The sequence below is a fragment of the Rhineura floridana genome, chromosome 3 (assembly GCF_030035675.1).
Source record: "Rhineura floridana isolate rRhiFlo1 chromosome 3, rRhiFlo1.hap2, whole genome shotgun sequence".
NCBI classification, from domain to species: Eukaryota; Metazoa; Chordata; class Lepidosauria; order Squamata; family Rhineuridae; genus Rhineura; species Rhineura floridana.
This window is the reverse complement of record NC_084482.1, coordinates 104,267,389-104,339,477: the sequence shown is the minus strand read 5'-3', so window position 1 is coordinate 104,339,477 and position 72,089 is coordinate 104,267,389. Positions and strand designations below refer to the sequence as shown.

At 41.2% G+C, this 72,089-nt stretch overlaps 1 protein-coding gene across 1 annotated transcript; it reads left to right on the top strand.

Annotated features, from left to right (window-relative positions):
- The first annotated feature begins 41,595 nt into the window (after positions 1-41,595).
- On the top strand, positions 41,596-42,279 carry NEUROG1 (neurogenin 1). Its single transcript, XM_061621920.1, has one exon. The coding sequence runs from the start codon at positions 41,596-41,598 to the stop codon at positions 42,277-42,279; it is 684 nt and encodes a 227-aa protein (XP_061477904.1).
- The last annotated feature ends 29,810 nt before the right edge of the window (positions 42,280-72,089 follow it).

The following is a 72,089-nucleotide window of genomic DNA, read 5'->3' as shown; positions in this document are numbered from 1 at the left end:
AGGAAATGTGAATCAAAATCCAAATTTAACATTGATAGTCATGTTAACAGCAGAAGACTTACAATTAACAAGTTTCACACAACCAACAGTCGAAATGCATGTGCGATTCGTTTGGAAAGTGTGCAAGCAGCAGAAACTTGTACAGAACGCCTTCATATTGAACAGGATACCATACTGTCTGCTATCAAAGATCTGCTATCAACACAGTCACTCATACAGTTTGTGAAGACCAGATTGGCGTTGTGTGCCAGAGTCTTCCCAGGGGAAAATGGTGCATTTGCAGATGAAGCATGTTAACAGTAGCCAGTTATTTCTGAACTGCCTCATCTTCCACGTGGCAGTGATTTAGGGTGTTCAATGTCTATGCATCTTTGCCAGCTGTTGACCATAACTTCTGGCATGGCGGCAATTGCAACTCTCACCACACTCAATGCAAACTGAAAAAATTGTGTCCCTGCATAATCTTATAGTGGATGACACACGAACAAGTATGACAACATAGTGAATGCATGGCTAAACATAGCTCTGAATGGGATCGGTACAGCCTATTATGAACCCTGGCCTGCTGTTGTTCATTTTCTTTCAACTAGAGACAGGAGGCAACATCAACCTGATCCAGAGATTTATGCTGAGTGAGATTTTGTAAAAAAATTATTTCGGAGGTTTGGACATTTTTAGTTAAATTTTAAATGTCACATTTCTTTAAATTGCAATCATTAACTATTAAATTACATGTTTCACAACATTTCTTTATTTAAATAAATGTATTTAATTATTTATCATGAAGATTAAAAATGCTCTTTCGCACGATTTTAAAGTGCCCTTTTGAGTTCATTTCCCCGCAGTGAAAATTCCTTTGAAAAAGCCCTGGTTCAATGGGATTTACTCCCATGCAATCATGCTTAGGATAAGTAAAACTGGTCATGGGGGAAGGAGGAGAAGGAAAAAGGGAGGAGGGGGAGGGAAGTCACAAGAGGTAGGGGATAGGAGGGCAGGTTTGATAATTTGCATGGAATTATTGAGTTCAAGGGGATTTACTCCTGTGCAGTCATGCTTAGGATAGGTGAAACTGAACTGGGGGATGGGCAGGAAGGGGAGAGGAGGGGGAAAGGCACATGAGGGGAGAAAGGAAAAGGAGGTTGGGTGGATGGGCATTGGACAAAGGGAAAGCCGCTTTACTTTTCAAAAGAAAAACATCAGACATATGTAGTCTCCCACCCAAATTTAAATGACAGCTGTCCCTGGCCATATTCACACCACACATTTATTCCACCTTAAACAGTCATGGCTTCCCCCCAAAAATCCCAGGAAAGGTTGTTTGTGAAGGGTGCTGAGAATTGTTAAGACACCCCTATTCTCTTCACAGACCTACAATTAGCAGAATTCTCTGGGAAGAAAGGCTGACTATTAAACCATTCTGGCCACTGGAACTGTGTCAGGGGAATAGGAATCTCCTAGCAACTCTCAGTACCCTTCGCAAACTACACTTCTTTGGGGGAAGCCATGACTGTTTAAAATGGAATAAATGTCTGGCGTGGATGTGGCCCCCTGATTAGCCAAGTCAAACACCTGTTAGTCTAGCTTTTAGAACACTGACCGTTGGTTCTTACTGAGCATGCCTGCTCTTATCATAGACTCCAATGTTAATTTTCTTAATTAAAAATCAGTCATGCATTTTTTAAAACTTTTAAACTGCAGAAGATGAAGGGCAGAGTATGAGGCAAGGTCAGTAATAGGATTACAGGTACTCAGTGAACCTGCCTGATTTTTATTTAATTTCCACAAATTATAAGACCACTGGCAGAAAAAAAGTTCAACAGGGGTCTGGAATAGTTTACTCTTGTTTAGATTTTAAACTCTGGATTCTCTCTGAGCATTCCATGTATCACCATGAAAACTTAGAGGGTTGTTAAGCAAGCATTTCTGGGTTCAGGACTATAAGTTTTGTAAGAATCTGTCTTGAAATGAACTTATGGGAAGCAGCAGAATGGACAGTATTTTCAATTTAACATGGCAGAATGTGAAAAATCTATGCTGGCTACAGTATAGACCCACTCTCATGGCTGTATAATAACATAAACACCCTAGCATTGCTAAGGCCCCATTTGTACTATACATTTAAAGCAGTATCATACCAGTTTAAATAGTCATGGCTTAAATAGTCATAGTCAACTGTAGTTTGTTAAGGGTGCTGGGAATTGTTACTAAACCTATATTTCCTTCATAAAGCTACAGTTCTCAGAGTGGTTTAACAATCAATCCCTCTTCCCAGGGAACTCTGGGAATCGTAGTTCTGTGACGGCTGGCTCAGGGGGTGCAGGGCAGGCTACAAGACATGCATAGCTCTGCCCACTCCTGCCCCTTAGCATCTGCCACTTCAGGTAGCTGCCATACTCTGCCTGATGGAAGGACTGGCCCTAGAAAGGACTTGTAACTAAGAACCTGTACCTCAGTTTGTTTATTTCTCTCTCAATCCACTTTCTTTTTGTATCATGTCTTCTTAGAGCACAGGTTACCAACTTGACACCCACAAAGGCTTGGCACCCTGGAAGCCCAGACTCTGAACTTTCTTTTTCTTCTTTTAAAGTAAGTCTCTAGCCCTCCTAGAAAAATGTTATGAAGCAAAATGTGCAGATATCCTTTTAAGTGATTTCTGTGAAATGAGCAAGCCTGGCTACTCCTGCCGCCAGTCAGTGTTTTTAGCTAATGAGTGAAGTCAGAGTTGTGCTCAATAAATAATATCTAGACACCAGGCAACAGGAATCCCGGGGTCCCAAAGAACTTCTGTTTTCCCCTACCCTTTACAACATTTTTTCTGGCTTCTGTCTGATTTTCTAGTAGTCCTTTGAATCTCTCCAGTTTGCCCATCTTTTTTCCCTAGTAGCCAGCTTGCATCTTTCCTGTGGTAGGTTTGTCTGAGATAATTCATTCATTCATTTTCATTCATTGGCGATCACTCGTGGCCAAGTAAGATTGTCTTCCAAGATAAGGTCTTTAACAGTGGGTCCGTAAGTGACTGTGGGGGCCAATTCTGGATCCACACAGCCTCCCACAGTGAAAACATAGGTTTCCAGATGGAAGATGGTCATGATGAGGATTTGTTTGACGTGCCTTCCGCTTAGCTCATTTGTCCCGTTCTCCCTGTATTCGTGCTTCTTCAAAGTCCACAGCACCTTTGATAATAGCCAACCTCCATTTGGGACGTTCATGGGCCAAGACATCCCAGTTGTTGATGTTCATGTTACATTTTTTTAGATTCGCTTTAAGAACATCTTTAAACCTCTTTTGCTGTCCACTGATATTCCGTTTTCCATCCTTGAGCTGGGAGTAAAGTAGCTGCTTTGGAAGACGGTGATTAGGCATTTGAACAACATGGCCCGTCCAGCGAAGTTGATGTTGAAGGATCATTGTTTCAACACTGGTAGTCTTTGCTTCTTCCAAAACGCTAACATTAGTCCATCTGTCTTCCCAAGAAATTTGCAGAATTTTCCGGAGGCAGCATTGCTGGAATCGTTCAAGAAGCTGGGAGTGGCGTTTATAAATGGTCCATGTTTCACAGGCATACAGTAAGGTCGGTAGTACAATGGCTTTGTAAATAAGCATTTTGGTCTCCCTGCGAATATCCTGATCCTCGAACACTCTACGCTTCATTTGGGAGAATGCGGCACTCACAGAACTCAGACGATGTTGAATTTCAGCATCGATGTCAGCTTTTACAGAGAGATGGCTGCAGAGATAAGGGAAGTGATCAACGTTCTCCAAGGTCACACCATTAAGCTGGATCAATGGTGCTACAGAGGGACTATTTCGCACCTGTTGATGAAGCACTTTGGTTTTTTTAATATTAAATGAAAGCCCAAGCTTTCCATATGCTTCTGCGAAGACATTTAGGATAGTTTGAAGATCTTTCTCTGAATGTGCAGAGACTACATTATCATCGGCATATTGAAGTTCTACGGCAGAGGTTGACATTACCTTACTTTTTGCTTTCAGCCTACTGAGATTAAAAAGCTTTTCCATCTGTTCGATATATGATTTCCACACCAGTAGGAAGTTTCCCCTCAATAAGGTGTATAATCATAGCAATGAAGATAGCAAATAAATGGCAAATTCAAAATGTGAAACCTTTGCAAAGAGGCTTAGGGATGTCTCCTGCAGCACAGAAACTGATGTCCAGGCACTATCATTAAGAATTCACTATAAGGTTAATTTACTGTATGGTGGTATACAGGTATACTTCAGAAGTAAGTCTCTTTGTGTTTAATAGGGCTTAGTCGCAGGGAAGTGGGTACGGGATAGCAGCCTAGACTTTGACTTAGAATTGACATTGGGGAAATCAGGACTAGTAGGACATAGTTGATCTCCCATGGTAAACATGAGGTTGTCCAGTAAGTGGGGGGGGGGGAGTAGCACCAATGTCTGAACTGTCTCTAATTTTGTATTATGCCATGCCCCCCGTGGCAGTTATGTGTTATGCCACATCCACATGGCAGCCATTTTGTGTCTGGCATCCTCAGGACTCTCTCAAAAATTGAAATGGGCTCCCTGATCTAAAAGGTTGGTGACCACTGTCTTAGTTTACAGGTCTGCGGGCAGGGGTTGTCTTAGTGATCTGTAAGCCACTGTGGAAGCCATTTTTGGCTACAAAGCAGGATTTTAAAAAACTATTTAAATAAATACATAATGTTCTGCCAACCAACATATGACTTAACACTCTTTCTGGCTATTCTATCATGGACCTCAAAAGTGGCTATCTTCGAACAAATCAGTTTGGGTGGACAGATGGAATGTGAGGTTGGCAGAACAAGAACTGATACCAAAACATAACCAAATTAAATAAAGGCTGAACAGGAACTATGGATTTATTTTGCATTGTAAAGTCTGACAGAAATAATAAAGATGTATCACTTTAAAATGAAGATCCCACTAAGGCAATTCCTTTTGAAATCCAACACAACATCTTTTGTGTGCATGATGCTCTGCAATCCTTTTCAGCATCTGGTCAAATGGAATATATAGACTACAAAAGATTATGCTCTTTTTTTAATGAAAACTTTAAGATGCTACAAAGATCACATCTTTTTTCTTGTTGTTTGGGAAAGTAGTAAGTCAGAAGTCATTGGACTGAAGCTAGCAACAGGTATCAGCTGTGCTTGAGAAAACAGGACTTCTTTATGGATAAAGGTGAAAGCAGATCATCACTCTCTCTTCCTTCCCCACAAAGGATACGAAATGCTTTATTTGATTGGGTGACACACCAACAACAGCTTGCTATTATTCACCAAGGACTAATGGAGCCAGCCTTTTAAACACCCTAGAGGCAATGGAAGGATTGTTTATGACACATTTGTCCCACTGAATGCAGCCAAGGATATAGATCAGGGTAGGTAGAAGTGATAATTGCTGCTTCCATTGTAACACCTGTTGGGGTTCACATTTTTGTATAAATTACACTATGGATGCTTCTATCAGTGATCAATGCAGAGTTACAGGAATGTGATTAATTCATTCTTCAGTTAGTGTGTGTTTTCTATGCCCCCTCACTTCCTCCCCAAATCAGAACACAGATGACATGATAATTTATATGAAACACTTTGAAGTCCTAAAATGCACTACTAGAACTTTTTTTTTAACCCAGCCCCTCTAATAACTCTGCTGTGTTGTGTTCCAATGTGGGTTATTCACACACCTAAAATACAAAATCCTCAGGCAACATGCATAAATATAAGCAGTTAAGCTTTGATTGATAGGTAGGATAGCAAATTACATTAGGGTGAGCACAGGCCCCTGACCACAAGATAGAGGGCATTCCAAAAGTGTAGACGGGAAAGTCTTTTGCTAATATAAATGCACAAGCTTATGTCTATGAAAGATATATTTTTTTAAAAAAACTAGGATCATATAAATGAGATATAAACATAAGAAATACCCCTCCCATCTCTCTCTCTCTCTCTCTCTCTCTCTCTCTCTCTCACACACACACACACACACACAAAGGAGGAGCTGAGATTTAATACAAATAAGGTATACATGAAATCTGAGTAGATAATGGAGAGAATGCCTGAAGCTTTGCCAGAAATTGTGCTCTTTAAAGCATCTTTCTCCTCCCCACCCTCCCAGCCTGCTTCAGATGCAAAGCAAGTGGACATATGGCTCATCTCCATCTTGAGGGGGCGGCTCCCTTCCTCGCAAAGTTTCGGATTGTATGACAAATCACGTCCTAGGGAAAGAGACTCTCACACCAAGCAGAGGGGTTGAGGCGTGTGCCTCATTACCCCCAGACAACGGCTTCATTAGACTGGAAGGGGGGCTTGGAGCCCCACCCGCTCAGCACCACTGACCTCTCCTTCTCAATTTCCCTATTGTTTGTGCATTGCTGGTTATTGCTCTCCAAACCATATGGTTCAGCTGAACTTTAAAAAAAAAAAAAGTATAGAGCAACAGATCCATGCTGTCTGAACTGGGACTTTTCCAAAGTTTTCCCAAGCAACTCAGAAATGGAAATGCCCTCCAAATGCAGAGATCTGGGCATCCTTTAACACTGAGGGACAGGAAGGCTCTTATCTGGTGACATATAAAAATGTGAACCTCAGTCAGTGCTACAATGAAGCAATAAACTATCAACCCTACCCATCCTGATCTACACCCTTGCCTGAAATCAGCAAGACAAATGTGTTTGTTGATATTTCATCATAATTGTTATCCTTTTAGAAATACAAGTGATAGTGAGCTAGAATGAACAAATACAACATGTACTGTATGCACTGTTTAGGGTGCAGCTTGATGTGCTGAACATAAGGGGGGATTGAATGGGGGAGAGAAATCCACTGATTTCAATGTGATTTCTTGATGCTGCTATCTTTAAATCACTACCTGTAGAGTGGTCTCCTGTGATATGAGGCATTAGGACTGAATGGTTTCTTCAAACTGCAGCCTATGGCTGAGATCCCCAAAACAATTCTGAAATGTTTCCATAGAATTCACTTCGAAAGCCACTGAAATTACAGCAGAATATCTGCATTGTGGGTGGCAATCTCTATATCACTACATATTTTAAGGGCATGCTTTTCTTTAAGTAAGGAGTTCTCAAACTTTTTATCCCTAGACTTGAGGGAGCTGAAAATTTCTGAGGTTCAGTAGTCACAAAATGGAGATGGAGTTTGGCATAATCACCTGGCAATTACTGAAATCATTTTCTATTAATATCTAATCCCTCTTTGGAAATTCTAATTTTCCCCTCACAGAAACTTCACTGTGGCAAGAAGTTCCATAGTTCAGCTTTTCTCAAGCTACTTTTGGAGATATTGTGACTCAACCTCTTCATTTTAGGTGAAATTTGTAAAGCAGAGAAGGCCTTTATTTTTTATCAGCCCTACCACCACCACCCATGCCTCTCTGTATTTTTATTCATCTCCTGTAATTTCTTCTTCCCTTCACATGTCACTCTTAAGTTGTACCTTGTTCCCCCAACTGGCTATTTTCTTTTATCCCTCTTCCTTCCCCTCTTTACATGAACTTCGTTCTCCTATAACAGCTTTCTTTCTTTTTTCCCCTTCCTTTCTATTCCTATAATCACCACCTTTTTTAAAAAACGTTTTACCTCTGTTTCTAACTTCTTTCAAAACCTCCTGTATCTCTTTCCTCTCAGAGGAGGGAGACCTGCTTCCCCTTCTCTGTCTCCCAGTCAACTTTCCCTTCGGAGCCCCACTGTGAATTGTTTGCAAGGCACTTTGAGGGTAAAGTTGCTTCCCCTCCATAGCAGTCTTGATGCCCCATCCACATCTACTGTAATCCCCAATGAGGTGATCAGTGCAACGTCTGCTGCAACTTCTTGGGAATGGTTTCAGTTGATGCGGCCTGATGATGTAGACAAGGTGCTTGCGTTGATGCGGCCAGCAACGTGTCCTCTTGACCCTTGCCCTTCTTGGCTTATTCAAGTTTGCCAAGGGGGTTTGACCGAGTGGATCCAGGGTGTGGTCAACACATCCTTGTGGAAGTGGTTCTAGCTGCCTTGAAAGAGGCGGTGATCTGGCCACTCCTGAAAAAGCCCACCCTGGACCCATTGGTTTGTGACAACTACCGACTGGTCACAAATACCCCCTTAGGGAAGATGATTGAGAGGGTTTTGGCACAGAAAATGCAAGTACTCTTGGATGAAAAAGATTATCTTGACCCATTCCAGTCTAGGTTTAGGCCTGGTTATGGGACTAAATTGGCCTTGGTCGCCCTGATGGATGACCTTTATTGGGAGAAGGACAGGGGGAGTGCAACCCTGTTATTCTTACTTGATCTCTCAGCAGCCTTTGATACCATTGACCATGGTATCCTTCTGGGCTGACTTGGTGAGATGGGTGTTGGAGGCACTGTTTTACAGCGGTTCTAATCCTATCTCCAAGGTCATTCTCAGAGAATAGAATTGAGTGACTGTCTTTTGGCCCTCTGGCTTTGGGGTGCGACATGGTATCATCTTGTCCCCCATGTAGTTTAGCGTCTATATGAAGCCCTTGGGAGTGGTCACCAGAAGATTTGGGACGAGATGTCAGCAGTATGCTGACGATACCCAACTCTGTTTCTCCATAACATCTGAATCGGGTGAGGCTGTGCAAGCCCTGGGTTGGTGCCTGGACTCGGTGGTGGGCTGGGTGAGGGCCAATAAACTGAGTCTGAATCCTAGCAAGACAGAGACGCTGTGGGTTGGTGGTTCCCGAGTTTGGATAATTGATCAGTTGCCTGCTTTAGATGGGGTCGTACTCCCTCTGAAAGAGCAGGTTCATAGTCTAGGGGTGCTCCTGGATCCATCTTTGTTGCCTTGTGACCTCAGTGGCTAGTAAGCTGGTAAGACAGCTGCAGCCGTTTCTGGGCTGGGATAGCCTGACCACTGTTGTCCATGCACTGGTAACCTCTAGGCTGGATTATTGTAATGCATTCTATGTGGGGCTGCCCTTGAGGTTGGTCTGGAAGTTGCAGCTGGTGCAAAATGCTGCAATGAGACTGCTCACTGGGGCAGGGTATCGTCAACATGTCATTCCGCTGCTGAAAGAATTGCACTGGTTGCCCATTTGCTGCCGGGCCAAGTTCAAGGTTCTAGTTTTGGTGTACAAATCCCTATACAGCTTGGGGCCAGGATACCTGAAAGACCGTCTTATCCCTTATATACCCAGTCGATCACTGTGCTCTGCAGATGAGGGCCTCCTGCAGATACCATTTTATCAGGAGGTCTGTTCTGCACAACATAGGAAATGGACCTTTAGTGTGGCGGCACCTACCCTGTGGAATTCCCTCCCCTTAAATATTAGAGAGGCACCATCTCTGTTATCTTTTTGGTGCCTATTGAAATGTCTCTTTCAACAAGCCTTTTAAGTTGAGACCTATCCCAATCTGCATCTATGTTGGAATTGCTTTTCAATATGTTCTTAAACCTTTTTAAAAATATTTTTTTATTTTAGACGATGTTTGAAAGCTTTTTTTTAAGAAATGTTTTTAAAGATGTTTTGTTTTAATGTGTTTTAAAGTTTGTTTTTATGATGTTTTAGTTTTTAGTGCTTTTGTTTGCCACCCTGGGCTCCTGCCAGGAGGAAGGGCAGGATATCAATCAATCAATCAATCAATCAAATAAATGAATAAATAAAATTCACCTTTTCACAACACAACAAAAAGTCCAAGGGCAACACTACCAAGTTTAACTGCTTTCAGATGAGAGAGAGCACTGAAGACTTATCCATGCAAAGCACAGCAGAAATAAATACATCCCTAAAAACAGGAAACAAAAAAGCTGATCCTGCATTAGATTCCCAGATAGCCACTATTCCAGCCTTCCTGGGGGGGTCTCACCTTCCAGAAATGATGGCTGTTACATTCCAAAGTCTGAAAATATACTCTCAGGAATCAAGGAACATTACTGCCCCTGACCATGATCCGAGCAATCAAGGAGCATTAAGTCCCTGACCGCACAGTTACCTGTTCATATGCCCTTTTGTAGTTATCCAGACAGCTTAACTCACAATATCATTTATTTATTTATTTATTTATCAAAGTATTTCTATACTGCCATATCATAAAATACCAAGATGGTGTACAATGTATATATAAAAGGCACCAAATGTCTGTTCTACTGCTTGCTATACACTGGCCATAGTTTAATGTAATGCACATCTCATTAGAAGCATTGTTCTGAGCCACAGCCGTAAATAAGCCTAACTCTTGAATTAATTGGTCTTAAATATATCCTGAATTGAAGAGGGATTTTTTTTAAAAAACACAAGAATCCTAAACAGAATGTTCTCACTATGGGATTATTCGTGCCTTCTGATTGCAGTGCATATATCCTGTTCATTCACTGTCCTACAATGTTCCTTTAGTAATTATTCTAAAAGCTCACTGATAAGTATACTATCACTGCCACTCTTTCGGGAGAAATAATTTGAACTGAAATGTGACAAACATGCTCACTGAAGTGTCAAATTCTCAAACAAACAACTCTGGATTGGTCATGCTTAACTAAATAGAATTACTGAACAAGTAAGTTGAGAAATTCAGTTGCTGTTATGAACCGCATTCGTAGTAGTGTTGCGGTGTGTGCAACACCTGATCAAAGTTGGAGCCATGCTTAGGGTTGCCATATTGCCCGGATAGCCGGGTTTTACCCGGATTCTATGCATGCCACCCAGCGCCCGGCTAGCCCCTTACGTGGCCCGGATTCTCAGCTTTAATTTTTTTAAAAAAATAAGTTTCTAGGTGGTCCGGTTCTCGGGATATACATAAAAACGTCAGCCACCCCCTCGACTGTTAAATCTTTCTTTAAACAGTACTGCACTATAGCACTTTGTAGCTTTAACCCCGCCCGTTCAGCATTGCAGCCAATCAGGGATTGTGTTTCAGTTTCATTGACCTCAGGCAGTGGCTAGAAAACAAAATGGTGGTTTCACTCCCCCCTCCCGTTTATCTGAAAATCTCATAAATTGGGTAAGTATATACATTTCAGATTTTTTTCCTCTTGTGTGCAGGAGTCAGAGCTTGGGCAGTGTTTTGAAAACCTTCCCAATACTTGCTTTTTGTAAAAGCAATGCTAATCCCATATGCCCAAAGTAAATCCCATTTAGTTCAATAGGACTTACTTTGAGTAGACATGTTATGAATGTGCTGAAAATCAATGGGACTTTGGAGTGAATGTAAAAAAGAATTATGTTTGTGTTCTAACTCTTTCTGTTTCCAGTCCAATTTTAAAGCAAGTACGCAGGGCTTACTTAGGTATTACATACTGATTTTTTAAAAAATAATACTGATTTTTCTGCAATGACCAACTGGTTTGACAATAAACTATTATATGGGCTGTATGTATTTATACATCTGCTGTGTGTGCGTGTGCGTGTATGGAGTCTTTCCAACACCCCTGTGAGGTAGGGTTGGAAACCAAGGCAGCTCCCAACAAGAAATAAAGCCATTTAAAATCCAATGACCATAAAACAAGTATAAACAGTTGCAAAACAGCATAAAGTGGCATGATTCGGAATTTTGGGTTGTGTGAATGAAGTTGCTTATCACTTGAGGTTGCAGTTCTGTCCCTGTTTGAGTAAGCCCCACTGAATACGCTGGGACTTGCTTCTGAATAAATAAACTTAGGATTGCACTATAAATATCTTTACAGTTTGTGTAAATAATAAATATATTTGATAGTCATGCTTATATACATATTTCTTCATTTATCATATTTTTGGTTTTTGGTTAGGAATCCAGACTGGTTGTGAGATGCTTAGTTTTTTGCCTTACTCATAGGAATCTTGTTGTGGTTGGTATGGTATTACATTTAGGAAAGTGTTACTGCCTTCTGTGTTTTTTTCCCTATTTGCATTTCACTTATCTTTAACCTCACTCTGTTACAGCCATAGAAGCAACAGCAGCATATGCAAGATAATTAACTCCCATTAGTGATAAGAACAAGAATTTATAATTATTATTTCAATTAAAACAAGAGGCTTATTAGTACATTGAAAAGGACCAGATATTTATTTTCTTTCTGAGCCCAGGACTGGGTCTTTCATGATGCCCGGGGAGCAGGAGAGTAGTCGATAAGACAGACATCCTGGCATTGGTAATCTAATTAGCAAGGTATGTGTGGGGTTGTTGCACACTTCCAGGCCCAGTTTCATTTTGAGTATGGAGGTGGAACCTGTGTAGATGTGGTTGAGAAATTTTGAGTTAAGCAAAGCTCTGCTTTTATAAAACCTAAGAAACATACAGATACTTTGAATGTCTGAGTGCCTGCACCAGTGGAATACTGGAGGAACTTGTAAAACTTGCTGCAACAGTATTTAGAACTGAGCATGTGGTGTGAAAGACTCCTTTTCCTAACATTTTGGCTTGTTTTTCTCCACTCACCACATCTCTGAAATATATTGTATATGTTATGGTTAACCGTGCTGCTGCCCTGACTTACTTTATGTTTGTTGCTATTTTGTGTTTTTATTATGTTTTTATATTGATTGTGTATTTTTATTGTTTGTATTATATTTGTAAGCTGTGCTGGGCTCTGTTTTTAACAGCAAAAGGGCAGGATATAAATTCTCTTAATCAATCAATAAATACTCCATAGTGTTGGAAACTAGAGTCTAGGCATTTAAGGCTGAAAATGTTGCTTAAAAAAAAAAGATTTCTCCCATCTTTCCCCAGTTTTTGGTGGTAATTCCTAGGCACAAAAACAAAACAACTGGACAATCCAAATATTAATATGCAAATATTTGCATAATATGCAAATAATATGCAAATAATTTGCATAATATGCAAATTAACCTGCCCGGATTTGTGGAACTGAAATATGGCAACCCTAGCCATGCTACACATTTTTCATCCTAAAGAAAAGAGAATGTGTTCCAAATATTTCAGTCATCAGATATTTCAGGCATGCTCTTTGTTGCACAAGTTGCTATGCTTGCAGGTGTCATAACTGTGGCTGTGCGTGAAGATGCACCCTGGGACAAGTTTATTTATTTATTTATTTATTTATTTCATTTTTAAACCGCCCATAGCTAGTAGCTCTCTGGGCGGTGTACAAAACAGAGTTAAAATACCATGTCACAATAAAATCCGATTCAATAACAGGAAAATTTAAAACATTAAGATGAACAATTAACATTAAACATTAAAACATTAAAATGCCTGGGAGTATAGCCAGGTCTTAACCTGGCGCCTAAAAGAAAATACCGTAGGCGCCAGGCATATTTCCTCTGGTAAGCTGTTCCACAATTCGGGGGCCATTTCACTTGAGACAGTCATGGTTTCCCCTAAAGAATCCTGGGAAGTGTAGTTTGTGAAAGGGTTCTGAGAGTTGTTAGGAGACTTCTATTCCCCTCACACACCTGCAATTCCCAGAGTTCTCTGGGAAGGGGGAATGACTGTTAAACCACTCAGAGAACTGTAGCTCTGTGAGGACAATAGGGATTTTCCAGGGTTTCAGGCAGGGCTCTCTCCCAGCCCTACCTAGAGATCCCAGGGAATGAACCAGGAACCTTCTGCATGCAAAGCAGATGCTCTGCCACAGACCTATGGCTCTTCCCCTAAATACTGGTGGGTCTGAGCGCAACACACTTTTAAAAATTATTTTTTAGCCTGCTCTTTTGTCTGCTATATTGCAAAACTTGTATCTCAAAACAAAATATATGGCTGTGCAGCACAGCTATCTGCCCACAATGGATGTCAGTCTCTAGAACTTAGGGAGAATGGGCTACCAGTGGGGCCAGGCACAACACACACATTTTTTTAAAAAAATTAACCCACTGTTTTGTGAAAGTCTCATATATCAGAAAATTTGTATCTCAAAAATTAAAAAATGGCCTCAGGCAGGTGAGCAAATACCTTCATGCATGCTCACAATGAGGCATGAGAGGGAGTCTAGAACACTGATATGCACTACCAGCAATTTACATGCCTATTAGGGCTGGGCACTGGATTTAGCAAAGTCCTGAGCCAAATCAGGTCCATTTGGATGGTTTTAGGCCTCAGCCAAGTAGGGTTCAGACAACCACAGATTGCTACGAGTTGAATTGGATGACCCAGAGTGACCCAGGGCTGTCAGGGAGCAGCACATCAGGCAGGAAGAAAGGGCAGTCCTGGCTCTCCTTCTTGCTTGAGCACTGCCCCACAGGAACACTGCTTCAGTTCATCATCCAATGAGCAGAGGCAGCAATTCTGCGGGCTGCGGGTGCTAGTTTGCAAAGGGATTTCCTCAAGGAAAGCAGCATTGTGCTCATCTACTGTTGAGCCGAGGGAGTGATCCTGTGGGGTGTGCAGTACTGTTTTCCAAGGATTTTTCCTGTAGGGATAATGTCTCCTTCCCCTGCCCTCTCATTTCCCTCTCCCGCTCCTAGCAGATTCTACACCAAAGGCTCTTACCATATATGGAGCGAGAAATGCCAGACGTCCAAGCTGGATTTAGAAAGGGAAGAGGCACCAGAGATCATATCACAAACATACGCTGGATAATGGAACGGAGCAAGGAATTTCAGAAGAAAATCACCCTGCGCTTTATAGACTACAGCAAAGCCTTTGACTGTGTAGATCATGAAAAACTACGGAATGCTTTAAAAGAAATGGGGGTGCCAAAGCACCTGATTGTCCTGATGCGCAACCTATACTCTGCACAAGAGGCTACTGTAAGGACAGAATATGGAGAAACAGAATATGGAGATTGGTTCCCAATTGGAAAGGGTGTGAGACAGGGGTGTATTTTATCACCCTATTTGTTTAATCTGTATGCAGAACATATCATACGGAAAGCGGGATTGGACCAAGATGAAGGAGGTGTGAAAATTGGAGGGAGAAACATCAATAATTTAAGATATGCAGACAATACCATACTCTTAGCAGAAACCAGTAATGATTTGAAACAAATGCTGATGAAAGTTAAAGAGGAAAGCACAAAAGCAGGACTACAGCTGAACATCAAGAAGACTAAAGTAATGACAACAGAAGATTTATGCAACTTTACAGTTGACAATGAGGACATTGAACTTGTCAAGGATTATCAATACCTCGGCACAGTCATTAACCAAAATGGAGACAATCGTCAAGAAATCAGAAGAAGGCTAGGACTGGGTAGGGCAGCTGCGAGAGAACTGGAAAAGATCCTCAAATGCAAAGATGTATCACTGAACACCAAAGTCAGGATCATTCAGACCATGGTATTCCCGATCTCTATGAATGGATGTGAAAGTTGGACAGTGAAAAAGGCAGATAAGAGAAAAATCAACTCATTTGAAATGTGGTGCTGGAGGAGAGCTTTGTGCATACCATGGACTGTGAAAAAGACAAATAATTGGGTGTTAGATCAAATTAAACCAGAACTATCACTTGAAGCTAAAATGTTGAAACTAAGGTTATCATACTTTGGACACATAATGAGAAGACATGATTTACTAGAAAAGACAATAATGCTGGGAAAAACAGAAGCGAGTAGAAAAAGAGGAAGGCCAAATAAGAGATGGATTGATTCCATAAAGGAAGCAACAGACCTGAACTTACAAGATCTGAACAGGGTGGTTTATGACAGATGCTCTTGGAGGTTGCTGATTCATAGGGTCGCCATAAGTCGTAATCGACTTGAAGGCACATAACAACAACAACAACAAAGTTGACGAGGACATTGGATTTGTCAAGGATTATCAATACCTTGGCACAGTTATTAACCAAAATGGAGACAATAGTGAAGAAATCAGAAGAAGGCTAGGACTGGGGAGGGCAGCTATGAGAGAACTAGAAAAGGTCCTCCAGTGCAAGTCAGGATCATTCAGACCATGGTATTTCCAATCTCTATGTATGGCTGTGAAAGTTGGAGAGTGAAAAAAGTGGATAAGAGAAAAATCAACTCATTTGAAATGTGGTGTTGGAGAAGATCTATGCGCATACCATGGACTGCGAAAAAGACTAATAAGACATATTTGTTAGAGCAAATTAAACCAGAACTGCCACTAGAAGCTAAAATAATGAAACTGAGGTTATCATACTTTGGACACATAATGAGAAGACTTGATTCACTAGAAAAGACAATAATGCTGGGAAAAACAGAAGGAAGTAAAAAAAGAGGAAGGTCAAAGAAGAGATGGATTAATTCCATAAAGGAAGCTACAGACCTGAATTTACAATATCTGAATAGGGTGGTTCGTGACAGATGCTATTGGAGGTCGCTGATTCATAGGGTTACCATAAGTCGTAATTGACTTGAAGTCACATAACAACAACCACCCTAATTAAACATTAGCCCTGCCCTTGAACTTATTTGGGAGTGGCTTGGAGCTGGGGTGGGTGTTCCTTGGGTCGACCTAGGACAGATTGGCTTGATGTCCTTCCCCTAGGATTGGAGCAGAGTGGGGGGTTTCTGCACAGCCCTACTGCCAACCTATGTGTATGGGTAGCTGTGATATCTGCCATTTTAGCTATCAATGTGGCGTGAAGGTATGAACTGCAAAGCGTTGTGTACAGCGGCACTCTGAAGAGAGTCCTGTGTGTTTCAGATGTTTAGTATGTACACAGCCCAAGATACATGTTTAGAATTGTCAAGTCAGACATGATGCCATGTCCACATGTTGCATTCCCAGTTTGGCTCCTTGTGAGCCAAAATCTTTTCTTACAAACAGAACCATGAAGCAGACTTAGCAAAGAGCTTTAGCTCAGTGATAGACCACATGCTTTGCATGGAAAAGGTCCCAGGTTTAGTCCGTGGCTCGGAAAGACCTGTGCGTGATACCTTGGAGGGGTGCTGCCTGTCAGTGTAGAGTACTGAGCCAGATGGAGCAATGATCTGACTCTATATGGTTGCTTATTGAACTCATTATAAAGGCAGCTCCCACCCTTAAAAATCCTGGTCACGATTCTGGGGAAATTTTTTTTAAAAAAATTTACGTCTCATTAAACTACTTACATACTCCTAGTCACCTTCTTGCTACAAATATTGCACATGCTGGACGAGACTTCTAAATTTAACTCTCTTCCCTCATCTACTCAACATACAATGTCATCATTATTATCTAGCTGCCTACTGTCATTAAGCATTTCCTCAGACAAATTGCCAACTATAATATTAGCTAGATGGCTTGGTAAGATAAAATAAGATTTGTGGAACTCTTATTGTCTGGTAATTGCAATGTACTGCAGTACCCAAGATACCATAATGTGAGGATAACACAAAGAGAAAGACTAAGGCTACCAGCCTATGCACACTGAGTAGAAAGTAAGTCTCAGTACAATCTGAAGCACTTCTGAGTAAACAAAGCTATATTCCAAATCATTAGGGGCGGGGGGAGAGCATCTGATTCTTCACTTTAATCAACAAAATGTCTTGGTCCATCTTTGACTAGTATATTACTTTCAACTCTAAATTACTTTATATTGGCATTTGCTGCTTCTGGCTAATTCCTCCAGTAAACAAGACAATATAGGTTCTTCTAACTAAAGTAATAATTGTGTCCATTGCAGTAACCTCTGCGATGCACAGTTCTGTCCAGTCAGGCAATAGGAAACCAGATAAAATGGATTTACTTAGGATGTTGTGGGAACAGCTGAGCATTATAAAATTAACTACAACAGTTAGTGATAAAGAAAAATTTAGAAAAGTAATAAATGGTTGGAATCTAGTAATGCAATTTATAAATTCAAGATAAGTAATATATGAGACTGAGTTGATACCAATATTTAATGAGGTAATAATTTACTATACAGTAGATTTTTATATACTATTTAATATTTATACCATCAAGAAATCTTAGAAGATCTTTACAATCAGTCCACTCAGAAATATATACATTTCTGTAGATATGTATATACGTAGGTAACAATAATTTTATTGATGTATGTTTAATATTGTACTGTATTGATAAAAATTATTGTGTATAATCAAGTTAGTATTTTTTTTTAAGATACTGCTTCATGTGTGCAAAAGATCTGACCAATTTGGCTCCATTTATGACCTCTCTAAAATCCCACTGTAATCCTCCACATTCCTAGATTCCAGGCAGAGCAATTCAACTTATTGGAGGCCAGAGGGAGCAAAGCTGATGTTGGTAGAAGGGGCTGCCACATCTAGCTGCTGCTTGGAGGGAAAGATGCTGGATGCACTGGGAGGGAATGGTGGAAGGAAAGAAAATACATGTTTCCTTCCACCACTCCTTTTCCCGGTGTACCTGCTGCCACAACAGAGGGCTGTGGGAGGGAACCAAATGGGACCTGGATATCACGTAAGTCTCCCCCTTGGCCCCTCCTCTGACACACTCCTGGGATGCCCCTTTATCAGGCCTTCAGCCGGCTCCCCTTACACCGGGCTGGGTTGGAGCTGGCTGGGTTCCAGCTACGCTACGACTGAGCCTGGATGAGGGGCATCTGCTGGCATAGCTCAGCCAAGGGTCCGCCATATCCCCTCAGCTCGGTGTAAATAGCAGTTGGATTGCGCCCTACGGCATTCTCCTGGCAATACCTTAATAATAAATTTGAGCTGCAATTTTATGTTGGTGATGGAGATCTGGAGCCAATCATTGGCACAAGAGATGGATTGTCTCCTTGTGTCATCTTAGGATCTGGCTCCCTGATCCAATGTGCCACTGTGTCAGTGAAGCAGCTGTTGGGACTGCTCGATAAGGATTAGATTTTTGTTCTCTACTATTGGAATTTAGTAATATGGCCTGCAGAGTTGGATTAGCCAGGAATATTATCACTTAGTGGGAAAACTACTAGTTCCCTGATAGAATGCTTATTTCCCAGATTCAGCATTAGTTACATGCAAGAATTAGTGGCCCCAGAAGATGGAGATGCACTTTCCAACTTACATCAAAATATTCATTCAGTGTGTTCAGTAAGTCTAGATGAGTCACAATGTAGATATAGATATTGATCTGGAACCCAGGATAGACATCTGTATTCCCATCAGCTGCACAGCAACTGCAGATGCCTATTTCCACATGCAGATTTCCTTGGCTAAAGTGGGATGTATATCTTTCTGTGGAATTGGTCTTACACTTTGGTCTTTGGGAAAAGATCCAGTTGCATTTGTTTCTGTGTGCACGGAGGGATCACAGAGGGAGAGCCATTGAGTTTGCCAGTAAAGTAAATCTCTGTGTAATTATGGTTATGGTCTACTTCCTTGGGAACATGTAACAGCCTCCTCCTGTTGCCAACTTTAGGTGTGCTGTGAAACATTTTTTGTACTCCAAGTCTTTTCATTATTACATTGTCTCTCTACTGGCTTTTATATTCCTTTTTAGAACTTTTTTAATGCTGATGCCCCTTACGATCTTACCTTTTAATTGTTGTTTTGATTACTTATATTACAAGGTGAGATATGCATGAATAAAATAAATAATAATTGAAAATATGTGAGATATCATCATGCCTATTTTGTATGTCTGCTCTTTTATGAAGAGGGCAACTATCATCTTTACCAGACGTCTTAAATATAAAAATTGGTGTTCTGTGAAACTGAAATGTGTAAATGTAATCCAGATCAAATGACCAGGAGTAGAGATATCAGGGAAGAATAATTCTGCCTTTGGGATACCCTGCTTGCATGGAGCTTTCTGGAGGTTGCCAAAGAAATGGCAGGAAACACTAGTTCCCAGTGGGATAGTGCCCAAACACCTACCTATAAAGGAATTGGCTACCACAGCTGTTATAAAATCACAGGTTTGCTGGTTTCTGCCCCCCCCACTCCATCACTGCACACACACTATGTTCCCCAGCCCCTCTCCTACCAAGATGAAGGAGAGCCCTCCCAGGATTGTGAGCTGCAACAAAACACAATTGAAGCACTGAAGTAAAGCAGTCATTATGATTCCAAGCAATGGGCCTATTTTGCATCACTTGATTCCTCCCCTTCCCCCCCCCTTTTTTCTTTAAAAACAGATGAAAAAGTAGGAAAATCTCTTGTGGCTGCAGCACTTGTACAATGCCAAAGGAAGGGATTATGCCAGGGATTAACATTTTAAACTCTCCTATCAGAGTTTCTGACTCAAAGATCTGTGGGACAGTAATCGTATTACTGTCTTCTTTGGGATTATTACATTACCAGATCCAAGCATGAATTTTAGAGACGAATAGAATAAAGATATGCTCCAATTCCAACAGCATAGAGTATTGTTATTGTTAGTAGTAGTAGTTGTTGTTGTCATCATCATAGTAGCAGTAGCAGCAGCAGGAGTAATAGTAGTGCAGTCTTTCTCTCTAGACTTTCTTTTTCTTCCAGGAAGATTGGGAGAAGACTGTGCACAGTCCCTTTGCTTGTCTCCTGACTCCACCTAATTCCTAGCAATTTATCCCGTATTAAAAGTTCTTTAACTAAGAATGAACAAGAATCAAGCACCTGCTATGTAAATGACAGCAAATCCATCCCCACTTTTGCAGAGGAAAGAGGGGGGAGGGAGAGAAGGGAGGAAGAGGAACACAGGGCAGCAAGTAACCACTGTGCATTCATTCTGCTTGAAGGGTATGGTGTGCAGGCTGTCCATATGTAAACAGGCTTGGAGCCATGACAGATTGCTAAATGTTAACCAAGAAAATGCTGATATTAACCAGAAAAACAACCATAATAATCATTTGTGATTCTTCTTCTTCTTCTAGATTCTCATTTTAAATTTGAACAGGACCTATACTCTCCAAAAGCAGGCTCTTTTTTTATCATAAATCACCCACCTATGAGGTTACCCTTGCCCTTTGGAAAACAAACCTCATCACAATACTACATTTCCTGTCCATCTCTCTTGCCCTTTCTTATTACTTTCTTAAATTCCCTTTTCTACCTTATTTATGTATTATGTATTTACGGATCTGATTTTAAAGCCCAGGCTTCATGAAATACTCCAAGGATGGGTTTCACATAAAACCAGGAATAAAATTATTAATTACAAAATATAATAAAATAGCTGCAACGACAAAAAGCCAAACCCATAACTATACAGCAGGAGATAAAATCAATAACAATTGCCTTGGTACAGACGTGTGTCTTTAACCAGCTCCGGTAGCCTACCCCTTAATAATTTCCTTCCTTTCTTAAATAGCACTACCTGGATTTCCTTTTGTCTTACCTTATTCACAATAATCTTCCCCTTTCCATTTTATAATTAAAGGGGAAAATGCCAGCGTCGCTATTGCTGTGTAAAACAATACACACTAATAAGCAAATATTCAGATTTGTGTTTTTTCTCTTCAAGCTCTCACAAATAGTCTAATTGTGGTGGGAGAAAAGATCATATGCAGAATATCTCTAAATTTCTAGCAACTTCCCCACCCTTGTATTCTCTGTCTCTTCATTCCCTCCCACCCCCCTGCCCCCGACCTACCCCATCTTTGGATAACATGGATTCTTTTTGTTGAAACTTTTTTTTAACGAAGTTCATTTTTCCACCTCACGACTACTCTCTTGTGCAAGTCTAATCCTATCAGGGGATCTCCTTGTAGAATCCTCTCGGCTAGTCTCTTTTATCCCCAGGCAGAAATGCCAGACGCAAGGACCTCTTCAACACAACATGCTGCAGGCCTTTCCCCCCATGATTGTACTTTAGGTTTTTTTCTTTAAGTATTCTGTCACTTTATAGGGGGTAATAAGGTTAAATTGCACCTTTTGCCAATACAACATTACCATTAACAATGGCATCTCTTTGAAAATGGCCTCTTCCATCAATTGTCGGAGTGGGTGGGGGATGGGGATGATTTGGGGGCTTTTGCACTGTCCTGCATTGGGATCATTTATTTTTAACCGCCGAGAGCTTGACTGACATTTAAACTGTTACTCCAGCACAGATATTGTTTGGGTTGAAAATGCATTGTTTAGGCTGTTCATAAAAGAAGTAAGTTAAATGCCCTACAAAGCCCCCACTCCTTGCCCTCCTCAAACACACTCCCTGATAACCATAAAATCCATGGTATAGGAATATTGTTAAGGGAGACAAAACCCAGTCAATGGTCATCACTTGGTGTGCTCTCTCGCTCTCCTGTCTCTTTAAAAAAAACAAAACCACCACTGCCAAGGAAGTGAGCCTTTGAAAACCCTCTCTTTTAATATATACAAGGAGCACCAGTAATGGATGGATGTTATAATTCTTCATTGGCCCACTCATCAATAGTCTGGGAAAATTGGAAGTGGGGGAAAAATGTTCAAAACTGATGGTAAAAACTTAAGATGCGACAGAAGTAGCTTTCTTTGCTCATGCTGTGAGTGTTTGAAGAAGAAGAAGAATGCCCCTGCACTGTAACACGCTAAAAGAATGAAGAAGACAAAGGATTTCAAGAAAAAGGTTTGGACAGAATACAAGGCAAGTGAAACTGAAAGGAAGCAAAGGGGGGAAAGCCCCATTTACAATGGAACAATGTGTGTACTAATCGCTTTGATATATTGTACAAGCCCAAAGACCCAAAACATTGTGTAATTATTTATAAATGACTTCTCCACTCCTGTGTATAATACGGAAGAAAGAATAAAACTGCAGGCTACTCTCTAAACTATTTCTAAATAGACCTGCCTCAAAAGGACACAGAAGTGTTTGAAACAAAATAATTAATGGCTGATTTTATGGTTGTCTCATTAAAACATTTTAATTGCTTCAGACAAAAAACATTGTGCTTAGAGGCAACACCAATGTAGTTGAAGTTCCAAAAATGTGTATAAAATAAAAAAGAAGAAAATATGGAACTATTGTGTCTCTTCCTGGCTCCTTAACTGCCCAAGATGTGAGTGCTGAATGTAGATAATTAAACTAGGGTTTTCATGTAAAACTGATGTGTACATAAAATCCCTTAGGAGCATTTTTGCTTATCTCTTTGTTTAATATTAATCTTCCCAAATACTGAAAATGAATGGCTTAGAGAAAAAAGGGCTAGAACTGTTTTTAATCTACATTTCCAAACACTTAAAATATAAGAGAAAGTGAGAAGCAGTATACTAGAGACGGAGAACCTGTGGCCCTCCAGATGTTGTTGGACTACATCCTCCATCATCCGTGACCATTGGCCATGCTGGCTGGGGCTGAAGGAAGTTAGAATTCAATAACATCTGGGGGACTACAGGTTCCCTAGCCCACAATATATGATCTGAAATTGAACATTCCACTCTTGAAAATGACTTAGAACTGAGATTTACATCATTTGACTTGAAAATTAATCTGAGAATTTATTTCTGTGATTATCCTTAAATTAGGAACATAAGGACTTGAGCCCAATTCATACATTACCACCATGATATGGGTTATGCTTCCCTGTGGTCCATTCCCACACCTCAATTGACAGAGGAATAATGGGCAGGCAAACCAAATGGTTCCTTTCCATCCCAGCATCGTTCTTCCTGAGGGTAGGCATTGGTTACATGGGGAGGGATCCTGTGTTCCTCCACTCACAGATGTTACCAGAGAGGAGTGGGATCAAACTGTGGGGAAGCAGTTCCAACACTGCTATGGCAGTATATGAATTAGGGTTGTGATTGTTGTGATTATTCACAGAGCCAGATGCTGGTAATTTGAAACCAATAACTTTAACCAGCCATCAGTGGGTAGTTACTTAACCACAATGCGGTTGATGTGCCAATTCCACCAAACCACTGCAAGTCACTTCAAGTAGACTTTTGGTGGCACTGTGAAGACTGTGTGGCAAATGACAGTGATGCACAGTGAGAGGCTGATCCCAGTAATGAGCATCAACTCGTGAACACTGTCTGGTGTGTGGAGTTTGGATTTCAAGCAGCCAGAACTTTGGGTGAACTGGGTTGAGTGATGATTTTGAAAATGCACGATGGTCAGACTGTTCTTAATGATCTTTTGCTCCCAAAATGATCCTACTAGTTAATAATGTGTCAGCAAACACAACAGCCTCTGTTTCTTTCTATACTCCTTCTATTAAACTGTAAAGTGATTCTGATGTGTCTCCTAGGGGAAAAAAGCCCTGATGTCTCTTGTTCACTTTGAAGTAACAATCCTCCGTGGCCAACAGGTTACAAGATATCCAACAATTTCAAGGAACAGCTCCTTAAAGCATGCACAGTATCAGTAAACATAGGGAAAGGACAAAGCTCTTGTTATGAAATAATCTCTTTAGGAATAGATCAAACAAAAATATTTTCACAAACATCTCTGCTTAACAGCAGCTCATATGTTTTGCTTGTCTCCTCACTGTCTTTTTTCATCCACACACTGAGCACTAAAACAAGAAGTTCATGTGTACGAATGCTAGAGTTCCATTTGGACGTATGTCTCTATACCCTTATTACTAGGCATTTATACTCCATGAAACAGACCTTCAAGCCACCTATTTGGCATAGGAAAATGTAAGCCTATGTATCTGAACAAAATTTACAATATACAGAATCACATAAATTTCATTTGTTTTATATCATGGATTTCAGAGCATCAGTATGTTGGATAAGATTCATGAAAGAGGTTTTCAGGAAGTTGTTACTTTTCAGATTTTCACTGTTCTTGATACTATTACTTAATGCATACACATGAAGTGAAAACAGCAATTCCACCTCCCCATACGCTTTGACTTTAATCTGCCTCCATAGTAAGCTGGTTTAAGTCAGGGATAAGAACCCTACTTATGGAGTAACTCAGAAATACAGTAGCTGTGTTGTTTTTTTAATGAGCTGTGCAGGATGCCAAGTTGAGCTCAGTGGCTAGTTTTTTTATGTACTTTCTGCAGTGAGCCAGGAGGGCAAAAAAGCAAGTGTCAAACCTTTCTTTCAAGGTTCTACAGGTTGTTTGGGTACTAACTGCAGAAATGATCTTCAGTTAGTTTTAAAGTATGTCTCTTTTTCACTTTCCAATTTGATGTCATTTGCACTAGATAAAAATCAGTGGAACACAGCTTCACTTTGAGGCAACTTTACTGAGGACTTAGCACTTCAAATACCGTAAACACTGTAAGCACTATATAAATAAAAATAAAATAAAGCTGTAAGAGGTCAGGTAGATATCTTTTTTTAAAAAACCTTTTCTTTATTATTTTTAAAGCTAGAAATAATGCACGTTCTAAAATAAAGAATAGTTACCAAAAGATAGGAACTGCTACAAAACAAAAATATTAAAAGTAAAACCTGAGATAGTTCTGCTGTATTAGACAGTGTGCTGCCACTGTTCAGAATGTGGCTTTTTGAATTTCAGCTTATGCAAACTGTTGCACAGTGTCTGAGAGATCAAGATTTTGAGCAATGTCATTCTCAATGGATAGAATAGCAAGTGATGTGAGCATCTCATCTGCCATGGTAGATCACAAGTATGTTTTGATGAGCTTTAATTTTGAGAAGCTACGCATGCCACTAGTAACTATTACTGGAAGTGCTTTGTTTTGCAAGCCTGCACAAGCCATACAACTTGGTAACATTACAAAGCTGAAGGGTTGCCACAGGCCCCCACAAAACAAGCCTCCCTACCTCAGTTCCTGTGTGTAATATTGGCCTCTGCCCTGACCCTGTCACATTGCTCACCAGAATTCTTGGTATTTTGTTTAAAGTTTTCATAAAAAGAGGAAATGGTATATTAGAGTGTAAGATGACACTGAATCTCATCATGTAATTGTGACATAATGGGACCTCGCGCCAGCCATGATGAAGTAAATATTTTACATAGTTGTGTATGAAACAGAATAGATGCTAATTTGAGGCTTACATTGGCTATAAAATGTGTCTTTGGGAAGCTGGAAGAGACGTCCATGCTTATTTGTGAGGCCTGCAGCTCAGCTGTAAAGGAAAGTAAACCAACCAATCATGGTAAGGTAAAATCCTTATGTCTGGGCAGCAGCAGAGATAAGTTTGGTCAGGCAGGCCAAGTAGCCCTGGTTACAGAGTTTGTTGTAAGGAGAGAAGGAACAGGGAAGGCTTTAAGGAGGGGTTCTGTGGCAGAGCAGGCAGCATGTTCTTGTCACAGAAAGAACTCCAGGCCCTCCAAGGAAAGAGTTCAAATAGTGAGTGAACACCACCTAAGATATCCAGGAAAGAAGTAATATTCTGTGGCAGTTACCACAGGAAAAGGCATAGAAATGGTGTGAGGAAAGGCCTCAAAGGAGGACTCACTCCTGAGTGAGTAGTGGAGAAGACCAGCAGCAGGCCACAACCAGAAGTCCTGCAAGACTGAGTTCCAAGAAGCAGAAAGAAGCTCTGCCAAAAGGGGGTTGGATTTGAAGGACTTACTCAGGAGAAGCACAACCCTGTCCCTATTCCCTTATGTCCATGTAAGAAAAAATGAAGCACATCTATTATCCTGCTTGATCCCAGGGCAAGGAGGAACTACAGGCGATAATTCTTTCATGCATGCAAGTAATTCTTGCATGTGGCCCCTGCTTTGTACACACGTGCATGGATCCTTGTAGAGGGCAGTAGCAGTGTCCCCAACATTGCACCTGCACCAGGCCTCCTAAACCTTCCGGTGGCCCTGCAAAGCTGACCATGGTGGGGAGAGAAGGCACTTCTCTCCCAGGATGATATTTATCCTAGGTCCACACCCTGGTGGTGATAGTCTTATGTGGGCTTGAAAAGGGATTCTTCCCAAAGTCAGTTTGGTTGATGGCAATCCCAATTTTTCACTTTTTCCTGTGATGCATTGCATGGATGGAGTTATTTGCTTAAGCTTCTGGAGTTGTTTTTGTTAGGGGAAACTGTGTAGTGAAGCCTGTCTCAGCCTGTGTACACACTAGGGCTGTCCATTATCCATCACGTAGCTCTGATCTAGGGGGCATGCCCTGGAATGACCTGGGGACTACCACCCTACCCTGGATCTGTTCCCGAATAAGTTCAGGGGCAGGGCTAATGTTTAATTAGAGGTTTATAACCATAATTAAACATATATTGAGGAGAAGGGTGAGGGAAGGAGACCTTGAGTCTCCTCCCCCCCAAACAACCGAAATGGGGCAATTCTGCAGGGTGCAGGAATAACTCCCTCCTCCACAGGATCAGTGGAGGTATTGATCCAAGGGGGGCATCGCAGCATCCTGCAGAATCAACCCCTCTGCTGAACAGCCATTGAGTGGAGGGATCAATACTGTGTAGGTGATGCTCCACAAACAGCTTTCTGAAATGAAAGCCAGTTGCAGAGAATCACATGCATGCTGCAGAATTGACCCCTCTGCTGAACAGCTCTTGTCCTTTAGAAAAGCCACTTGCAGAGTATCACCCACACCCTGCAGTTGCTGCACCCACCCCAGCTGCTGGAAACTGCAGGAGGGAAGAGTGCTCTTGCATTCAGGTCCTGTTTGTGGGCTTTCCATTGTGCGAGGAGGATGGCCACTATGTGAACAGGATGCTGGACTAGATGGGCCACTGGCCTGATCCAGCAGGCTCTTCTTATTTTCTTATGACTCCTCCACTGAACAGCTGTTGAGCAGAGGGGGTAATCCTGCATGGGTGATGCTCAGCAAGTGATTTTTCTTTAGAAAAGCCCCTTGCAGAGCATCACCCACATCCTGCAGAATCTCCGAGTGGGGAGATAAAATCTCAATGCTGCATATAAAAAGGTTTTATCGATCCTATCCATTTAGAAAAACACTTCTTGAGGGGCAGTTAAAACACACATACCACTGTGTTCTCTTGTGTGTTCTGTAGAACTCACTGCACATACACTTTAAACTGTATTTTGTCAGACAATCAAACTGTGGGTGGGGGGTGCAATCACAACTAAATGCTATCTAAATGACTGCCTTCACCCATAGAATCCTGCCCGTACATTAAGATCAGCTTTGGAGGGCCTGCTTGTATGGATGCCAGTTAAAATCAATTAGTCTGGTGCTATGAAAGGCAGGGCCTTCTTTGTGGTGGTCTGACAGCTACGGAGCTGCCTTTTGAATAACTTACACTTGGCTCATTCGGTGCAGGCTTTCAAATAGGCCTTAAAACATGTATGCTTTGGGCTTCCTTTGCTTAATGTGTTTTAGGCCATGTGACTCTCAGCTATATGTTTCTATAATGAAATCTTATGGCTTCATTTAGACCTGTAATGTCAAAGTGCTATCCCTTAATAATACTAAGAGTATTTTACTAAATACTCCTAGTAAATACTAGGTACTTTATACTACTTTTATTATCAAAATTCTGTCTATGTATCTTGCTGTTGTGTATGCCACTTTGCGAGGGCATGGTCCTGAAAGGTGTCCTAGAAGTACTTTCAACAACTACACTAATTTTTACACAAAAATCTTCTGAACTTTGGTAGGCAACTGAATGAACTGGAATACTAGCAAATTATCTAGGCATCAAGATGCAGAAAGTGACTAAACAAACTTGTGCTGCTTCAAAAACGTTTCTGAACAGGGTAGAGTTGCAAAAAATGTTTTTTTAAAAAAGAACAGAGAATAGATCAATCAAAGCCAATATTACATCTCCTAAATACCTATCAATGTCAAAATTTAAAAAAGTAAACACAATATATGCTGATGTGATGGAGATGGCTACTTCCAAATGTTTTAAGAACAACTCAGATCATACATTAACTGAGTTTAAGCGGGGTACATCATATATAAAATAATTTTTTCTTCACTTAAACATACAAGTAAATAATCTGTTGATATTATTGTTTGGTCACCTTTATGAAATCCATAGGTTTTGAAAAGCCTTAGGAGCCTTGTTTTTATGTCTACTGCATTGATGTATGTAATAAAGCTCCACCACTCTGCAATAAATGTCTTTTTTCCATTTTTGTCCTTTCACAAGCTTCAGCTTCTGCATCAATTTCTCTATTAATGCTAGTTGCCAAATTTTACTATACCATAACGAAATAGAGATACCTTTCAAATATTTCCAAAATCATATAATTAATGCCCGGGCTGCAACCAATAAAAACTAATAAACTGTTTACCTTTAAGAGCCTGGATTTCATTCAAAAACAGATTTAATAGAGCTAATTCTGGGGTATTATGTACCACCTGCTTCATAATTTTTTACATTTCTATAAACACCAGATCCCCAAATTTGACTGCCTTAACACATGTCCACCCCATGTGGGGGAAAGAACCCTTCTCTTAGCATCCCCGCCGGCATAAGAAGGAAATGGTTTTATTAATATACAATAGCTTGACAGGAGTAAGATACCATTTTTGCACTACTTTTAACATTCGTTCCTTTGTGGCTGCTGATACTGAACGGTATGGAAATTTAGTCCACATAGATGTCCATGTTGCTTCTTCTATCTCTATATTCCATTCAATTTCCCACATTCTTCTCAAACTGTCTGTTGAGCCCATATCTCTATGCAAACAAAGTGCATAAATGTGGAATACTCAACCCCTACCTATACCATCTGGAGACAGCAACAGAACTTCAAATGGCATAAGGTCTCTCAGAACTTGTCTCTTGATATCAGGTCACCTTACAAAATTCCCGACCTGATACCAAGAGAGCCAAGAGATCTATCTCCAAGGTGTGATTGCCAATATTCTATAGGCAAGGGATTTGTGTCCATATAAAATTTTTGAAACTTGAATAGCTGTCTGTTTATATGTTTCCATATGAAATGCTTGTTCCCCAGTACAAAATCTAGACACCCCCCCCAGGGGATAAAAGAAGATATACCTGGCATAAATCTTTCTTTATGCATTTTCCATACTTGCATTATTGGCCAAGAAGTAGACTTCTGCTCAATATAGTCAAGTGTAATGTTTTTCTTAATAATAAATGGAAAGACTGCTAGATGGATATCTTTTAGAAGAGAGTATTCAATTTAGACCCATTGTGAACTCTGTGAAACAATAAAAGTACATAAATGTAGCAGTTGGTAAGCATCATAATAGATTCTGAGAAGAGGGATAGCCCAGCCCCCAGTCAATAACATCTTATATCACAAACATTTAGTCATTCTAGGCTTTTTGTACTTAAAAATAAACCCTTCCAACCTTCTTTGCCAAAGCTTAAACGATTTAGAAGGAACTTCTACAGGTAACACATAATATAAATATGTAAACTGTGGCAAAACCATCATTTTAATTGCTGCTATCCTACTGGAAAAAGATACATTAAGTTTGTCCCATCTCTTAAGGTCCCGACAAATTGACTTCCAGAGAGGTTTATAATTAGCCTGAAAGGATTTTTTCTCATTTTTTGTTATAATAGTGTCTAAATATCTAAACGATTTATGTGAAATAGGAATATTCCGTTTCTGAGATACTGGTGGTCTAATATATGGGAATAAATTAATACATATAAAATCAGATTTTGCAAAATTAACTTCCAGGCCTGCCATGATCTCAAATAATTTCACTTCCTGTATCAATGCTGGGACTGCTTTTTCTGGATCTTTTAACATCAACATTCTATCATCTGCATAGAGACTGATCAAGTGTTTATGTCCTTGTACTCTAATTCCTTCTATATCTGGGTTATTCCTCAGTCTGGTTGCTAAGAATTCTATGGTCATTATAAATAAAAGAGGTGAAATAGGGCAGCCTTGCTTTGTCCTGCTATATACAGAAAAAGAACTCGAGTCACAATTAGTAATTTGAAGCTGGGCCATTGCGCGGGAATATACTGCTCCCATTGCATTTAGAAATTTTGGACCAAATTTATAACACAAAAGCGAATTTGATAAAAAATTCCTATTTAACACAGTTGAACACCTTAAACAAATCAAGTACTGCTAATGCTAGAGGGGAGTTTGTAATCTTACAGAATTTCATCATACTAAATACTCATCTAACTGGATCTACTATATATGACTTTGAGATAAAACCAAACTGATCTGCCTGCATGGTATTTCCAATTACAATTTTAATCAGTTTGCTAAGACTGAAGTAAACAATCTGTAGTCTTGGTTTAATAGTGCTATAGGTCTATACGATTCCTTTCGGAGTGGGTGTTCATGTGGTTTTAAGATCAATATAATTTTTGACTGTGTCCAGGTAGCAGGGAGCACCCTCTAAAATATTATTAAAAATGTTTTGCAAATAAGGTAAAAGGATACTTTGGAAGTTTATAAAACTTTCCTGTGTAACCATCAGGGCCTCAAGATTTATTAGCTTTAATCTTTTCTATAAATGTAAATGTACTGCCTTCAAATCAATTCTGATTTACGGTGACCCTATGAATAGGGTTTTTGTGGTAAGTGGTATTCAGAGGTGGTTTACCATTGCCTTCCTCTGAGGCTGAGAGGCAGTGACTGGCCCAAGGTTACCCACTGCACTTCATGGCTGTGTGAGGATTTGAATCCTGGTCTCCCAGGTCATAGAATTATAGAACAGTAGAGTTGGAAGGGGCCTATAAGACCATCTAGTCCAACCCCCTGCTCAATGCAGGAATCCAAATCAAAGCATTCCCAACAGATGGCTGTCCAGCTGCCTCCTGAATACCTCCAGTGTCAGAGAGCCCACCGCCTCTCTAGGTAATTGATTCCATTGTCGCATGGCTCTAACAGTTAGAAAGTTTTTCCTGATGTTCAGTTGAAATCTAGCTTCCTGCAACTTGAGCCCATTATTCCATGTCCTGCACTCTGGGACGATCGAGAAGAGATCCCAGCCCTCCGCTATGTGACAACCTTTCATGTACTTGAAGAGTGCTATCATATCTCCCCTCAGTCTTCTCTTCTCCAGGTTAAAAATGCCTAGTTCTTTCAGTCTCTCCTCAGAGGGCTTTGTTTCCAGTCCTCTGATCATCCTTGTTGCCCTCCTCTGAACCTGTTCCAGTTTGTCTGCATCCTTCTTGAAGTGCGGAGACCAGAACTGGATGCAGTATTCAAGATGAGGCCTAACCAGTGCTGAATAGAAGGGAACTAATACTTCACACGATTTGGAAACTATACTTCTGTTAATGCAGCCTAAAATAGCATTTGCCTTTTTTGCAGCCACATCACACTGTTGCCTCATATTCAGCTTGTGATCAACGACAATTCCAAGATCCTTCTCACATGTCGTATTGCTGAGCTAAGTATCCCCCATCTTATAACTGTGAATTTGGTTTCTTTTTCCTAAGTGTAGAACTTTGCATTTATCCCTGTTGAATTTCATTCTGTTGTTTTCAGCCCAATGCTCCAGCCTATCAAGGTCCCTTTGAATTTTGCTTCTGTCTTCCACAGTATTAGCTATGCCCCCCCAATTTTGTATCCTCTGCAGATTTGATAAGCATGCTCTGTACCTCCTCATCCAAGTCCTTAATAAAAATATTGAAGAGCACTGGGCCCAGGACCGAGCCCTGTGGTACCCCACTCGTTACTTCTGCCGAGTTTGAGAAGGAACCATTGATAAGCACTCTTTGAGTACGATTCTGGAGCCAACTGTGGATCCACCTGATAGTTGTTCCATCCAGCCCACATTTAGCTAGCTTGCTAATCAGAATATCATGGGGCACTTTGTCAAAAGCTTTGCTGAAGTCGAGATATATTATGTCCACAGCATTCCCAGTCTACAAGGGAGGTTACCCGATCAAAAAATGAGATGAGATTAGTTTGGTAGGATTTGTTCTTCATAAATCCATGTTGGCTCCTAGTAATCACTGCATTGCTTTCAAGGTACTTACAGATTGACTGCTTTATAATCTGCTCCAGAGTTTTTCCAGGGATTGATGTTAGGCTGACTGGTCTGTAGTTCCCTTCTTGCCCGTTTTGAAGATAGGGACAACATTAGCTCTCCTCCAGTCATCCAGCACTTCACCAGTCCTCCATGATTTTGCAAAGATAATAGATAGTGGTTCTGAGAGTTCTTCAGCCAGTTCCTTCAATACTCTAGGATGCAGTTTATCGGGCCCTGGAGATTTGAACTCGTTCAAAGTGATTAGGTATTCCTTGACCATTTGTCTATCAATCTCAAGTTCCAATCCTGCCACTTCTACTTTATGTTTCCCGGGAGGGTCATAGACCCTTTTTTGGGAGAAGACTGAGCCAAAGTAGGAATTGAGCACTTCTGCTTTTTCTTTGTCATCTGTTATCATTTTGCCATCCTCATTGAGTAGCTGTGCCACCATTTCTTTTCTCTGTCTTTTTACTATGTAGTCCAACACTCTAATCACTTCGCCACACTGGCTCTCCTGCTACTGCTTAAGATGTCAAATTATGCTCCACACATTGAATTGTTTAAAACTGCTGGAGCTGAGAAAAATAATCTTGCGCAAGGTGTAGGTATTAGATGTGCTGAACTGAACTACAGGAGAGCTGGGATGATGGGAAGCTGAGGGTGCCAGGTGTTGCAGAGTAGCGAAATTGGGAATGGAGTGTCTGAGTGAGCCGTTGTGTGTTTGAATCTTTGCTAAAGATTACACCTTTCCTGGAATTAGTCAGACAGAGACTTTAAGCTTTAAAATAAGAAATAACTACTTTATTCTGGAAGTACATACTTGATAGGAAAGAGTTCTACATCTAGCTAACTAGCTAAGTTGGAGATGCAAACACTAAGCCTGGTGTTTGCCCTCATGTTTGGAGGAGAGGGAGAGACAAAGAATATGTCTGCTCTCCCTCAAGAAAAAAAGAAGGAAGGAGGAAGGAGATGTGGTCAACATCCTATGTATATCAGTCTAGCAGGAAGGGAGAGAAAGCAGGAGATCAAAGGATAGGTATTAGCCTAGCAATCAGGAGGTCTCCTCTCTAGCTACCCTTTTTAACCCCATGCAGCCTCAACCCACAAGTTGGAGTTGAACCACATATTCCAACACCAAGAGGGCAGGTGTAGACTGGGGGGGGGGGGAAATTCTGGAGGCGATATACTTCTGAACACCAGTTGCTGGAAACCCTGTGGGAGTGGAGAGTGCTGTTGCACTTAGGTCCTGCTTGTGGGCTTCCCATGGGCATCTGGTTGGCCATTATGAGAACAGGATGCTGGACTAGATGGGCCTTTGGACTGACTCAGCAAGGCTTTGCTTATGTACTTATGTTCTCACAGGTGTGAATGGAAAGGGATGCAGAAAGGTGAGGTGGACTTCTATACAGATCAATTCATCTAATATCCTACTCTCAATTTCTGTGAGAGAGGTGACATCCACTCTGTTTTGATACTCTCTAATTTCTATTAAATCAATTGCCCTTCCTTTATAGATATTTTCAAAATATTTAGCAAATCCTTCACTTATTTCAGAGGAATCAAAAATCTCAGAATCTTAATCTGAATAGATAGCCTTAATTTTATTCCTAGCTCTTTTTTTCTGATTCTGATTTGCCAAAAGGCATGACCCTTTACCATCATAGAATTTTTGTTTAGTTGTACTTTTAATTCTCCTATTTCCTGATATACTCCAATCAAACTGGTAATTTCTTTTTCTAGTTCTGTTATTTGCACCCGCCTCTGTTTCTTACAAGTACTGAGTTATTTTATGCTAATTACAACCTTCATTGCCTCCCACTTTAATTCTGGACTGATCTCCCATTATTTTCTCTAAATTTTCCTGATTTGCTCCTTACATGTTTCTGAAGTCAGTAGAGTGGGACTGAGCCATACCGGTTTGGTGTGGATGGGAGGGGGCTCAGTCCTGAAAAATGAAATGGACTGCCTTCAAGTCAATCCCACCTTATGGTGACCCTATGAATAGGGTTTTCATGGTAAGCGGTATTCAGAGGGGGTTTACCATTGCCTCCCTCTGAGGCTAGTCATGCCCAGCTGGCTAGGGCCTGTTCAGCTTGCCACAGCTGTGCAAACCAGCCCCTTCCTTGTCCGCAACTGCCAGCTGGGGGGCAACTGGGCTTCTTGGGACTATGCAGCTTGCCCACGGCTGCACAGGTGGCAGGGCACGTAACCCCTGAGCCACTCACTGTGGGAGCGATCTTTAGCTGGCCCTTGACACCCAGGAGACATGAGCGGGGTTTTGAACACACAGACTCTGGACTCCCAGCCAGGCTCTCCTCCCCACTATACTACCTCTGATAAGGGTGCATGACTTGATCTGTTACCCTAATGGGACCAATATACGTTGATTTTATTTTATGTAATATAGCACTTGAGACAGTTGTGAAAAGGGCCCGTGTGGGTGGGAAAAGAACGTATGTGTATAATCCTGAGGATGCATTTCTGCCCATACTTCCTTAAGATCATATTTAGATAAATGTTGCAACATTTTCTTAGAGTGATTATAGCTGCCCCAGTGAAAAGTATTTTTCTGCATCTTATTTCTGTCTGTGACTACCAAAGCATCAAATGCCCATTCTTGATCTTCTAGAAGTCAATGCATCTTCTGCAATTAACTTCCACTGAAAGCAGACACCGAAAGTATAAGGGGTATTAACTTTGCTGGCTTGCACAATTTATTCACAAAATAGTAGTGCCTGCTACAGAGTGAAGCTGAATTATTCATTGCGAATAAATTATCCAAGAAATTTAGCATTTCTTTCTATTTGCACATGAATCAGTCCTCCTTTCAGGGCATTGGCTATTCATATTGCAAGCAAATTTCATCCAATAGGTGCTTCCAAAATTATTTTCTATTTTCTATTTAGGGGAATTGTTACTAATCAATAAAGCGCATGCTTTTTTTGCTGCCTGACCCCTGGCTGAATGAAGACAAAAATGTATTTAAATAAATGACAGAAATGTAGGCTACAGTTAGGAACTGGTGAAAATAGTATGCTTCCTGGAACCATTTGGAGGCAAATAACCAATTGTGTGGAGATCTGTGAAAGAGCCACAAGCATTTTACTGGCAAATTGTTCATCACTTATGGTCAAGTGTATAGAAACCTCTATCTGGGAAATTTGGAACTTGCATCAATGGGTGGCCTGGCTTATCCATCTGTAAAATTTGAGCAGTGGTCTACCTCATAGGGATGTTGTGAGTGGAAAATACAAGAAAGATGGCAAATCTCTTAAATTAAATACACTATGTAAATCCGGGGTGAGAAGCCTATGGCCTTAGGGCTGCATGTAACCCTTGGCCTAATTTCAAAAGATCTCTGCAAGTGATCTGTTCAGAGCTCTGTCAATCTGAATAAATGAACTGACTACCCCCCAGTAGCCTATTGGGCATGGAAAGAGAGGGAGGGGAGAAGAAAGAAGGGGTGGCAGAAAGAGAGAGGAGGGGAAAGTGGCAAAAAGAGTATGTAAATAGGGAGGCAGAAAAAAAGAAGGGGTCATTTTGTTTGCCACCCTGGGCTCTTACTGGGAGGAAGGGTGGGATATAAATTTAATAAATAATACTAATACTACTCATAATAATAATCTACACGGTGGTTTACTGTGTTTGATGCTACTCATGTCTCCTTTTAATTTGAATGGTTCACATGATGTTACCAGCAAACAGAAGCTATCACGCAGTTGTCCCCCTGTAAATCCATACTGATAATACGAAAAGTGGAGGAAAAACTATTTCCACTGTAGTGACACTTTGCTCTGATGCTTTTAGGTGGGCTTGTCAATCATTCCCCTCTCCACAACCCTATCTTCTCCTCCCTTCTTTTCATTTCGTTTCCAGTGGACTAACAAGCCCTCCTCTATTCTGCTGCCCTTTTTTATGTTGCTGCAAACGGTGACGTTATTTTTCATTTCCCCTTAACTTGTGCGCAAAAGCATAACACTACTTAAACAAAGCTTTGTATTTCACCTGTATCGTACCATTGAAAATACAAATAATTGTACTTCCAGGTTGTTGTGTTTTTTTCAAATGGAACCTACTGCAGTTGGTAGAATAAATTGAGCATGGTCGGTTGCCAAGCAACAAGAGGGAGTGGAAATGTTTAATTAGAGGGCGTGGTCTTTAGGAAACTGCACAATTGATCCTTCCCCTCAGTGTGAATAGAAAATGTTTGCAGCTGACATCGAGCCTTTATTCTGGATGGTGCAAATAGAAAACAGACGTAAAAACAGCATATTCAGTAAGAAGTAATGTTCCCATGTGGATAAGCCCAAAGTGGCTCCATCCAGACTTGGCTCTGTCCCCATGCATTGTTGGCATGTCTCTTCTGCCAACTCCAGATTACCCCCAAGGGAATGTGGCCCTCAAAAGACAAAAAGCTCCCAACCCCTGATGAAAATCATACATTGCAATAAAAGGTATTACCAAACAACAGTTCATGTTTACCTTCATAATATCTAATCAGATCTAATTTGCATGCTTTTCTAATCTTAGAATGATAGAGTTGGAAGGGACCTTGGAGGTCAACAAATACACAGCCAGGATCTACAATGAAGGATACTTCTACATTATCTCTGAGAGATTGCCATCCAGCGTCTGCTTGAACATCTTCAGTGGAGGCTGGCTCTGCCAGCAGGCAAGGTGAGCTGCCAGGTTTGGTGGCACCAGCAAATTGCCAATTATATTTGAACATGATGCAACCGAAGTCAAGTACTTTTAAGCTCCACTGATTTCAATAGTAGAGTCAAGCACATTCATAAAACTACAATTTTATACATACTTATTAGGGACAAAGTTCCAATGAACCAAGTGGAACTTGGTTCAGACTAACCATGCATAGGGCTCAACTGCATGTCTCTCTCATCAAGACAAGGTATATAAAGGGGAGGGGCTGCCTGAAGCTGAGAGGCTGTATTTAGAAGGACTCTATGTGCTGCTGTAGCTGATGCCATTTGCTCACAATTTTGCCATATTTTCTCCTGCTCCAGGTACACAAAGGGGAGGGGCTGCCTGAGGCAGAATCTCAGCGCACGCCTCAGTGTTGCGCAAAGTGTGACTCTAAGTGCGCACTTAGCATAACACTTGGAGTCGTCTTGGAATCAGTTTGGAATCCATCCCCCACCAAGAAAATTCATCACTGCAAGTGCTGGAGAGAGATGGGCAAACTGACAAGTTGTTGTGATTGAAAGCCTGTCCCTCTTTAGAGTGAAAATTTGATACTTTAATGGTTTTTGTTCCTCAGTTGAGAGATGAGGGAAGTGTCATTGCCAGGGGTGTAGTCATCCAGAGTCCTGAGAGGTCTTAGACCCCTTACTTTTTTGGGAGCAGGGTCCCAACAGGGTCCTTATGTCTCCAGCATGAAAAGGGAGTATGTTAGCCACTTGGAAGGGTCTTCTAACATGCTTCCTTGTCCTTTCCTGCAGTTTGGAGCCAATCAGAGTAAAAGGAGGTGAATCAGCCACTGGGAAGACTCTTCTCAGTAGCTAACACATTTCCCTTTCGTGTTGATTAACTCCTAGGAACATCTGTTTTTTAGGAGAGGTATTAACAAATATAGAGAAGCAGAAAGCAGTATTCAAACCTGGCCAGGTTAATCTATAATAATAAATTGTATAATCTTAGAAGGGGCATGGCTGTGAGGAGGCATAGCTGTGACTATCATGAAGGAACCTTGCACTTCTAAATTGGCCACTACACTACTGGTCATTGCCTATTATGTTGGAAAAAGTGGTTTCTATACCCCCAGAGTGAGAGCCTAGTTTCTGCCCCCTTGAGTGAGAGACAAGGGGGAGTATTTGGTATGAATGTTTTATTTAGAGTGTGTGCGCGCATTAATTGGCTGTATGTATGTAGATTTGAGTAGTTATGCTATGGTTATGTGAGTGTGCTGTTTTTAGTATGTGAGGGTAAATTATGTGAGTGGTTGTAGAGTGTGATTTGAGCTGTGCTAAAATAGTAAGCTGGAGTTTGTTGGTTTAAAATGTTGATATGTTTGAACACTAGCATGTTGATCTTGTAAGGGTGTGTTTGAGTAAACTAAATGATATAATCTATTTTCAACTGTAGTTAGATGAAATTCTGTTATAAAGAGGGCTGACTGTTTTAATTGTTTTGCTCTTTGTTACATTGTGATTAAGAAATGAGTTGATTTTGTTTAATCTACTATGTTTAGAAATAAGCTTGTTTTTTAACTTGATTTTTTTTCTTGGAGCCTAGGGAATATTTTGTTTAGTCTACTATGTTTGTTATGATTTTTGCTTGTATTTCTTGTACTTAATTGTATTTTATCGATCGTGTCTTTTTGTATCTGCTGTTTTAAGATGTTTTGATTTATGTTGTACACTGCTTAGAGTTTCATTTAAATATAAGCGGTATATAAATGGTCTAAATAAATAAATAATAAACAATATCCAAGAGAGTTCTTCTGTTCATGGAAGACTGTAATACCTGTTTGCTGCCCTGGCAAAAGTGAAATAAACAAACCAGAAAGTCCTGGCTTCCTGTTACATCTGAACTAGCAATCATTCTTTGTTTCTTCCCAAGAAACTATGCTTGCTAGTCAACTTTAAGCCATGACTTCTTGTTGGCTTGTAGACTGTGCCTTGTTGGGTACATTACGTTATTATTATGTTGCTTGAAACTATTACATGTATAAAATATTATGTTTAAATATATAACCTACTCATTTTGTTCAATGTAAGGGCTGAATGGTTCAATAATCAGCATGATCTGTACCCAATTGGTAACAGTATTTATCCTACTTAAGCAGTTGTCCATAATTAGCCACCCTATATACTGACAGAATTATCTGAGTGCTGGTCCTCTTGTAGTGAAACAGTACCATCTTCAATAAGATAGAGATCAGCAGACATGGGAAAGTCCAAGGTTTGGAAAAGTACAAAAAAAGTTGAGGGTCAAAACACTTGAGAGGTGAAACTCCAAAAACAGCTCAATGAGAACTGAGTGTGTTCAACAACCACAGAATACTGTCTGTTGAAAGGGGTAGACACTGAAAATAGGAGAGGACATGGAATGGAGAAACCTGGAAGAATTCATGACCGGCTGACTGGCTGGATTCTGAAGAAGAGCACTCCACACTGCTGTATTTTGTTGCGGCTCCCTTCGTGCATGGTAAGATGCATGAATAGTGTCTAAGGTTGCAGTCCTGTGCACACTTACTTGGGAATAAGCCCAGCTGAATTCAGTGGGGTTTACATCTCAGTAGTATTGGGCTGCATAGCTGCCATCCAAAGCACACTTATTATTTTGGGCTCTTTTGGGAGACAAGGCAGGACCAAAAAGTAATCAATAAATAAAAACACAAGCATTTTTCATTGGACAGCTGAAAATCACACACCACCAAGTTGGTTAAACTAGACCAAAAATGTAGTTTTCATTCTAAATCTGTATTTTATGTTAAGAAAGTGGCAGGAGTACCAAAACAGGATAAATGTCATTTTTAGCCAGGAAAAAATATATGAAAGCTTTCATCTGAGACATGGAATTTCAATTAAAAATATATTTTTTAAAAAATAAAGTTAAACCCATATTAAAGTGTGTGGTAGTCTCACTAAGGAAAAGGTTTTCAGTCTCAAAAACATTTTCCCCTTGTCTGGGTAAAAAAAGAGGAACGGCTACAAAGCCCGTCCATGCGTCCGTTTGAAAGGCAGCTTCAACGGAACCCACACAAACAGAGGAGACAGAGGCATGTCAGGTTTTTGAAGAAATAAATTTCAAACCCATTCCCCATTTCTACCTCAGGCCACTCTGCGTCGGCCGCTCGAAGAGGGCGACCTTAAACCTGAGGAGCGCTTTGATATTTTTTTGTTCCACACACTTTGAAAAAGCAGAGAGAGTATTGTGTCCTCCTGACTAGCTGTGATGATATTATTTATCTCCTGATGCCTTTAGTGATCTCTTGTCACACCGTGCTTTATTCACAAAGCCATAGAAAAGGGCCCTCTGAAAGAACAAACCCCACAGGAGAAGTGGGGACGGGTCGGCGGGGGAAGAGAGAGGAAGAAAACCCCCAGCGTTCCACATTCCTGCTTGGTGCAGCGTTGAATACCCTGGAACATTTTGTTGAAAAGCAAGCGGGAGCCGCTCGCCCTCGCTTCCAAAGGCTCCTTTGGGGACTTGCGCCTCTGGCCCGAAAGCTAATCACTTTGTTCCTCCTCTCCCCCCCCCTTCCCCTTTTAATAGACTAATGAAGCTCGAACAAGTAGGCTTAGCCTAGTGATAGCTCACGTGGCTCCCAGGCAGCCCTCTCTTGCCATTGGGCATCCGTAATTATAGGCACGCTCCCGGCAAAGAACGGAATCTTCGGCGCATAAATTATGCAAACGAGAGAAAGTGCAGCACGGGGCTGACCTGATGCCTTGATTCATTCATTCCGCCGGAGCTTGCCGGGGGGGGGGGAGAGGGAGAAGGGGGAGAGAGCCGGGGGGGCAGCGAGAGAGAGCTATTGTTTTACAGGGTATATAAGATGTCTGAGGCCAGTCGTGTGCCAAACTCACTGCTCACACGACTTGATAGCGGCAGAGATCACTTCATAGACAAGAGCTGTCGCGTGTCCTCCCTGTCGCTTTTCTTTTCGCCAGGATCTTCGAGGAGAGCTCGACGTTTTCCTTGCCTTCAAGTTACACTTGGGAACTTGACGTGCGGACGTGTATGTGCCGGCTCCCGCCCTGATCGTTCTTCGAGTGAGTATGAAGGAGACAGAGACCCAGGAACGGATGATCTGGGGCTTTGTAGAAGAGGTTTGGCACAGGATGGAGGTCTGTTGGGTTGACACAAAACGATAAACTTGAACTTCAGAGCAGGGCTGCCTTGAGAGGGAACTACACTGGCAGATCAGAACTATCACGATTTCCTCCAGGTTTATTTCCTTTCTTGCCTGAATTTATTTTTTACTCAACATTCCCACTGTATTGATGTTTGATGTGGGGCTGTTTTTGTAATATAAAAAAAAAATCACAACCATTATTTTTAAATGATTTTTATTTATTATATGTTATTCTTTCATGCTCTTTCCCCTTTTTCAGTTCTCTCCCCTGCCCCTTCCAACCTTCACTTTAAATTTTAGTTAACTACAATGTTGCCCCCCTTTTTTCTTCTCACAGGATGTCCTCGGCCCTGGCGACCAATTTCTCTGACCTGGAGAACAGCAACGATGTGCCCTTTTGCCTCACTGATGATGAAGGGAGCCTCAGCAGCCTACAGGCCCCTTCCCTGTCCTCCCCCAAATGTCTCACGTCCCCAGAGCACAGCCCTGAGAAGTGTGAGGAAGAGAAAGAAAGGAAGAGGCGAAGGGGGCGCACCAAGGTCAAGAACGAAGCTGTCCTGCATACCATCAAAAAGACCAGGCGGGTCAAGGCAAATGATAGGGAGAGGAATCGCATGCACAACCTCAACGCAGCCCTGGATGAGCTCAGGAGTGTCCTCCCAACCTTTCCTGATGACACCAAGCTGACCAAAATAGAGACACTGCGCTTTGCCCACAACTACATCTGGGCCCTCTCTGAGACACTAAGATTGGCTGATCAGCGCCTCCAGAAACCTCCCAGAGAAATAGCCCTGCCCAGCTTCTTGAGCACCACAGCCCCGCCCAGTCCCGGCAGTGATGCAGGCTCCTGGATATCCACTGCGTCTCCAACCACCTCTTCCCTCTCTGCCTGCACATCAAACCCCAGCAGCCCAACAACCTCTGAGGACTGTTGTTATGGGCACACAGAGAACCTCCTTTCCTTCTGCAGCCTCCACAAAGACTTGCTGCACAACTCTGCTTGCTTTGTGCAGTACCATTAGATGAAGGCAGTTTGTGCATCTTTTCGCTTCAAAATGATCAGTGCTAGCTCTGGTGGCTTGTCCTGGTCGGGCTCTAGGCACCCACAAAAATACAGGGTGCAGAGGCATACTTTGGCCTTTTCACTTCAAAGTAACCTCAGATTGATATAATCACCAACCCAAAAAGTCAGTGCCAAGTAAGGTTAAGAAATGTTTACGTACATACCCAGATAGGATGTGACAACATAAAGCAATGTTTAGGCTGGCCTTAGTGTAGTCTTTTGAATAAACCTCCAGTTGGGTTCATGGCAGCAGAATCCAGCCCACTATATGGTTTTTTCCCCTTTGCTAGGATTTTCTTTCTTCCCCTGCTTATATATATATATATATTGCACTTTTCTGAACTTCACAAATCCCACTTTCTTTTCCACTGACTTGAGCACTTGGGCATCAATATGAATTAGAAAAGGGAGAGATTTGCTGCTACAGACAAGGTGAAAAGTCAATTTTACAATTTGTAGAACTCTAATGAAGAAAAATGAGCATGAAAATTTGGTTTGAACGCCCTGACAATACAATGAAAAGACTTAGGGAGGGCTGATGTGGCTGGGTGCACAGGGCCTTCTGCTAGGGACTTAGCTCACCAAATTCTCAATGACTCTAATGACTGTGGATGGAACTTTGCTTTTTCTTGCCAGAGCTCTGAACCCTGACATGATCAGTCCCTAAAGAGGACAGACAAGGAACTGGGTTCATGCATTATGGATCTTGACCTCTGCTGCTTCTGTCTTGTTTTTGAGTAGGATTAAACATAGGGCACTCACTGACAGGGTCTGATTCTAGCTTAATTTATTCAAGAACTTTCATTCATATGAAAATTGTATTTTTGTACATAAAGAGCTTTATTCTTATTATTATATCTGCATTATCTTAAAATGAGATATTGTAATTTTTAAAAAAAAATGCTTATTGTAAATAAATGTTTTATACATTTATAACTTGGATTAATCTTTTATTGTAATTTTATAAGATGAGACTGTATTTGTAGGAGGAAGTGATACATGTTGTTAGTGAACAGAAGAAATTGTGTCATGGCACAAACATCTGAAATAAATTTAAAAACAATTACCCAGACAGCAATCAATATACACCATAGAATTCTCTTACATCACCTAAATTTGGACACAAGTATAAGCCATTAATGCTTGCAATAAAACAAATGAAAATTGGTGGCCATGGTTTAGCTCTCAGCAAGAGACTACCTGTGGGGATACATATACTGAAAGACAAGAGTTCTCTTTGGTGTAATGAAACATCAGCTGGCAACAGATTTTCAAAGAAAAGGGGATTAAAAGGATCGATAAAAAGTGACAATTATGTAGAAAGTGGAAAGGGACAGGTGGATGTCTTAGAGTACTGGGTTTTTGAAGGCTTTATATTTTTGCACTTTCTGAAGGGACCTTTCTTAGAGATTCCAAGCTTTTAATCCTTCCTGTTTAGTTAAACCAAACTCTTAAAAAACTTTGGCTTGTGTTTACAGGATTAACAGCCAATCAACATATTGAAAGAACATGGGATGCATCCCAAGACATATTTCCATTTTACATAATAGTGTCAAACTCTTGGATTCCTGTTCCTTCTTTTTCACATTTTAGATTCTTGATGGTAAAATGTTAAAATAAATTTTATTTTCTTTAGCACACAAATTAGTATCTTTTAATTGTGTTGCATTGTTTAATTTGTATTGTGTGTCTGTGTGTGTGGGTTATTTCCTCCAAAGAGCTCAGGGCACGTGGATGGGGAGATAGCTCATTTTATCCCTACAACAACCTTGTGGGGTAGGTTAGGCTAAGAGAAAATGACTGTCAATGGATGAGCTGGGATGTTTCTCACTGATCCAAGTCTGACACTTTAATTCACCACACTACCATCCTCTCCCTTTATGACAAAAGGTAACACTGTTCAACTCAAAATCCACTTTTATACTTGATGAGGACTGTGCACCACCCAGGGAAGGATGGTCCATTAGGTCCACTGGAGCACTGTCTCACCAACCTCAGTCTGCCTTCAGTCACCCCTCACTTGCCTGCCTTCTTACAACAACCCCAGGGGGTGACACTGCCTGTCAGCTTCCTCCTCCTTAGTCTCAAGCCGCATTCACACCAAACATTTATTTTACTATTATTCCACTTTAAACAGTCATGGCTCCCCCCAAAGCATCCTGGGAAGTGTAGTTTGTAAAGGGTACTGAGAGTTGTTAGGACACTCCCGTTCCCCTCACAGAGCTACAATTCTCAGAGTGGTTTAACAGGTAGTCCCTCTTCCCGGATAACTCTGGGAATTGTAGTTTTATGAGGGGAACAGAACTTATAGAACTCAGAAGAAGGAGGATGGGGGCAAAACCAGAATTAATTGGCTCTGCCTCTCATTGGCTCTGGGTCCACCAACTGTTGGAGTCCCTGCATTCCAACCCACCAGTCCCAATGGTCACCGCCCACCACTGACAACATAGCCATGCTTATTTATTGATACTACATTGATACCTTCCATTTTCTAGGAAGAGCTTAAGGTAGCATTCATGGTTCTCTCCAGTTTATCCTCACTATAACCTTGTGAGGTAGGATTGGGTAAATTGTTTGGTAAGTCAAAATCCAGCATTTGGATGAAGTGCTTGGCTTAGCCTTTAGCCCTTCTCCCCAGCTGAAACAAAGTCTTAAGTATACGTAGCTGCATTTTGCTCCTTGGTTATCCTTGTTTCTCCCTTTAGTTGCTTTCCTTCTCTCCCTTTTATGTCTCCCTTGTAGTTAAAATATAGATGTTCCCTTCTTATAGATTCTCTTTTACATGTACAATGCATGTACATTGGCAAATATAAAATCCTACTCAATAGCCACATATTCTTTGGAGCCAGTGGTACTGGCATGGAAACTTACCCCCCAAAGTATCTCAAAGTTGGATTGTTGCAATGTGCTTTACCTGGGGCTGCCTTTGAAAACAGTTTGGAAGCTTGAATTAGTGCAGAATGTGGCTGACTGATTGTTGACGAGTTCAAGGTGAACAGATCACCTAACACCAGTTCTGTTCCAGTTACAATGACTGCCTATACACTTCCAAGCCCAATTCAAAGTGCTGGTTTTGACCTATAAAGCTCCTTACAGCTCAGGGCCCCAATATCTTTTGGAATGCCTCTCCTGATATGAACCTACCCAGATCCTTAGATCTTCTGAGGCCCTTCTCCAAGACATCCCCTCTGAGCAACTCTCAGAAGGTGGTGACAAGGGAGAGGGCCTTTTCAGTTGTGGCTCCCCATCTGTAGAATATGATCCCCAATGAGGTCTGCCTGGTGCCTTCATTGACATCTTTTTGGTGCCAGGTAAAGGCTTATTTTTCCCCAAGGCATTTGATAGACTAAGGTGATGTAGTTTGTATTACTGTGCTTTCTGCGGCTGGGGGAGTGGTTGTTGTTTTTATTATTTTATTTTATGTTATGATATATTTATTTTGGGTTTTAACAATGTTGTAAGTTGCTTGGAGACCTTTGAGTAACAGACAGCTAATAAATCTAATAAATAACAATAATATCTGTCCATTCCACAAAATTCCCATGGGGCTACATCACCTCATGGCAATGCTTTTGCAGTGCAAATTGCACCATGATTAGCATTGAATGGACAAACTGTGGAGAAAGAGAATAGAAGCTTTGGCTTCCATTTTAGATTTAATTAAACATGGTTTAGCATTACATCTGAATCCTAAAGTTCAGTTAATCTTAACTAGCATTAGTGAAAACCATCCAATTTCATACACTATGGTTTAAAATTGGCTTGTTAAAACTGACTAGAGTTAAGATCAACCACAGTTTATCTGGATTTTGATGACATAGCAAACTGTGGTTAATCAACAATGGAAGCAAAAGTTTCCAGACTCCTTGGGCTATGCTAGAGAAGGAGGGAAAGGGGAGTGCACAAACCCGAAGTTCACTGTGGCTTGTTCTCGTAATACTAAATTATGGTGCATGATTTGTCAAATGAGATCTTTGAAGAAGTACCATGTGCAAAATCTTTCTTAGAGCAGAAAGAAAAAATAGCAAGCTATTTTGGGGGCACCGCTCTCCTTACCAAGCCGCTCACAGTGATAGTGTACAACTTTGACAAAATGCTCAGTGTACGGTATGAAAGAGCCAATTTGTTCAGCAGAGAAATTGTTCACACACTGGGTAGAAGCCACATTTATTTGTCTTTGTAAATATGTCACGTCATGTGTGAAAAGATTGTCAGGTTGTGATCCGAAGCAGAACAAACAAAGAAAGTAAAGTCTGGCCTTAGGGCAAAAAAAATTGTAAAGGTGGATTAACCCCTATTTTGAAACCTGGAGAAATAAACTTATGGGCTTGAAAATTATCTTCGCTTTACCTCGCCCATCTTTTCTCCATTTGAATTGTTCTACTCTCTTCTCTTTAATAGCTGGCGTAGGGTGTGCAAGGCAGGATTTGCAGTTCCCATTGTGAAGGAGGGCGCTTGGAAGTGAGTCAGCTCAGCTTTTTGCTTTTGAGCTTATTCCATTTCTATAGCAGAGGGTAAATCCTCTATTTGTGACTCCAGCGAGGGGTCTCTCCAATCCTGCTGTAGGTGCACGTGTCTGGGACAGAACACTGGTGTTCTCTCCCCTTAAGCCCTCAGGAGACGCACCAGGAATCCAGTTCCAAACCCCCAACTCACATCCTGCTCCAAGAAGAGTGAGCACACAGTGCAATTGCTTTCTGAACTGGCAGCTGGCTGCAGCACTGCTGAATATAATGGGAGTGATCAAATGGATGGTTGCTATTGCAAAGAAAGCGTGCCGAGGATGGCTACTGCCTAAGAGTGTTTTAAAACACAGAACTCTTGCTCAATGTGGTTCAAACGAGGACAGGAAACTTGTAACAAAAAGGAAGTGGCATGATCAACAACTTCCCATCTCTCACATATATAGAAGGAAAAAGTGTTATCCATAAGATTTATAGGTTGTGCAACCTCAGAGTCAAAAGCCTACAGTTCTGCTCTCAGCTAGAGAGATATCTTGACAGTGAGCCTGCTTTCTCTACCCTCCAGCCACCTTTTCACTACTGTTGTATTTTTGAGAGACCCCATGGGACAGACTGGGGTAACACGGCAATGGGACTGGCTATACAGTATGCCACAAATCAAGAGAGGGAGGAAAAGCTAGCAAGGTTGTAACAAAAGAGGGATTGGTCATTGGCTAAAAAGAGGACAAGTGAGGACAGGGGAGGGTGTAAAAAAAAGGCCTTTTAAGTGTGACATGATTTGTAGATAATTCCACTTCAATCATTCTATGATAGATTTTAGAAACAACATGTTTTTGCAAGTCAAACTTTTTGCAGTGTTTAAATATGGTTAACTCAACATTTGGATATACGTTTGGCCTATTTTTTAAAAGGTCTACTGACTTTTAAAATCTTCATTTCATACACAATTGTGATAAAATGTGTGTGTGTGTGTGTGTGTGTGTGGACACCAGTTCAAGTTTTGCAGACATAAGAAATGCATATCAAAGAGAGATTTGTGTATGAATATACATGCACAAATACATGCACACATTCTTAAGACTTAAGAAGAGCACTATGTCTTAAGGCACAATGTATTATTTTCTTTAAGAATGTGAAGTTAACGATAAGGGCTTCTAATATTAAAATTTAGAGGTGGCTCCAAGTCTTGATGTATGAAGTCACTGGAGGTTTTCATGCCCCTGAAATTCAGGGGATTTTATGTAAAATGCCCTTTATCCACTCTCTGTTGAGATGAAAGGTCATCTAAAGTCACAGGTGACCTGACACATGTTTTTCGTTTCAGAGAATAAATGAAACGTTAAAGATGACTTGGAAGTTTCAGTTAGTATGGAATACTGCTTGGTATCTCCTGACAGATGTTGGGAGAGAGGCATGTTGTTGTTGTTGTTGTTGTAATATAAAAGGATTATGAAATACTATTCATATAAAATATTCAAGAGCAAAACATAATAAGACAATTAAAAATATTAAGAACATTAACAATGTAAGATACAAAGAATTAAAGACAAAGTGTACAAGATTCAGGAAAAGGAAAATTTAACTAAACTGACACAGATAAGAACAATACGAAATATGATTAGTAAAACAGCAAGCTTATTTGTAATGCTAGAAATGTTTATAAACATTAAAGGGATAAAAAGAAAGTCATACCACACACAACAGCTACTTCCTCCCTTTACAACACATCTTCTGATTTAGTTGTGTGGCAACCCTACCATATAAAGTGAAAAGTTATCTGTTGATCAGGCGGGAAAAAGAAACAAGGAAACAAACATGTCTATTCACATTTTACATTGCCTTTCTCAGATTATCTAGATATGCATGTTTTGTCCTAGTTAGATTGGTTGCCTGTTGTTTCTGAGCCAATTCATGGTGCTGGTTTTATTTAAAGCCCTTGCACAGCCTGGGACCTTCATATCCTAATCACTGCCTCTTCCTATCTGTGTCCACTTGCCAAATGAGGTCTGTTTACCCAGCTACTGATCTGTCATCCTTATGATAGGTTTGGACAGCAATAGCTAAAGGCTTGGGTTTCTCAGCGATATCCTCAAAATTGTGAAACTTCTTCCTAGATTAGCTAACTAAAGCTGCAGTCCAGTTCCACTTAACTGAGGGTAAGCAACTAGACTTAATTCTAAGTAGGTATGTTTAGGCTTCATTGTAATCTTTGTTGGCATTTTGGAGAGGCTGTAAGATTGTTCACTTGCACCAGACTTTTGAGTGAATAATTTCTGTGGTTGTTCTTACATTTTTACAAGTGCCTTGATGATATAATCTTTTCTCATATATAATGTACACATACACAAACTACCTTGAAGAATTGGAAAGTATTTTAATAAGTAAATAAATCTTGAGATCCAGCTGTCTGCAGCCAATGATAACTCATTGGCATTCTCTATCCAGACCAAACATTTTTTAATAGCCAGAAATTTCTACAACTGAATCACTGATATTTCTGTTTGGCAAATATCTAGTGCAAAATCAAAATTTCCCACAGGTAATTGAACTTTGTCTTAATTTGGATTTGCAGGATGCTGCTGCACTCTACTTTTAATAGCTCATATACTGCATTGCTCCTATATAAAGGAACATCTGTGACATCTCCCCAGCCTAAAACTAGATCCTTTTATTATATATCAAATTCAATACTTCCTATTGCTTGCAAGTTCCCTTCTGCCAACTGGGATATTACTTGCAAAACTAAAGCATCTTTAATGCTGGTATTAAACCCTGAACAATACTTGGATTTCAACAATTAACAAGAACATCTCTATAAGGGATCTCCTTGAATAGTAATCTGCTATAGATTTGATTTACTGTCAACTTTCTCTGAAAGCCTACCTTAGTACCTGTGAGCACATGAAAGGTAATACTATAATTATAGATCTCTGTCACTCTAATGACCCATTAAGATTGATTTGTATAGTGGGTAGAGATTATAGAGGCAGAAGCAGGTGAGAATTAAATGTTTGACATGAAGAGCTTTCTCACTGGTGGCACATGAAATCCAAAAGAAATCATTTGGAGGATTAAAGCAACTAAGATGGCCACGTTTTACTGATTGTAAAGGCAGTTTGAGAAATGCATAAAACAGTGCCATTCAGTGTTAGTATGATACTTATGCATATCTATGAACCAAACATGTTGGTGGGAACTCATTTTGTTCAGTGTGATGGGTGGTCACCATCAAATGGACTGGGTTGGATCTCAGCCTGAGTTAAATGCCTCTGCTGCCAAGTGATTGTACAGGAAACTTTCTTCAGGTGGCACAGTCTGGTTCTTTCCTGATCCCAGGGCAGAGGAGAGTAGGTTGGACCAAAAAGGCTCTAAGGGCAAGAAATGGCTTGAAAGATCCTTCTCCTTTGGTCAGGAGAGTCAAATGCTTTTCTAGCCCCATGACAAGGCAGTGACAAGGCTGGGAGACCTGAGTTTGACTACATCATCACTGATGGTAAGTGGTAGCCAAAGACACCTTTTTTCCCCTTTCAGCATTCAGGCATTTTAGCTAACAATAAACCACTTGGTATCCAAGTATTCAGGGTAGTACCTTCATTGTATACTCACAGAGGCAGGCTGCTCTTCTTTTCTGGATCAACAAATTAACAATATGAATTGCCAAGATATAGTATAAGATGATGAAGGAAAACAGAGAAGGAAAACAAGAAGAATCTGCCGGCTGCGGTTGGCAAATATCTGCTTAATTCCTCCCCCCCCCAATGGAATTATGTGGATTTTTCTCATATCTGAACCTGTAGCCTGTTTCTGTCCTGGCCAACCCCATTGGATTCAGACTCAGACTGACTGGTGTGTTTTTGTCCATTATGTTTAATGTGGCATTTCAGCTTAGAGCATTCCATAAATCAGCTTACAGGTTACACCAGATTCTGCATCTCTGCACAGCAGTAAAGAGCATGACTATTCAAGCTAAGAGGTTTGTTGTTGCAGCGACTAGACACCCCAAGGGGCTCAGGGCACGTCTAGTTTCTGAACAACACTCAAGGCAGGCTCTCTCTTTGCATGGGGAAGGTGTCTCTGAAGGGACTAGGTTAACAAATGGGTGCTCCTTCAAACAGGGTGAAGAATGGGTGTTAATTGTGCCTATCTGTGCAATTGCTGATGCATCCTTGGCAACGGGGGAAGAACAGGTCCAGCAGATCTTCCTCGGACACTATCTCTGGTCCAGGCTCCAATTACCCCCCCCAATTGGTAGGGGCAACAAGGAAGGGGAAAGCAGAAGAAAAGGGGTCAGCTTGTTGTCAGACACCAGCATTTCTTTCAGTTAAATAAGGGGGCAGAGCTATCACTGTCTAAAGTGCTGAAGCCTTATCCTAGTTCAGCCTGCTTGTGTTGTAACCCACTGGGTTCCTTTTTCCAGGTCCCAGATATCCTCCTACTCTTCCAGATCACTTCAGGAATGCTCCACACAGCCCATAACAGTATTTTGCCCTGTGGTATGGTGCCTCCTCTTTCTGTTCCTCTTCCTCTTCCGCAGTCTGGCACTGCTTGGAGAGGCTGTTACTGAGGCAATTCCTCTGCTCTGTCGTTTGGCCGAGAGGGCTCTCCTGTCCTGCCATCTCCTTCTCCAAGGTGGCGGGGGTGGTGGATCAGAGGGGCCCGGGAGGGGGCCACCTTCAAAAAGAGTAATGGGATAGTATCCTGGAGTGTCCCAACAGGACTACACACCTGCTCTTGAGTTTACAGGTCCCTTTCCCCATTTTAAGTGCTTTTTAGGCTGTACTCCTATAACAATTACCTGGGAGCAAGCCCCACTGAATTCAATGAGACCTACCTCTGAGCACATATATCTGGGATTTCACTGTTAATATATTTTCATGTATTGTTGGCTGCTCTTTTATATGTTGGCTCTTTTTGAATTAGTGTTTTTCTGTATTTGATACATTTTCCAAGTTGGAACCCAGGCACCCCAGAAACTTGCCTCATATTGTTTTTGGAAAGAGTTTCACAAAGCCTATTCAATATAACTCACTGACTGGCATGCTTTGATCAAAGTCCTTCACCACACCTTTCAGAGGGGAAATTAACGTGATTCAGCCAGATTTACTTTTAAACTCCTTCTGAGTTAATGAAGACATTAAGCAAGTGTTGAGCTCTCTCCCATTGTAATAAGTGCTTCTGTTTGCCTGACAGCACAATCCTAAACATGCTTAAGAACTAAATCCATTTGCTTGGATCCTATGACAAGTTCAAGGGAGAAAGGTTTCCCATCTTCTACTCCCCATTGCAGATCCCTTTGCCCCTCCCCAAAGCCTCTCTAGGGGGTTGGGGGGCCCCTCTTGAACAAACTGTGATGGGTTGGGGGGGTTCTTGAACAATCTGTGATGGGGAATGGTGTTGCTGGGACAGGGGGCAATTGCCCGAACAGTACACTAGAGAATACAGTGATGTGCCTTTTAAGTGCCCCTGAAGAAGAATTCTGATTCAAAATTCTTTGGGCCAATAATGTGTGTATAATCCTAGGATTTCATTTCTTCTTCTTTTCCTCTCATGTGCCTTCCCTCCTTTGGCTTCTTTTCTTCCAAACTCACCAAAAGTAATGGCCAATTTCCCCTCCCCCAAATGCTCCGCACACCCTAACCCACATTGCTTCCATTCACTTATCTTAAGACCCAAGTCAATGACTTCAATACATTCACCCTAGTAAACATGTTAAAGGAATCAGTTAAATAACATTCTCTGATTTGCCAAATTGTGACTAGTTTTAGTATCTGTGTTGGCTTCTTATTCTTGCTTATGTGGGTTATAGCAGGATTGGCAGTTCCACTGGCTACAGGCCAGATCAGGCCCACCAGTCTGTTTTAAATGGCCTAGGTCTACCTTCCCATCACAGTGCTGCTCCCAGATGAGAGATTCCTGTCATCTCAGTGCAGAGTTGGAGGGTTGAAGAAAATCATTTAAACTTCTCCTCTCAGCCCAGCACTGCAACTGGGGTGAGGGTGGTGTGCGTCTGTGTATGATGTGTATGTGAGAAAGAGTGGGTGGGAGAGAGAAAATGCTGTGTATCTACATATATGTGTGGTCTGCAGGTGTGGTGAGTGTGTGTGCTGCAGGTGTGGTATGTGTGGGTTTATATGTATCAGAAGTCTGTGTGGTATATATGTGTGGTATGTGCATGCAATGTGTGTGTACTGCAAGTGTGTACTGCATGCATGCAGATTTTGCCTATGGCCACCCTGGCATGTGGTCCTCCAAGGATTGGCCAACCTTTAATGTGGCCCTTGAGCCAAAAAGGGTTAGCCTGCCCTAGGTTAGAGGCACACGATACAGAAAACTTACTGAAGCTAAGCTGGGCTGAGTCTAAATAAAAACAAATAAAAATACCTTTTAATATATATATATATATATATTTGCAGGGCTTTCTTACTCTGTTAATCCCATGACTGCTCATGTCTGAGTATATTTCCCAAACAGAGATTTGTTAGCCTGCCTAACACTTTGCTGTGTTTCATCTTGGCTTATGACATACTTAGCATTCCAGGTAAAAGGTGCATAACATTGACTTCTTAAAAAAAAAAGCAAGAAATGAGGGCTAGCGAAAAGCAATCTTAAAGCTATTAATGAGCAATATGATATGTTACACAAATAATGGATTGTGCTCAGTTGGTATTAGTTAACAGCACCCGTTTGTATAAAAAACAGCTTATTTCTCTTAATATATTTTTGTTTATAGCCACTCTCCCACATTCATGAAATGATAAGCAGACAGAACCAGTGCAAGAAAGAAACAGGTAATGCAGTCCTTGTCCCTTCTAGAATGAAGCATGGCCTCAGTCTTGCCTGCCCATTAATATTATAGCTAGAATGGAAGCATCTATTCCCAACTATGACTCAGAAGAGCTTGTAAGGTCTACACTAGAGACAGTGGAACATCAATGATCAGATCTAAATCAAAGAAGCTCTGGAGAAGGGGGTGGGTTAGTTCGGGAGACTGGTGCTGGGGGGGCAATCCCCCATGCAATTTTAACCTGTTTTAAATCACCCTCAAACAGGTTGAGGGGATATTTGGGTCAGCAATATGAGGACCAAACCACATCTGAGCATGCAGAGAGAAGTTTAATCACTTCCCTAAGTGTCACCTCACAGTCCAACCAAAACTCTCCCCAAAGCTGCCAGGAGGCTGATGGAAGCTTCTCTCCTGAACAACTGCTTTTTTGGGGGGGGGAGAAGGGTGAAGCAAAAAGGCTTGGGCTGGCACCAGATCAATTTTCAGAGTCCCATAATATTTTAGCTTGAAGACAGGAAACCCTTTTTGGTTTGTGACTGGGACTTAATTTGAGTCAGAGCTCATGCTAAAACAGAGATTAGCAGCCTTTTGGGGCCATTGGACACATTAGGGATTTTGAGATGGTGTTATAGATGCCAGTCACAAAATGGCTGCTACAGAAGGTGTGGCATAACACAAAAGGGTGCCATGGGGTATAAAACAAAGCACAAAGTGGCAGTCATGGGTGTGCGGGAAAATATATCAGCATCAGCCACAGCTGCACCTGCTCACGTAGACAACCCCTTTGCGCCTCTCCTCTGTTCAGAATGGAGAGGAAGTGTAGGAAAGGCTGAGCCAGTGCAAACAGGAACTGAGCAGGAAGAGCAAATAGTCTCTCGTGTACTGCGAATTTTTGATGGGATTTTATTGAGACCCTTCATGGGTTTCAGAACTGTGGCAAGAGCAAATCCTATTTGGTTCTCTTTGCATATATAAGGGGAGATAGAGAGACAGTCCTCCAGCTGGCTAGGCTGCCTATCTTTACCTGTGTTCCTCTACCTGTCCTCCTTTCGTTGTAAACTGATACTGTCAGGGACTGACCTCACTTCCAAACTCTCCTCCCTCCTCCCTCTCAGACCAGCCAAAGGAGAGCAGACACCTTTGTCTTTGTTCCTCTCCCCCAAAGCATGGGGGCAATGACCAAGCCTGGCCATTGCACCTCCAACCTAGTTACTGTAGTTAGCTAGAACTAGAGCCCTTCCTATCAAGTATGTATTTCTTTTAATAAAGTAGTCTTTTCTTATTTTGAAACAACTCTAGTCTCAGTGATTCAAAGCAAGGTAAAAGCTTGCTTTCTCTCAAATAAACCACACACACACACACTCACTCTGCACAGAAAAGTGAGCAAGCTACACTATGCTAAACTCTGCTAATTTACCAATACTCAACAGCGGGCACCATAGCGGATATTGTTGGATTTTATGAAGTAAAAGTTTTGTAGTTTTATGCAGTTTTATGTAAATTTGGCAAAATGGAATTGAGCCCAGGCCACTATCATACAGCCTAGCTGAATAAAACAAACTTCTTTGGTAAGGTAAATAAAATAGTCTTTACTCATGGCCTTTTATTCATCAGTGATACAGGCTTAGCTTGGAGAGAAAAGCCAGAAAAGAGGTAGATAGTAGGTTAAATCCATTATTACAATGTTCTGGTAGAAAAAGCCATTGTGGCTTCTCTCTCTTGTGGCTAATGGAGGATATGCAAAAACTCAAGTAACTCACAAACAAAGGGAAGGAAGAGAAGGGAGAAAACAGGAAGTTACATCACAGTAAACAAACACAGAGCTGTCCCCAAATCTAGCGAGAGGAGACATCTCCCTAGATTTGTACTAAAGCATACAAGCTTGCTTTTCCTCAGTACTCCTCCTCAAGGCTGTGTGTAAGAACACCAAAGTCCCATCTTGACTTGAAGATTGTGGAAATGATCTCTTGGCAATGTTTTGTCAAGATGTCTGCTGTCATCTCTGTACTTGGACAGTAGTTCATCTTGATGAATCCTTTTCTAGTCAGCTCATGCACTATGTAGTATTTAATTCCTATGTGTTTGGTGCGTGGTGTCTGAGAAAGTCTAATACAACTCTGGTTGTCTTCCATAATATGAATTGGCTTTTGTACACTTATTCCAAAGTCTTTTAGTAGTCGGTTAAGCCATATAAGTTCTTTACATGCTTCTGTGACAGCTATGTGTTCAAAATCTGTGGAAGAACTTGCTATTATATCTTCTTTGTGGATGGCCAGGAGATAGGTTCATCTCCCTATGTAAACAAGAAACCACTGTTAGATTTGGAGTCTGAATTGTCTCCAGCCCAGTCTGCATCAGTATAACATACAAGTTTTGGATTACTGTTACCTGACATTCTTAGCTTAAAGTCCATTGTCCCTTTCAAGTACGTAGCCACGCTTTTGACAGCAATCCAGTCCTTTTGTGTGGGTGTGCTAGTTTTCCTACTTTTTAAAATCCCTACAGTGGCTGCTATGTCAGGTCTGGTGTTAGTGGTAAAGTCCACAAGTTACCCTATTGCTGTTCTGTACTGGCTGTTATTGGTAAAGATTCATTTTCTTCATTGCTTTTAAGAAAGTCTATCACCATGGGTGTTTCTACATCTTGGAGTCCTAGAGTTTCTAACAGTTCAATAATATTTTGCCTTGGTTTAGGAGGTAGGAGCCATCTCCTTCCCTTTCAGTTTGAATGCTTAGGTAATATGTTGCAATACCTAATTCCTTTATTTCTACCACTTTAAGTTGTATAGAATTTCTGTGTAGTCCTTATCTCGCTGAGTTGCTGCAATCAAATAATCAGCGTAAGAATAGAAGTTAAATGCCCATCTTTGTTTCAGGCATTGTACAGGCACTGGTCTACCTCACCTTGCTTGAAGCCTTGGTCTTTGAGCATTTTATCCAGTTTCTCATTCCAGGCCCTTGCAGTTTCTTTTGAGTCCAGACAGGCCCTTTTTAAGTTTACTAACAAGATGTGGTTGCTTCTGGTTCATGAAGCCTGGAGGTTGCTCTATATATAACTCCTCTGTTATTTCTCCATGCAGAAATGCAGTCTTCACATCAAGGTGTCTAACCTGCATGTGCTTGGAGGTTGCCACACTCAGAAGCATTCTTATGGCGCTGTGTTTGATAACAGGAGCAAATGTTCCATCAAAGTCTTCACATTTCTGCAGGAATCCCTTGGCAACTAGTCTTACCTTGTAGCATTCATGTTCTCCTGCATCCTGCTTTACTTTGAAAACCCATCATGCTTTCTTGCCTAGTGGAAGCACTGTCAGTGTCCACATCTTATTCTTGTGCAGTACATCTGTCTCCTCCTGAGCAGCTTTTCTCCACTGAGCAGCCTCGGCTGCTGGCATCTGCTTAATCTACTCCCAAGTTGATGGTTCAATGGGTAGCATTGACCTTGCAAGTAGAACAGGAGTAGAGGTGGTACACGTTTGTTGTGTCGTGATGAGCATCTGGGAGCCTGTGCTGGGATATGCAGCATTTTCCAGCCCAGTCATCCCAACATCCTCATCTGTAGTGTTCTCAGCCTCTGACTCATTTTCTGCAGCCTTTGCCTCATCCTTCCGCTCAACATTTGAGTCAGGTTGTGCCTGTGGTGTCTCTGGTCCCATATGCGGGCACTGGCATATCTACAAGAGGTTGGACATGGTGTCCTTGCTCTTCTGAGAAATCTAGCACAGTCCCTCTTTTGTCAGCTCTGCATTGCTCATCAAAGTAGACAACATGTATTGTGCTGACTTTGCTAGTTTTCCGGTTCATTACTCTATAGCTTTTGCTACCAGGAGCATAGCATATCAAAATAGTCTGTTCTGCTCTGGCATCTAGCTTCTGCTCTCCCCCCCCTTTTTTTTTTTTGCTCTATAGGCAAATGCAATACTCCCCCAAACATTGATATGTTCCATGTTTGGTACTCTACCACACATAACTGAAATGGTATATGTGTGGAGCCCTTGGTTGGCAACCTGTTTTGGAGATACATTGCAGTGATGATTGCATCACCTCAAAATGCCTTGCTCATCCAGGAAACTCTGTATGGTGCGAGATAAACTCACCACCATTATCTGTCTGTACAGCCTTTGGTTTTCTCTCTAACTTGATGCTGACCATCACAATGTATTTCTTTAGCATCTCATGCATTTCACTCTTCTCCTTAAGTAGGCAGGTGACACAATACTTTGAAAAATCATCCACAAAGATTAAATCACATCAATTCTTCCCAAGTGAGGGGATATTAAATGGTCCATAGAGGACAAAGTGTATAAGATCTAGCACCTTGGTGCTTCTCCTCTCAGTCCTTGGTGGCAATGAGGGCCTAAATCCTTTCTCTTTGACACAGTTTACACACCTGATCATGCTATTACTGTCTTGTGAGTTTACCTTAATACCTGTGGCAAGGTTCTGGTTCTGTAGTTGATCACCTTCGGATCATGATGTCCCAGATGCCAGTGCCAGAGATCGAGGCTGGTCTCATCCCTATGCACTTGGGCTTCATTTGCTTGTACAGCTGAAAGACTTAGTTCATAATCATCATCATTTTCAAAAGCCTGGGCAAAATACCACACACACACATTATTTTTGTTACTGTACACTTTCTATTTTGGAAATGTATTGCAAATCCTTTCTTGTCTAATGCAGATACATGAAGTGTATGGCAACTTAACTGAGAAACAAACAAAACATTGTCTGCTATGTTTTCTATAGTTTTATCAGGTAATTTGCATTTTAGAACAACAGTGCCAGCTCCATGGATCTCCGTTTGTTGGCCATTTGCAGTTTGGATTTCTCCTTGAGTATTTTTTGTCAATGTCATCAAAGAAAACATAAGAAAAAGTACTGTTCACTGTCAATAATCCAACAATCTGATCTTGGCTTGCAATCATTTTCCATCAGACCTTTTTGCTTTATAAAGAAGTTACTCTCTTTGGGTCCTGCTGAGGCCTTTTGTTATAATCAAGTAAAACAGGAGAACATCTCTGGTCTGTACATTCCTCTCTTAGTCTAGCAATAGCCTGATCAAATTTAAGTTTATGCTTGCTATCCAAAACAGAAACAAAAGTTTCTACTTTTTCTCCCAAGGTTCCCATGACGAATCCCAACTTTTGTTGGTCACTAAATTCAAATCCAGTTAACTTCAGTTTGTCAAATATAGTAATCAAAGAAGTTATATTCTTTTCACAATTTTTCTTTGATTCCAGCGTTAGCTTCACTATTCCTCTGATCCATACTGTTTGAAATGTTAAGCTTATAGAGCCAAACAAGGCTTGAAGACTATCCAGCATTTCTTTAACTGTATTACATTGCCTTACAAGGACCAGCTGTTCATCTAGCAGAAAATCAAAAATAATATTTGCAATGGCGTTTTTCTTTTCCCAATTTCTGATCCCTTGGTCATCTCCCTCTGGCTTTGGGTTTTCAATACAGGATAAAAATTCATTTGCTTCTAGTGCAATCTTTATCCTATCTCTTCATTGTTGATAATTGTGAGTACTTAGCTGTGGGAGCTTTCTGGTAAAAGTCCTATTGTCTTGTAGTCTGGGGACAGCTTGGTTGCAAAAACAATTCAGAAAACAGCAGTAAAAAGTTTTCAAGCTAGTGTGTAATATACGGAAAGGGGGAATAAACACACAAAAAAGGATACAAAATAAACTCCTGAATAATCTGGTTAATTGTTCAGTTCATTGGACTCATAATCTGCAATAAAAAACAACTGTAGTTCTATCTCTAGCAGAATAAAATTGGCAAAACAGAATTAAACTCTAATCAGTCCACCTCACCCCTCACACAGCCTAGCTTTATAAAACAAAAAAGTTTCCTTTAGTAAGGTAAACAGAATAGTCTTTACTCATGACCTGTCATGCATCAGAGATACAAGCCAAGCTTGAAGAGAAATGGAATAAAGGTAGATAGTAGGTTCAACCCATTATTAGGCCATTCCGTTACAAACCCATGGTAGGAGCACATTGTGGCTTCTTTCTCTTGTGGCTAATGGAGGATATGCAAAACCTCAAATAACTCACAAACAAACGGGAGGAAGAGAAGGTAGAAAACATGAAGTTACATGACAGTAAACAAACAGCGCTGTCCCCAAATCTAGCTAGAGAGGACTTCTCCCTACATTTGTGCTAAAGCATACAAGCTTGCTTATTCCCAACAGGTCTTGGTGGCATCTGCAGGTGCAACATTGATGACCTCTGGTCTAAAAGCTATTTCATAGAATCATAGAGTTGGAAGGGGCCTATAAGACTATCGAGGCCAACCACCTGCACAATGCAGGGATCCAAATGAAAGCATACCTCACAAGTGGCTGTCAGCTGCTTCTTGAATCCCTCAATTGTTGGAGAGCCCACCACCTCCTTAGGTAATTGGTTCCATTGTCATACCACTCTAACAGGAAGTTGAAATCTGGCTTCGTGTAACTTGAGCCCATTATTCTGCGTCCTGTACTCTGGGATGATCTGAGAAGGGATCCTGGCCCTCCTCTGTGTGGCAATCTTTCAAGTACTTGAAGAGTGCTATCATATCTCCCCTCAGTCTTCTCTTCTCCAGGCTAAACATGCCCAGTTCTTTCAGTCTCTTCTCATAGGGCTTTGTTTCCAGTCCCCTGATCATCCTTGTTGCCCTCCTCTGAACCTGTTCCAGTTTGTCTGCATCCTTCTTAAAGTGTGGTGTTCAGAATTGGATGTAGTACTCAAGATGAGGCCTAACCAGCACCGAATACTGGGGAACAAATACTTCACACGATTTGGAAACTATACTTCTGTTAATGCAGCCTAAAATAGCATTTGCCTTTTTTTGCAGCTACATCACACTGTTGGCTCATATTCAGCTTGTGATCAACAACAATCCCAAGATCTTTCTTGCATGTCATATTGCTGAGCCAAGTATCCCCCATCTTATAACTGTGCATTTGGTTTTTTTTTTCCCTAGGTGTAGACATTTGCACTTATCCCCGTTAAATTTCATTCTGTGGTTTTCAGCCCAATGCTCCAGCCTGTCAAGATCCCTTTGAATTTTGTTTCTCTCTTCCAAGATATTATCTCTGTCAGGTTCTCACATACAGTCATACAGACAGGTTTAGCTACATACATAGGTATATATTCATTCTCTCTCTCACAGATGCAGGTGGTGGTAAAAATATTTTCACCTGTGTTTAAGTGCTTTATTCAATGAAGGAAAAGCTCTCAATGTGTTCTAAACCAAAATTCAATGAACTTGTTTCTATCTTGCAATATTTTTTCTTCATCACAAACAAAATCTGTTTTTCTGTTATAAAAGGCTGAAGCCTGCTTACTTTGAACTGAACTCTTCAGAAATTTGAACTTGCATTTTAGGCTTGGATTGCCTAAGTGATCTTCCTTTTCTCATTTATCCATCACTTTCTAGGAGACTAACCAGTTTGCCTGTTTGTTTACCCAGGTCACTGAAGCTTTCAACAGGTTGAAGGAAATGGCTAATGAGACTTTAATCAATTTTCGAACAAGACAATACAATTTCCTCTCCTCTTGTTAGTACTCAGCTTGGATGGTCATTCCCCAAGAAACATCAGGTTACCAACAGAATGACAATGGCTCCTTGATAAGTCAAGTGGCAGCTAATTAGTCCTAAGTGGCTCTAGAGCAGGAGGATCTCTGTTACCTGAATGGCTGTGCATCGACACCTGTGGCACTCTCTATGTCACATACTAAATGGGGAGCACTTGTTCAGGCCCTTGGAGACTCAGAGCAGTGTATCGGATGCATCAGCTTGGCAAGAGAATTGTCAATCAAGACCCAGACGACAGCAGCTGCTCTAATTCAGTCTGAGCCAACAGAGGAGAGGCACTGTGGTATGTGCGCATGTGTTTTCTGCTAAAGGAATGTCTAGAAGGAATAAGATATATATCATGGAAATTCTATGCACAGCCAGAATCTAGAAATAAATGGGCATGCCTTTTTATCGGCATTCTGTGATACCCTCTCAGATACCATTGCACCAGGATGGAGCATTAGCATCTAAACCTAAAAAAATAGTAGTAACATTAAATACACTAGATGGGGGAGGGGATTGCATTAATGGATATAAAAGAGAAAATTTTGAACAAATGAATTTGCTTTGGAAATTTTCTGTTAACTAGAGTGCATAAACTTTTTTATCTCAAGAAATTATCTTTCTAAAATTAATTCTCTATCTTATTCTTAATAGTAAGAATATGAAAGGTATTAAAATATTAATTAATGTTAAGGGAGAAAACAAGGCTTGAAGTCATGTGAGAAAAACTGTAGCTCCCATAGAAGACAACAACATTTAAGAATCGATTTCTTAAAAAAACACCTAGTCCAGTCTTTCTAGAACTTCAGAATGCAAGTAGTTTTTCAATTACTTGTGGCGGAGTGGTTAGAGTGTTGGACTATGACCTGGGAGACCAGGGTTTGAATCTCCACCCAGCCATGAAGCTCACTGGGTGACCTTGGGCCAATCACTGCCTCTCAGCCTCAGAGGAAGGCAATGGTAAACCCCCTCTGAATACGGCTTACCACGAAAACCCTATTCATAGGGTCGCGATAAGTCGGGATTGACTTGAAGGCAGTCCATTTCAATTTCCATGTATTAAACATATTTACATCTCATTGTTAATCTTAAAATTCTAGTGGAGTTATAAAATATAATGAAATAAGAATGTATATTATAATAAAGCATATAAGCATAAAAATACAAAGTGAAATCAGCATAAAAATAAGCATCAAAATACAAAGTGATATCAAAGAATACAATACAGCCCAGAGGTCATCTCTCCCACTCTTTCAGCTATGCATTAGTGTTATAATATTAGCCTCCAAAAGGCATAGATAGCCACCTTGACATCAGCAGCGTCACTAGCGGGAGTGCGGGGGGGGTTGCGGACCTCCGGTGCGTGCCCTCCCAGGGGCATGGACGAGGTGGCTGGGCTTGTGTGCATGCGCGTGTGCGTGCACACACTCAAGGCCAGCCACCCCGTCCATGCCCCTGGGAGGGCACGCGCCGGAGGGGCACCCAGCCGGAGAAGGCCTGGGAACGCCGGCATGCCTCCCTCACCCCGCCGATGCTGCTCCCAGTCTCGCCCACCCACCTCCAAGGAGGAGTTGGAGCAGCCTTGCCGGGCAATGGCACAGGGCGGGGCGGCTCTGGGTGTCACCCCCCTCATGGTGACACCCAGGTGTGGGCCGCACCCTCCGCACCCCGGTAGTGACGCCCCTGCTTGGCATCTAAATGCCAACAATGAAGGCATCAGATGGATTTTGGGAGGCGAGATTCCAAAGCCTGAATGCCATGGCTGAAAAGGCTCACCCACGAGTCACCATCAGATATATAAACTTGAATGACAGGACTTTAAGGAGGACAAGAAGACACCAGCGGATCTTAACTCCCAGACAGGGACATACAGGGAGAGGCGCTCCTTCAAGTATTTAGGTCTCTCATCTGCAGACCCTGGAAATCAGACTGGAAATGTATTGGCAGCCAGTGCAGATCTTTCAGAACTGGTGTGATATAGTTCCCATTAGTAGCTCCATTCCAAAGATGAGCCACTACATTTTGTGCTACCTGCAATTTCTGCCTCATCTTCAAGGATATCACAATACAGAGGGTATTACAGTGATCCAAATGGGAGGTAATCAAAGCATGAATCATGTCTGAATGTTCACCTCTTAGGAATTTAAATTAGAAAGGAGGATTTCCCCTATGTTTTGTTCTTTTTTAAAATTTAACCAAATGCCCATATAAATCAAAAGCAAGCAATGGCATTTTATTTCAATACAGTTGCACATGTGTTTCACGTAAAACAGGGGTAGAGAACAAGATCTGGTTTGCCCACCTATCAATAACCTGAAATCACCAAGTCATCTGGTAACTCAACTTCAAAAGAAAGAATCAGGATTGTGTTTCTGATTTTTTCCTTTCTCCTTTGTAGGTGTGGTTTGCATTCAAACAAAGGGGAAATGTTCCTTTACATGAGCGGTTTGACTCCAAGCTGCACCTGCAAAGGAAGATCTCTGCTGCAAGTAGGGGTTTGCATGCAAGCTAGTCTCCACTAGAACACAAGTCCTGCTTGCAAAGGAACAATCTGTGAGGAGTGCAGTCATGATTTTACCTGTCCCACACCTGGCATGAAGTGTGACATCAGGTGTGGAGCAATTGGGCATGATTGGGGAAAAATAACCTCATGGGCCAAATGAGGACCCCTATCAGGCCTTATTTGACCCATGGGGCCAGGAGTTCCCCACACCCACTCAGCACAATGGATTTGGTATATCTAGTGTTTTCGGCCTACAATTACCATATGGCAGTCTAAAGAAATAAAATATATGCAAAGGGCAAAACTGCTTACAAACACATAGCCTGAGAAAACAATTTGTTTTCACTGCAGAAGCTCCCACCCTTGTTGGCTTGCTGCTTGGGCAGTGCATGTGCTGTTTTGAACTCTCTGGCGCCCTGGGTCCAAGGCAGCCTTGCTGTCAGCAAAATAACAATAAGTAAAATTCTGCTTCTTATTCTCCTGGGCATCAGCACTTTGATCCCATCATCTCATTTCAGTTCTGTATCAACGATTCAGATTTCCTTGATGTTGAGTAAACCTGCCTAAGGATAATCCACAGCCCACCCTCCCCTTAATAACTGAATACACAGTATAAAGTTTAGTGAAGGTTTGGACAGATCAAGACCCCCAAAATCATGATGACATGCAGGGGAGGCATAATGAGTGCACCATGACAGTTTTGACATAAAATCAGAAACAGAAACAGTAACTGTTAAGGGTGTGTATTGCCTCTGAGTATACCCCAAATAAGAAGGCAAATTAGGGTGATTCAGGTCATGATCTTATGTTCCTGAGTCTGATCACGTCATTAACAAGGCAATTCAACTTGAAGTAGATCAGGGACCTTGTAGTTGCTTCCAAGCTGCTCTGAGGTATCAATTTTTCCAAAACGTTAATCACACACCCCTCCCCAATGAAGAAAACCAAGCTCACTGGGGAGACATACATATCTCAATAGGGGAGGGGTAGAAAGGAAAAGGCAGGGTGAAGAGGTATCTCAGTTTGATGAAAAGGTCTAGCTTTTAATCATAGGGAATTATTTTCTGAGGATACTCCAATCACAGCAATTTGGGGGAGGACTGTAAATAGAAAGAGATGTTCTTCATGTGGGTTTTCATTTTCCTCTGTGTTTTGGCTATGAGAGCAGGGTGTAAGTGATAGAGTTAAATTATTGGAGTGGCCTGTTTCTTTCCCAATTACTTTTTTTCCTAACAAACAATTAAAAACTGTAGCGCTCTCTCCCCTTTTTCTTTACAGAAGGTATACCCAGAAAAGGGGGCAGTGAGAAGAAAAGTGACTTGTCCCTTTTTTAAATAATGAAGGTGAAATCCCCTAGCAGGATAGCCACTAGACCTATTTATTTGGACTTTGACAGGCTTGATTCCCCCATAATAGTTAAAGGAGGTGAAACAGAGCTTCAGATTTAACAGGTCCGATTTGAATTCAAGTAATGAATTAAATTGGACAACAGGGAGAGAATCTGAAACAGATTGGGCTGCTTCTACATGCTACAGATATGAGGTGATTCTTGTCATGGCTGCACACCCCAAGTAACTGTATGCTCTTTTGATCCAATGTTTCCTTTAAAAAATCTGCTACCAACAAGCCCAGTAAAGATGGGCAAGCAGGCATCCAATTGCTTGCCTAGTGAGCTCTGGATGGCATCAGTAGCATGGTGGCATAAGCTCCTTTTCGTGGGTTGTAAATCAAGGGAGTACGATGCACACAAGTCCGCTTTTCCAGACCAATTCAACGATAGCAGTCTCCCCCTTCCCTTACTTCTGAAAAAGCTGAATTACTGCCTTTGAGTTCGTGTCTATTTTTCTCCAAAGTTACCATGAAGGCGAAAAGTATAACTCAAACTTCTAAGTGAGCCTGGCACTTGGTTCACCAAAAAAAAAAGCAGGGGGGGGAGAGGGGGAGAGAGAGGTAATGCCATAATGTAAAATAGTTAAAAGCTTATTAGAGCTGTTCAGGGCAGTATGATTTCCACTTTGTTTCAGAACACCCTGAGCTCATCCTTTCATGCTATTGTGAAGGCAGCAATTCAAATCTCCCTTTGTCAGTATGAATGGGCCCCTCTCAAAGCTCTTTTATGCCAACATATTCCCTACAGGCATATGCCCTTTAGCTCTATTACTGATTTACCCCAAGTATTCAGCCCAATACCTTCTGCTTTTTTCCCTTTCTTTTACTTACCAAAGTTCCAAATGACACGAGCACAACCAACATTATCCTCCCACCCTTCCATGTTCACTGAAATGTGTGTCCTGTTAGGATGCCTCTGCCTGACTTAGAGACAGGGGACAAAAATTCTCTTCCCCATCCACCCAACCCAACCCAACCCCTTCCCTCCCACTCTGTCTAAGTTCACATGACTTAACAAGGACCTATTCTACACACTCGACTTCCTCTCCCCCCCAATCCATCCAAGCATAATCAGTGGCTACCACTAGTCCTAGTCACTCAGCAGCCTTTTCAGGGGGGGGGGGCTTCTTAAGGGAAATCTCCAAGTGGGCCTATTACCTCTACTTACTCTAATTAGGCTGGCTTTGAAGAGCTATTCAGGGATTCTGAAAGGCCAGCGTCTCTCGGAATCGCATTGTGTAATGTTTGCAGTTTGTAGAGACATTTGCATCTGTTTGTGCTTCTGAAGATAGCAATTCGGTGCTTTCAAGACAGCAAAGCCACCAATTTTGAAGCCTTCCTCCTGTCTCCCCCTCTTACGCCCGCATGCCCCTGACCCTTCTTGGTATTCAGTTCAAATTATGCAGCTGGGATAGAGTTTAGGTATGTGAAGCGCAAGCTGGAGCAGAGGAGGGCAAGGGGGGGGGGACTTCAAAGATTTTAGAGCATTCTTTCTTGATCCAAATTTTAAACAATTGCTGTTAACAGTGCAACTTTGGGCATAAAATCTTTTAACTAGATTAAATGCAGAGGACACAAGGAGGTGGGGAAGAAACACATGCCTAAATGAAAAGAGCGCTCCGCATTCAAGTAAAGGGTAGGCACCCTAACAGGATAGAAAGTGTGAAATCCATGCAGAGGGAAAGTGAATAGTAGGAAACTCAACCCCTCCTTTTATACACATATGGCCTTGACCATTTGACTCTGGATTCATTGAGCTGATCATCTGGAGATGAGAAGACAGCACAAAATAAATATATTTCATGTATATATACACACACATGTAATGTGCTTGTCCATTAAGCAAGTTCTACACATATACACATACAAATAAAACTGATACATCCAGTTTGCTTATGTAAAAGTAATAATGCGTAATCAAATATGATGTACTGTATATTCATAGAGAGAGAGACTCTAGTGATACTGGGACTGAACTATAGTTAACAGCACTATTGCACAATCTCCAAACAAATCCACAGTAAGACCTCAAAGGAAAGGAGAGGGACTGAAACAAATGGGTTAATCAGGATACACAGAAATAAGAAAAGGAAAGTAGGTGGGATTACAGGAGTTGGGGAGGTCTCTAGTAGGGAGAAATCTATCCGGTGTTCCTTCCGGGTAGGATGCTGGATGGTTTTAAAGGCACTTGCCATGGTGGTGTTCATGGTAGGGATACACAAAAGAGCTCATATTGATCCATCTGACATTGCCTCTGCCTATGTATAAGGGAACACTTTAGATGGATTAAACTGGATGTGGATGGGGCAGGGTGGAATAGAAAAACCAAGATTTTTTTTAAAAAATGTTTTTTATGACAGACACTGCTTTCTTTGCAGTCCATTTTAGAAAAAAACCCCAAGCATTTCAGCCATTCATATTTCAGGATTCAGATGTCTTGGATCACCACAAAGCTTAACATGAAATATAAAACAAACAGTCAGCTAGTCTAAGGGAGAACAAATTTATCCAACTGATTTCTGAATTTTAAAGAGCCAGGGGACAATATGATAAAGAAATTTAGATTTTGTGTTTGAATAAATTATTTCAAGTCTCTCGGTGGATTCTCCCACACACATCCTCAAAATGTTAGTGGGTGAACATCAGAGATTCTAATGATAATCAAACTACAGTGCAGTCCTATACATGGCTTCTCAGAAGTATGTCCCACTGAATTCAGTAGGAATTCCTCCCACGAAAGATTGAACCTAAGCCATGTATTTCAACAATATGCATAACCTCTTTGTGATGGTCATGTTTTTTTTAAAAAAATAACATAGCTACCACAAAATATGCTACACTGTTGAGGGTACAGACATTTGACATATAATACGGTTTATCTATGAGTGCAAACCCAAAATTTAGTAGAAAAAATAGTGTATTTTCAAATAGTCTTTTTAGAACTGATTGGAGACATAGTTCAAAATCAATGAAAATTGTACTAAAAACAATAGTAGCAGTTACCATTATATTCAGCATAGTTTAGAATGTTTCTTTCTTTATTCATTGTTGCCTGTCCTGAAAAATGTGAACAATGTGTGATTCTGAGCATGTTCAAAGGACATTTCCAACTCCACAATGAGAACAGAGGAGAGGTTTCCAAGCACTTTGATTACCAATTATTTTTGAAATTAACTTTTAAGAACATAAGAACATAAGAAGAGCCTGCTGGATCAGGCCAGTGGCCCATCTAGTCCAGCATCCTGTTCTCACAGTGGCCAACCAGGTGCCTGGGGGAAGCCCGCAAGCAGGACCCGAGTGCAAGAACACTCTCCCCTCCTGAGGCTTCCGGCAACTGGTTTTCAGAAGCATGCTGCCTCTGACTAGGGTGGCACAGCACAGCCATCATGGCTAGTAGCCATTGATAGCCCTGTCCTCCATGAATTTGTCTAATCTTCTTTTAAAGCCGTCCAAGCTGGTGGCCATTACTGCATCTTGTGGGAGCAAATTCCATAGTTTAACTATGCGCTGAGTAAAGAAGTACTTCCTTTTGTCTGTCCTGAATCTTCCAACATTCAGCTTCTTGGAATGTCCACGAGTTCTAGTATTATGAGAGAGGGAGAAGAACTTTTCTCTATCCACTTTCTCAATGCCATGCATAATTTTATACACTTCTATCATGTCTCCTCTGACCCGCCTTTTCTCTAAACTAAAAAGCCCCAAATGCTGCAACCTTTCCTCGTAAGGGAGTCGCTCCATCCCCTTGATCATTCTGGTTGCTCTCTTCTGAACCTTTTCCAACTCTATAATATCCTTTTTGAGATGAGGCAACCAGAACTGTACACAGTATTCCAAATGCGGCCGCACCATAGATTTATACAACGGCATTATGATATCGGCTGTTTTATTTTCAATACCTTTCCTAATTATCGCTAGCATGGAATTTGCCTTTTTCACAGCTGCCGCACACTGGGTCGACATTTTCATCGTGCTGTCCACTACAACCCCGAGGTCTCTCTCCTGGTCGGTCACCGCCAGTTCAGACCCCATGAGCGTATATGTGAAATTAAGATTTTTTGCTCCAGTATGCATAATTTTACACTTGTTTATATTGAATTGCATTTGCCATTTTTCTGCCCATTCACTCAGTTTGGAGAGGTCTTTTTGGAGCTCTTCGCAATCCCTTTTTGTTTTAACAACCCTGAACAATTTAGTGTCATCAGCAAACTTGGCCACTTCACTGCTCACTCCTAATTCTAGGTCATTAATGAACAAGTTGAAAAGTACAGGTCCCAATACCGATCCTTGAGGGACTCCACTTTCTACAGCCCTCCATTGGGAGAACTGTCCGTTTATTCCTACTCTCTGCTTTCTGCTTCTTAACCAATTTCTTATCCACAAGAGGACCTCTCCTCTTATTCCATGACTGCTAAGCTTCCTCAGAAGCCTTTGGTGAGGTACCTTGTCAAACGCTTTTTGAAAGTCTAAGGACACTATGTCCACTGGATCATCTCTATCTATATGCTTGTTGACACTCTCAAAGAATTCTAATAGGTTACTGAGACAGGACTTTCCCTTGCAGAAGCCATGCTGGCTCTGCTTCAGCAAGGCTTGTTTTTCTATGTGCTTCGTTAATCTAGCTTTAATAATACTTTCTACTAGTTTTCCAGGGACAGAAGTTAAGCTAACTGGCCTGTAATTTCCGGGATCCCCTCTGGATCCCTTTTTGAAGATTGGCGTTACATTTGCCACTTTCCAGTCCTCAGGCACGGAGGAGGACCCAAGGGACAAGTTACATATTTTAGTTAGCAGATCAGCAATTTCACATTTGAGTTCTTTGAGAACTCTCGGGTGGATGCCATCCGGGCCCGGTGATTTGTCAGTTTTTATATTGTCCATTAAGCTTAGAACTTCCTCTCTCGTTACCACTATTTGTCTCAGTTCCTCAGAATCCCTTCCTGCAAATGTTAGTTCAGGTTCAGGGATCTGCCCTATATCTTCCACTGTGAAGACAGATGCAAAGAATTCATTTAGCTTCTCTGCAATCTCCTTATCGTTCTTTAGTACACCTTTGACTCCCTTATCATCCAAGGGTCCAATCGTCTCCCTAGATGGTCTCCTGCTTTGAATGTATTTATAGAATTTTTTGTTGTTGGTTTTTATGTTCTTAGCAATGTGCTCCTCAAATTCTTTTTTAGCATCCCTTATTGTCTTCTTGCATTTCTTTTGCCAGAGTTTGTGTTCTTTTTTATTTTCTTCATTCGGACAAGACTTCCATTTTTTGAAGGAAGACTTTTTGCCTCTAAGAGCTTCCTTGACTTTGCTCGTTAACCATGCTGGCATCTTCTTGGCCCTGGCGGTACCTTTTCTGATCTGTGGTATGCACTCCAGTTGAGCTTCTAATATAGTGTTTTTAAACAACTTCCAAGCATTTTCGAGTGATGTGACCCTCTGGACTTTGTTTTTCAGCTTTCTTTTTACCAATCCCCTCATTTTTGTGAAGTTTCCTCTTCAACTTTTGATTGTATGGAAAGATGGCAGGGGGGATACGTCATCTGCAGTGCCCCTGTCAGTTTCAATCGAGCTCGCCCACTCCCCTAGGTGAACTCAGACACTAATAAACCACTGAGCACATTGCAGATTAGCAAAATGCCTAAATGTAAGGAAGGGTTCTGATAGTGGTTTGGGGGCTGTGACAGTCTGGAGGGCTTATATTAACTTATATGTTTAACTTATGGGGGACGTACTGAAGGTTATTATATCTGTAATGTGAACTGATGGTGTTTTTAAATCATTTACATATTATTCCTTTTTCTTTATATTATTATCTTTTAATTTTATTTTTAATATTTTTCTCTTTTCATGTTAAATTTGCAAATAAAAATTAACAAACATTAAAATAAAAAAAGGCTCAAGGTGCTGTACATTAATGCAACTGAAAAACTAGGGCACAGTTAAAATTGCATGATACATCAGGAATGCATACTGACACAAGGGCTCAGTGACCTTTAGCAAGGTGGACACAAAAGGAGTCACTTTCCTTATTTCATGTTATCATTGAATTAAAAATGTGGCCAGATTCTTATTCCCAGCAGTGCTGAGTTTAGTGCTCCCTTTTATTGTGCTTATGTATGTATGGTGTGTTTGTGTGTGCCTGTGCCTGTGTCTATATTTTCCTCTCCATAGTTTCCCCTGTTCCAAGGACAGGGTTTCCCCCCCCCCGTTTCATTTTGTTTCTTTTCAGAACACACCATGTTTGTGTTCTTCTTTCTTTAGCATACAAAAGCCCTCTCCATTTCTTAGGGCTGTGGTCACACACCCTTCAGATCTTTACAGAGGGAAGATGTGGGGGTTAAAGGTCACTCAGGGCATTGGTAGGAGACAAAGTCCGTTCAGCTGCTAATGTAAGCTGTGATAACAGTCTTCTCAAAGCACATCCACTTGAGACTATCTACAAGACACTCAGACCTTTGCTAAGAGCTTATAATGTTGACTCTTCTGTCATGAGAGCCAGGCTACAGTATAAACCCAGAAGGTGTAAGGGGGACTTGGAAAGAATTCATTCAAAACATCCAAACTCTTGCTACCTTTCACTAGGCAAGTTAAATACATCACAAGGGTAAAAGAAGGGGAAATGTTTCCTTCCCCAACATCTCAACAAACCAAATTCATCCAATAATACATATTATTTCACATCTCTCACCGTCTTTCAAGACAGATAATACATGTGTGTGGTAGATGGATGGACGGACGGACGGATGCACAGACGGGTGGACAGACAGACAGACAGACAGAGGGTGAAATCCAACATTATGTTCCCCAACCCTCCGGAGCAGATTTTCAGGGTGCACAAAGGGCAGTAGGAAGGAGGAGAAGAAGGTGAAGATCCGTTGAGCAAGCAGACGTCCACCCCACTTATGTATGGACAGAGTGGGATACAATCCATAGATATTACTTGATACGGGTAACAGATGTAGATAAAGATATATTCCAACATTTATTGGTGGAATTATTTTCCCCTTGTTGGTTATTAAGGTTTGTATATGTAAACAAACATTCATAAAATGAGTTAACATTTAA

Bases quoted from the DNA above. Each gene is read 5' to 3' on its own strand.
- NEUROG1 (XM_061621920.1), top strand. From the start codon at position 41,596: ATGTCCTCGGCCCTGGCGACCAATTTCTCTGACCTGGAGAACAGCAAC.